We start from the raw sequence: 72,089 nt of genomic DNA, 5'->3' as shown, positions 1-72,089 counted from the left end.
GGATTTATCTTGAAGTGTGGTATTTGATAAAAATATGAAATATACTATTGAGCATTTGTTTCTTTGAGAATTAAATTGAGCAAGATAAGTGCTTTTAAATTAGGTTATATCTTGTAAAGTTCATAACTTGAGCTAGGAAGATGATAAAATTGAGATTCCAATTTTGCTGGTTTTGTGTTGACATGCTCTAGCTAGAAAAAATACTAAACCTACAATTGGCATACTTGAAATAAGGTCTTCATATTTAATCCTAATTAATTGCTAGTTTCTAGTGAAATTAAATGGGATAAAAATACATAACATATGATCATGCAAAATTTTGTACAATATTCTTGTGCTAGGAGGAAAGTAAGAAAAATATTAAATCTGTTGCTTGACACTTTTCACTATGCTAAACTACTTTTGCTAAACTAAGTATATGTAGCTTATCATTTTTGTAGAGGTGTCTATACTTATCCAAATGGCATAAAAAATATACAGTAGACTATTAGGGTCATTTGTAGGCTATTGTAATTTTCTCAAAATGTATTGAGCACTAAAAATACTTATCCTTTAAATCGCCTTATTATATAAGGAAATTGATAAATGAATATAAATAAATTAGTTAGCCATAACCATGATGTTTTCTATGATGCTTATGATGCATATGATCTATTGGTTCTATTAGTTAGGCTTAGAAGTAATTGGTTATAGGCAACTAGTTAATTATTGCTTTATAATTCAAGTAGATGGCTGCATGTATAGTTTCTGTTGTAGTGGTAAATTTAGGATGATAATGATCTTTTATGTGAAACTTGTTAATAACAAAGTTGTAGATAACTTACTTATCTACCTTGTGTTAAATTTTCATAGTATTATGCCTTATTGTTTGAGAATTATAGCTATTAGAAATATGCTGGTAGAAATACTTGTTCTCTGGACAGATCTGAAAGATGGAATTGGTTGGCCTAGATAACTACTGAATCACCTGAAGATTATTACAAGAAAGTTGTAGGAAATTTCATAAGTTTTCCAGAAAGTACAAACCATATTATTTAGATGTGTATAACTCTAGTTATGGTCAAAACAAGTGGCTATTGTCTTGCAGTCCAGAGAATTGCTTAGATGAGAATTTGTTTAATTACTAGAGAAGAGATATACACCTACTCAGTAAAAGAAAATTTATCTTGTTATCACCTTAATGCAATGCTATTGAGAACACTTATGAGGATGCATTTCATCACACCATATCATATCATTCATGTCAGTATATATGCATTCGTGATATCTTATTTCATGATCATGCATATAGGATCGTCCGAGGGGATCACTCTATTGGAATTCAATGAAGAAGAAGAGGAACATTAGGAGGCACCTCAGCCCATAGCTCCAGAAGGCAAGGAGCAAGCTCTTTAGAACCTACCCGAGTGCCCGGATCATCGGCCAACTTCTTTTCTCAAAGGCAAGCCCCGGAGCATTTTAAGCCTCCCATGTTTTACAAAATATCACTTGAGTCCTTTATGTTTGATGCATTAGGTTATAAGAGTTGAATTGGAAACACTTGATGCATAGAACTACCTTGTCCAGATAAATATACCTTTAACCCTGTGTAGGTCTAAGATCGAATATATGCTTAGCCTTGCTTAGACCGATAGAAGTTGGGTGATTTTCTGTCACCTACGAGATATAGGTGGATACTGGAGCACGGTTGGCAATATTTGCTATTGTGGAAAAGAAACATGGGGTAATATAACTGGAGGTTGGACAGAGTCTATGTGTAGGTTGGCTCATGTGGTTCCGTCTATGCCGATTAAGGACCGTACCATTATTAGAACTTCTATTGAGATTAAACGCATGCCTCTCACTTAGCTAGCCAGATAACTCATTCCGACCGTGAAGTTAAGTAGCTCAACTTAGGCCAGGCCCTGTTCTGTTAGAGTGTGCACTCTGGATGGTAGTAAGGATGTGCGGGGGGCCAGATGTGAGCCCAAGGGAAGGGTAGTCATGATCGTCCTGGCAGCTGGTTGTCCCTGGTTGTGCGGCGCTGATCGAACCCACGAAATGTGTACCTGAGTTGTACCAAAGGTCACCTAAGTTGACCGTTGATCTAGTCTGCCTGGGTTTGTGTTAGGAATAAATTCCCAGCTGGTTAAAATCGATTTGAATCGTCGTCTCTCCTGGACAGTGAGAGACTTGACTAGCTCCAACCTCATAGTAACTAGATTATGAAGTGATGGTTATGGTGAACTTGGAACTTTTACACCGGCTATGGTTACTACTGTATGCTACTAAATGATATATCATATGTTTGGCATATGTTAGTTGCTAATCTAGAGATGAATAGTTATAATTAACTTGATGACTGAATTATAAATGTATAACTGAATTAGTAGCTTTTCATGCAAAATGTTGTCAAGCTATCCCCACTTATAAAGCCTTGCATGATCCTTGGAGTCACTTTCTTTTTGGTTTATGATGGGTCAGTCTAGCTGAGTACCTTCTCATACTCAGGGTTTATTTCCCATTTATTGCAGATGGTACAATCTATCATGACTACTGTAAGAACTGCTTCTATCCCACCGTAGACGAGGAGTAGGGCCCTAGGCAAGGCGTCTCTCGGTAATTCCCTCTATCATGCTTTTGTGGTTGTGATCATGGACTGGCACTATATTGGAACAATGATGTGAGGTGTTGGTTTTCAAACTTATTGCTTCCATGACTATTTTATTTGAACATGGTTTGTAATAACTCTTAATCATACTTTGATGTATGATGTTGTATTTGTGAACAGATGTAACATGTGACATGTCTATTGAATCATGTATGATCTTGGTTGTATGTTGATGGTTAATCAAGCCCCTTCATGGTACTCGACGGACTACTGGGTTTATATGGGCTCAAGTATGATAGTATGACCGCTTGCGGGCTGCCATTGTACTTGTGCTCTTATAAATTGGACGGTTCTGCTATAGCTGGTATCGGAGCAAGATTCAACATTAATTACCACATGTGTATTTAAAACAAAGGTTTTTGTTTTCCAAAACTAGTTTTTAGAAACTTATAGCTATATATATAGGTGTTTAAATATAAAGTTTGAATCTAGAGTGTGCCAGTGATCACATTCTTTATGCCCAGTTAAGGATTTCAGGTGGCTAATTAAGTACTAACTTGGGGTTTTTTACTTTCATCGTCCATATGGCATGCTATTGTATGGATGTCATTCACTTGAGTGGTAATGTATGGATCAAATGCCTCTATGTCCAAGGTAAGATGATGAGTGGCATGACTTCAAGATGTGAGCATGCGGTCTAAGGGGAGAAGTAGCTTTGATACTAAAGTATATATATGTCTCATATATATACGGAGGTCTTTAATTGTGGGTTAGTTTTGATACGACTGTATATGCATATTTATATGTATATATGGACATATTTACTTTCGAGTAGCTTTGATATGGAAGTATATATATGTGTATATATATATATATGGAAGTATTTAGATTGCAACCTAGAGCCCAGATTTTCATTTCTGCATATATAATTGTGGGGTTGGGCTAAAATGAAATTCTTGTGCAGGTACGCTAACAGCGAAAAGTGTAGCCCGACTAGTTACGTTATATATGAGAGAACGCATGTATGCCACCGTTTATGCCATTAGAAGTTTAATTCTCCTAAGTTTGTGAGGATGTATGGAACGTGCATGCATCATGATAAATCATTATTACATACTTGCATTGTTCCTCCCCTTATAAGTTTCTTATTCGGTTAAGTAACTCTTTTGTATTATAACATTGTTCTCATGAGAGTTGCACCATTTTGTTGGTACAGATAGCAGCATCAGTTGGGAGTGAGACCTTCCTGGAGATGTTTGGTACTTGTGCTCTTATAAATTGGACAGTTCTGCTATAGCTGGTATCAGAGTAAGATTCAACATTAATTGCCACATGTGTATTTAAAACAAAGGTTTTTGTTTTCCAAAACTAGTTTTTAGAAACTTATAGCTATATATAGGTGTTTAAATATAAAGTTTGAATCTAGAGTGTGCTAGTGAGCACATCCTTTATGCCTAGTTAAGGATTTCAGGTGGCTAATTAAGTACTAACTTGGGGGGGTTTTACTTTCGTTGTCCATACAGCGTGCTATTGTATGGGTGTCATTCACTTGAGTGGTATTGTATGGTCTGCTACAGTTAACAACCATTATGAATCATCAATAAAACATGTATGAGGGCACAATTGTGATCACCAACAAAGGTTTAGGGGTTTAAACTACAAATTCCATGAGTTTTGGTGAATATGTATTTTTCGTAGGGTTTATCCAGAAAACCATCAAGGCGGACCTACATGTCAAAATTAATTGTGCTTATCCACCATGAAACGGGCACCAAAAGATTCTAGAGGACTCTAGAGGACACCACACCGAAGCGGGAGCTGAGGGGCTACCACCTACAGGCCGCCCGGCCCATAGGGCCACCCGTCAGCCTCCACTTTGTTATGTCCGTTCTCCACCGCCTCCTAGGTTGCATCCACACCATTCTTTAAGTCAGTTTAATCCAAGGGCTCATGATGGATGCTCTAGCCTATATAAACAGCCCTATACCCCCCCTCCCTCAGCAGATCCCTAAAACCCTAATTCATATCTTTAGGATCGAAGCCATCAATCAAGAGAAGATTAGCCCACCATAGGATCTAGTCTTATAAATAAAATAGTGAAATAGAGAGTGAGGGAAGAGTTTGGAGGAGGTGTCGGCCTGTTGGTTCTCTCTATACGGCTTGTACCTTGGTGGATCCAAGTTCTACTTGAGCTTGCTTTCGAGATTTCTCTGGTAATCAACTTTTGATTCAAGTAAGTAATCGTTTATATTATTCATCAGGATCACGACTCTCTTTTGAGTGCTTTAATCTATAGACGCTCCAGGTTAAAGTATTAATCATAAGTGTATGTGTGGTGCTTAGACTTGGGTTAATCGTGGAGGTTCCCAATATTCCGAAAGGTGGTAGGTCACGTGTGTGACATAAGTTCTATATAGCCTATACTATATAGCTTTGTTGATCCTTTGTAGTCCACCTCCTATTTGTAGGCACACGTTGGACGTAGTTGCAAAGGAAAGCATCCTCTGCTAGTGTCTTTCCCTAGTAATGTCCCTAGTTGAATAGTAGAAGACATAAGCTTACCTAAGTCAGAACTAGAGAACCTTAGTTATCCTCTCTATGCTCCTATTTATCCTAACCTTGTTGCTACCCCTAGTTAAGTTAGACCATAGTTACACATGTTTCCATGTGGATACAACACTTGGAATACCTCTAGGTGAAAGCTACAGAAGTACCCGTGCGCTTTCGAATTTATCTGTGTGCGTTAAAATATACCAATAGGAACCCTAACTCATTGAGCTTCTGGGTAGCGGTAAGGATACTCAGTGACTTCATATACCATGGCAACATCCCATTGAGGATAATAGAGAATGGTAGATGGCACTGTAGTCGTCCTCACATATGGTTCCACTCGACGCTGCAAGCTGACAAACCTTGCGTGAGTAGTCCAAAGCTCAGCTTCCATACAACAAATCATGTGCGCCTAGCACATCACCAATTCTATCATCCTGTTCTCATACAGAGTACTAGGTTCAATCTGCATAGAGAACTTGAAAACACCATTCATTTCCATCCTTTCTAGGAAGTGTTGGAATGGCAGCTCGCTTAGGGTAACAAGTGCCTCCCACAACATAGCAATGGCATGATAGGCCGCAACTTGAATTGACATGTCGATTGAAGTGCCCTTTCCCCAAGCAAGGCGATCAAACTTCTATCCCAGGTCACAAAGGTGACTTGGTATATGGACCTTTCAGGTGTAGTTAATCATTCCATAGCCAACCCTAGGGCATACACTGTGTACTCCGGGCGATGAGTAGTTGGCTCTCCACATCACCTCATCGAGCATGGCCGAAAAACCTTCAACATTCTCCCCACGGGTAGCCATCACCAAATGTCCCAACTCCATCTAGCGATTAAAGATAGGGAAAGTTAGAACAATTAATTTGTAAAACTCAACTCATGTAGAAAAGGGTAGGATTAGTTCTAAGATAGAAAAGAATTAAGTAGCCATAATAAGTGGCAACCTTAGCACTCAAGTTAGGTTTTATTCCGAAACTTTCTTGTTTAGTGAAGCAAAGTTTTAATTGCTTATGATCTCCGATCCAAGCAAAATTGTAATGACTCTCGATCATCTCAAACTGTGCTTCGATACCCTAGGTCTATGGGTAACCACCACATTGATCCACCTAAGTTGAGTGTCGACCACTTGACCCCTCAATTTAAGCAAACCAACAATGAGGCCCACAGGAGCGCACATAGCAACTCCTCTTCAGGATCAGTTCAAGAGAGAGAATAGATCACAACAGTGCATAGATCACATTACAAGTTTAAAGCATCAAAGTTTACAAGTCTTGGTTCACACACTTAGTTCATCACACGATCACACATTGCAATCTACATCAAAGTCTAGCGGAAGTCTTTCAACATAACATAGTTCATGATAACGGATACATGGGTGTGCCACAGCCATGTATCTATGGAACAGAAGATCCTTCACCACTCCTGGTCCGGTGAGGGGTCGAGAGCATAGAAGTATCCATGCATAGGGACTACGGTACCTGCAAAACTTAAGATCACACAGGATGAGTACTCGAGTGTACTCCACAGGGCTTACCCAATATAATAAACAAGGATTATGCATTTGGGTAGTAGCAAGGAATGCGTATCTTTGCATAAAAACATTTGTACTATAAAGTAAAGGTGGTCTATGATGTAGCAGTTACTAAGCATAGCATAGGAAATCAAGTTAAGCATTAACAAGCGGGAACTAGATCTTCCACGAGTCCTAATCTCCAAGCCCAACTCTAGACCGTATCTAGAAGTAGAACTTTATTGCTTTCAATGTTTTATACTCTGCAGAGGGGTACAAGTTAACCCCACTTGGAATAAGCAATATCGCCCATAAGACCCATTGGTATAGAAGGGATATCTCGATGTCTCAACCTTTCCCTAACCCGGCCAAGATGTCCTACGAAAGGTTCGGCTATGATGCCCGACCAATGTCCCAGACATTCCCGACCAATGCCATCCCCTTGCCAGTTTTAGGGATAAGATGGTCGCAATTAGTTACTTGGCTTGTCACCCCCATTGGCAACAAGTGGTCTATAGAATTTTATGTTTGTACTCACTACCACAGATACACGGTCCTTAACCGGTAAGCAAGCTATGTCATCCAAGAATCCCCATCTTGCCAAGACCATACCCCTTACCGAGCAAAGCTCATACCATTCCCAAGTGGAACTAGTGTTGATCCCCTCCCATGGTGTTGCTCAGTGGATTATCATCCTATCATCGTGTGAGTAATGAGAAACCCATCATTAGCTCGACTTCAAAGATCTAAGCATACTAAGCATGGTTGTTAAATAAGACATGTACGGTTGATTAGTGTGGCAATATATGCATAAGGCTTGACATAGGTAATTCCCTTCCTGGTTCACTAGTCATATGGTAACATAGCAATGCAGTAGATAAACATAGTTCATTATGCATTTGTAAAGCATAGGTATGCATAGGGGTCTGCCTTGAATGTCGTTACTAGGCTCGATGGCTTCCTCCTCCTGAGGCTCCTCCTCAATAGGTTCTTCGGGAATTGAGTCACCTATACATGCATGATGCTTGATGAGTGAACTGCTTAAAGTACATGCTCAAGCTATGCAATGATTCTTAGTTGTTTATGCTTTAGTGACACATGAGTGAGTGCGTAGTCAGACACTGGTTATCTGTTGACTAGTAACTATCAGGTAGTCCGGCGTGGATGTCGAACGATCTGGTGGTTACTGGAACTCAGTGGGATATTGGCTCTCTGGATCCATCGGACTCTCCGAACTAGGATTGGACCCTCTGGTATGAAGTATGTGCTCTCGGGATTCTCTTTGTGTAAGAGTTGATCCTATCGGAAGGTTTCGTCAACTATGGCGGACCATCCATTAGATTAGGTCTGTAGGGTGTTGTGGGCTACTAAGGGTTTAGGCTCCATTGGATACTCTGTGTGAGTGAGGGTTCATCCATAGGAAGTGGCTACTCTCGGGTTTCTAGTTTATAATTCAGCGGACACTCTAGAATATCAACGGACACTCCACTATAACAAAATTGTGATCTAGGTTCTCTAGACACTCTTCTATCTTGGGCGTATAACTCATCGAACATCCCAATGTAGTGATGGACACTCTAGTGGGTTATAGACGTGTTCTGTGCAGGTGAGCAGTAAGACATTTAGTACTGATGGACACTCCACTGGTGATGTCGGACCCGCCATCAATACTGACAGTGAACACCTCGTAGTTACTTGAGATCCAAATCTTCATCCATGGTGCTTGCATGTGTAAACCATCTTGAGGGTAGACTACTAGGGTTCTATAGAACATGTCTAGCGGGTTAGTTCTAACTACATTGGGTGCAAACTAACTCTAGGCCACAAATCGATGTTTCCTAGGTTTTGGCTCCTAAATACACAATCCTATGTTCGGCTTGGTTAGATCCTTACCAAGGGGTGCAAACACTAGGTACCAAGCTCTCCAAGAAGATGGAGCAGTTGGAGCTCCTCCTTGGCAACTCGAAACCTTCTTCTTCTTGCCTCCTTCCCCTCCTAGCTCCTTATGGCAAGGGTGAGAGGGATCCTCCCCTTCTAACCCCTACCTCATGTGGACGATGGCCTCTAGGTGATCTCCATGGCCATCTCTTGCTGCTTCCAAGCTCCAATCCCTTCTCCTTTCTCCTCCCTTCCTTCTCCTCTTCCTTGCTTGAGTGTGAGAGAGAGTAGAGAGATGAACTAGAGAGAGAGTGGGAGTGTAAGAGTGAGTGAGTGAGCTGGTGGACTCTCTGCCTTGGTGTGTCCATGAGATGGATAGCTATGGTGAAGTGTGGGACCTAGTGATTCACAAAGTGACACCTCACATTTCTGCATGGGACGATCCTATCGGACAATCTGTCATGACGTTGGACTCTTCGGTGGTGTCGGGTTACTGACTAACAGCGTGCTAGAGAACTGGCGGATAACCCAGTGGTGCTAGTGGATTCTCCATCAATTCAATAGTGAGCAGTTTAATGCAGCATTTAGTTTCTAACTATTTGATTTCAAATGCAAAGATGCTCATGATGCTAATGATCACAAGGGTGTTAGGACCAGGTCATGATAGGCTTCCTCGTGGATAATCTATTCGCCAAGGAGCCATTCTGAGCCCTGCTGGACTGCCTTCGAGCCATGGTGACCAAAGCCGTTTGTCAAGGGGCTACCGTAGTGCTGGCTGCTGCCCAGCTTTAGATTGGCGCAGCGGTGAATGTTCAGGTGGCAGAGTAGGGTTTTCCATCAAAATTGAAGGACGATGACATTGTTGATTTGGTCGAGAGTTTTGAGCCGACCACCAACACTGTCTTAGCGAAGGTGGATGTGGATGAGATCCTACACGCCCGCCTTGAGCCTTGATCTATGGGACGTACCAGTAGTACTAGTAGTCATGACTAGGTTTGATCTATGGGACGCCCTTTCAAATATGTGAACTCTTATTTGCATGCATGTCTGTGTGAACTTTTGCTGCACTTTGTATTAGGTGGGTTCAACTCTGTTAAGCGTGGTGTAGCTCAGGTCGTTTGGTGAATTTGTAGCTGGCTTCTTTTCGCTACAGATTTCTTTCTAGTGGTCTTTGATCTGAAACTTAATTTGCTAAACATTGATGAGTGCCTTTGATCTTTGTTAAAGACAATTCATGTCATTGATAAAATTTGTTGAACTTGAAAGAACTATGTAGCGAGGAGTTCATCTGAACAAGTATCGCCTCGATCTAATGCAGAATGGAGGAGCCATAGGTGTTGACTTTTATTACTTCAAACGCAAGAAAGTCTGGCCACTGCGTATTTGATCTCGTAGGATAGTATACTGGCCTTGTTTGGTTAACTATGACTAAAATTTAGCTACTAAAACCAATGACTAAACTTTAGTCACCCCTGTTTGGTTCTAGTGACTAAAAGTGAAATAAAACAGGGCTAGACTATAGTAGCAATTAGTCTACCCCTCGACTGTTGTGACTACTTGGATTGGAGTGAAATAAGTACATAAAAGACCTATCACAACTGCACAAGGCATTCAAGTCTTGAGCATGTCATGGTGGTCAAAAGCACTTTTTCTCCATTCACTTCTTGTGTCTAGCTTTCCTACCGCATTCGCTTTACTCTCATATTTTATTGCACTTGCAAGAAAGTCCGAATGTGGCACATTTGATCTTGTCGGACACTATACAGCACAGAGCTATGAGTAAAACTATTGTGTACGGAGTGCACTCGGCCACAACATTTGTTTTAGTAGTAGTAGAAGTCATCAGTGGCTTTCCCCTTCTGTCGATTGACACTAACCAAAATCATGCTTATAGATGGCAACTAGTTACCATACCATGGATGTGTACTCTACAACAAATGATCACCACTTTTCCCCTGACCACGTCCCTCTAGTATATTCGATGAAATGACGTTTACCTATTTCATGTAAATAGTTTGCTTGCTAGATAGTTCGAGCAGCGTAAATTTGAACGGGTCGGGCATGTAACTAGTTTCAATTCTATTTATTTACTTTAGGGATTCAATGAATGTATTCGTACGAAACATGTTTCCCCGTATAATGTGAGATGTGTCCAGCTCAGTCAGATTTACAATGCTCGGACTTTCTTGCTTGTGTTGTAAAATTTGAATAGCTATGTGGCTCCTCCGTTAGGCATTACATCGATGCGAGACTTGATCGGATGAATTCCGTTATGTATGTTTACCATACTACAGATCACAAAGAGTACCAGAAAGAAACCTACAGGCAAAACCAACCAATAGGGTCTAGAGACCGGCTACCAAATGACCAAAGGACCTGATCTACATAATGCTCAACAGAGTTTAACCCACCGAATACAAAGTTCAACAAAAGTAAACACAATAAGATACATAAGGAAGAATGCAAGGGAAGATCTACCAAATGACCAAATAAGACTTCACAAATGAAAACATGTACTCCCAACATAAGGAAGATACATCAAATGCAACATGAGATACATCAAATGCAACTTTATTTACTCCTCTACTCGTCGTTGATATCACTGTCCTCGCCCTCGTCCACATCATTGGTATCAACGTCGTCGTTGTCCTCCTCTATAGCCATCAGGCCCTTTCGATCATCAATGGTGATGCGGTTGGCTACTTGCTCAGCATTGGCACAAACCAAGTTGTGCCAGTACTTCTCGATGTTGTGGGCGGTGCTGATTCCCTGAGTCACGATGGTAGTGTCGTAGCCATCTATCTGGCTTCGATAGCAGGTGAGGATGTACTTTGCGTTGTCTATGCAATTCTTGTTCAGGTAGGCTGGCAGTTCTTCTAGGACATCAGTGAGTTGGTGAAAAATGAAAACATAACTGCTCACCTTTTCAACCTGAGGCGGGGTGAGGGTGCCCAGATTGATATTTTTCTACCATTCTCTTGATCTTCCAGAAAGCCTTACTCATATGCCAATGGCCCAATCGTCTCTATCTCTAAAGAGATCCACTGGAGCTTCATCTTGATTCACCACAGGCACGGTGTCATCCTCCTTCACCATGGGCATAGCATTATCCCCCTCCTATGCGCTCCTCACAGAAGGCTTGCCCTTCACCATGGCAGTGGCTAAGATTGAAGTAGGTTTGGAGAAGGCAACTGCACGTTCCTAGTGATTTTAGATCTACAGTGGGATTGGGAGGGCTCGGGGAAGGAAGGAAAACAAGCGGAGTTGCAGAAGAGATTGTGGCGGTTAATATATCACTTCCACAGAGGAGGCATTGGTGATTTGGTGTTTTTTTGGAACAAAGAGGAGCCATTGTTGTTGAAATGTTACTGCACACGCAAGAAAGTCCGACCTCTGTAGGTTTGAACGCGTTTGACACACTGCACAGACCTTAGCTTACATTACAAACAAGTTAAAGTTGCTGCAAAATAATGACAACATTCATCCAAGAGGAAATTAACATGTCCATAGACAATCAAACAACATTGATCTATTTAAACATGTCATGACAGAGAGATACATCAAATGCAGCTTTATTTACTACTTTGCTAATGACTCGAACTCTAAGATCAAGGGAACATAGTAAGGTCTACCGATGATTTCTGGCAGGATGTCACATCTACATACATAATGTAATGTGTAGGGATGACATGAACTTTTCTGTTGTCCATGTTATATGCGATGATGGCTCTTTCCACCCCAACCCCAACAAAGAAAACCAAATTCCATTCTGGGTGACTATAACTGTTGTGTAGCTGACTCAAAATCAAAGTAACCAATTTGTTTCTTAGTCTTTCCAAACAACTTACATAGGCTGATAGTATGCTTCAATGTCCATTTATTATTAGTACCATTGTCTTTAAGGATCCAGATTGAAAGCTTGGACATATTGCGACCATCAACAGTACATTGACACAAGTGACCCTGAGCTTGATGGATGGAGCGTGAAAACCACATGGCCTATTAGGAATTTTCCTCCATGCCTTTCCCTCAATATCCATAGCAAGTATACGATGGTAACCCTCGCAGAAGCCAATATAGTGCAGACAACCATTAAGAAACACAGTTGTTGATTTTGAAAATGTGCACTCAGCCTCATCACCCCATTTAGATTCCTTAAAGATCCATGCTACAGTTTTAGATGAGTAGATGTCCACACCCACGCACTGACAATCCTCCTCCATATATCAAACACATGGAAGTGTGAGGAGGCTGTTGGATCGAACCCCAATCGAGCCTCACCAACAGAATGGATTCTAAGCGGTAGTACCTTCACCTTCTGGGTTGCCAGATTATAGGCGACATAGCAGTATCCATCAGCCCCAAGGCACTAGCATAGGATGTGCCCATTGCAGCAATCTGAGATAGCTACATTATTCATGGTGAAGGGCAATAAGGACAAGGAGGGGTAAACACCGGTGATGCTGGTGAAGTTTCATTAGTCATATATTCCATCGTAGAAGAAGCTAGCCATAGTCTGGGGCATCAACTTATGGTTGTCCGAGATGAGGCATTTCCAGGAGTGATAGATACATTTGCAGTAGAACAAGGAGCGGGCGGGGAGGCAGCAGAGGATCTCAAAAATGACATTGTCCATGAGGCTGGCCAGTGCATTCCTCTTGTTGGGGGCCTCCTCCATTTCGTCAGTGTGCATGCAGTAGGATGAGAGCTTGCTCAGTAATGAGGTCACCAAGGAGGAAAATAATCCAACAAAGATCCACCAGTGATGTCCACAACTCATACCAAAGTGCAACTTTAACAACCATTAACAATTTTCATGGTACGACCTCATCTAAATTTAGAGTAGCACCACATAGGTATATATAACTCAAACTAGAGTAGCAGTTAATGGAGCTATAATCAAGTCTAACCATCACACTTATAATCAGTACATGAGCTCAGAGCTTCATTTATAGGAGACAGACAAAGATTAAGAGGACTACAATTACAATAGTTTTGAAGGACAAAAAGGGTGGAGTAGCTATTGGGTTTTGAAGATAGAAGTCATCATCATGAGCTAAGGCTGGATTTAAGTTGGTTCTTGACTTGAAGGCTACAATTCCTTCTTCATAGGAGTTGTACTTTTTATAACAAGCACCATGAAACCTATGAACTTGTCTATGGCAGTCAGGCTAGTTGTAGTAAACTTCTGGCTCATGGCCACTGAACACAACATAGCAGGGATGACTCATCTCAAATATGCACAACCTGAATAGGCTGCCTCAGTTTTCACAAGTAGAATGTCAGTGAACAAGTGGTAGTGATCATCATTGGCATCAGTAGCAACATATGTAGCTTAGACATTAGTGGCCTCAGTCATGTGAAAGATAGACATAAAGCATTGATTTGCTTTCGATGCCTTCATCTTGTTTGGAACCAAATGGATAACTTGGTTGTCAACAAGGAGAAGACACAGAAAGCAAACTTATGAGCTACATCATAATACATCCAGCAGCCATGTAGACATCATTGGCATAGAAATGTGACCTCAGATATGTTACAAGTTCAAAATACCATAAGGACTCACTGGTGGCACTGGAGCATATGAAACAGAAATGTAGAATCAAGCAAGCACAGGACAGAAAAAATAGTTTAAGGCAGAAGCGAAGGGCATGTTTGTTTGCCTAGATAGATCTGCAAGTGACACGCGCCGGCATAAAACCAACTAGTGCCACCTCCTATTTCTTTTCATCATCATTGGCCTAACCAGATCTAAAATGCTACAATGTTTCTTGTATACCTCATATTCAAGCAAGGACCAAAATAGTGAAGTGAATAGGAAAAGGTGAGAAAGGAGACCTGTGGATTGGATCTGTCGCCTCTACCGTGGCACACGATGGGCACGGACGCTAATGCCACCATGCTCCACTAGGAAGACCTATCGCCTAGCCTCCAAAAGGACACCTGATCCACCACACCAAACTAGGGATCCTACATTGCCGTTGCCACAAGTCCAACGGTCACATATTTGTTTCCACTTGTAGGGGATATATCCAATATATAAGTCAACCTGTCCACACAGAGAACATATACTACTCTAAAGACATGTCAACACAACTAGGCATATAGCACAATGGTGAAGACGGTCTATTAGTTGGTTTGGGTCTCGGGTTCGACTCCTAGGTCTCATGGTTTTTTTTGAGTTTGAATTTATTAAACCCCGGTGACAACAATTGACATGCAAGTCGTTAGGTCCCACAGGTAGGATGGAGATGGAGAAAGGTCCCATAGGTACATGTGACACATAAGCTATCGATTCCCATAGGTCGGATGGAGAAAGGGTCCACAAGTGACACGCAAGCCGTCGGGTCCCACAGGTCAGATGGAGAAAGGGTCCACAAGTGACACGCAAGCTGTCGGGTCCCATAGGTTGAATGGAGATGGAGAAGGTCCTATAGGTACACATGACACACAAGCCATCGGGTCCCATAGGATGAATGGAGATGGAGAAAGGTGCCATCGAGTCCCACAAGTTGGACTCATGACATGCAAGCCGTTGGGTCCCACAGGTCAGATGGAGATAGAGAAAGGTGTCGTCGAGTCCCACAAGTCAGATGGAGAAGGGTCCACAAGCACAAGTGACATGCAAGCTGTTGAGTCCCACAGGTCAGATGGAGATAGACAAAGGCCCCTTAGGTACATGTGACATGTAAGCCATTGGGTCACATAGGTCAGATGGAGAAGGGTCCCACAAGTACACAGCACATGGAGAAAGGATCGAGCGAAGACTTTTATGACGAGTTGCAAGCGTCACGGATGAGTAACTGTAGGTCCCACAGGATAGAGAAAGTACCGTGTGGAGATCTATGACAAAGCACAATCATTGCAGATTGAATATTGTTCATCATAGATCTGTAATTAGTTCAATGACAAAGCCCTATTCATCATAGTTCTGAATAAGATCATCACAGATGAGCAGCAATAGTCACGCGAGTGATCTGTGACAAAACCCTATGATGTTCTATGATGTTTTTTTGTGACGATACCTGATTTCATCATAGATAAGGGGGTTCGAGGATCGTAACCGATGATCTATGATGAAACCAAAATATTCATCATAAAAAGGTGATTTTTATTACGGTTTTAGATTCGTCATTAAGATTTTTGTCATAGAAATGGATATTTCTAGTAGTGAATGTGTGGTTCATTTTATTTTAGCCATCTATTTCCTCCTTCTTTAATTTGCAATTTGTTGACCTTCGATTTTATAGAGCCACCACCTTGTGGAGGCTCTTGAAGAACGTGGCACCCAAGCGGTGGTTGATCGCGACTTGGCCATTGAGGCCTTGAAGAAAGAGCTAGAAATGGTTGAGGCTGAGAAGACTCGGCCTGCAGGGGAGGTCGCGGGTCTACACGCGTCTCAAGTTAACTTTGATGATTTAAAAAAGAAGGTAGAGTCTCTGAACAGGGCCCTAGACGGCACAAAGGTTGCTGAATAGCTTGCCGCCGAGCGCGCTCTAATGGCAAATGAGACCGCCGAGAACCTTCACAAGGAGGCAGAGGCGGAGAGGCAATCCAGTGCTACCTTGGGCGCTCAAGTAAACCTGTTGACCAAGCGTTTAGAAGATGCCAGTGCAGTTGGTCTTGCTACAAGCGGGGTTGTACACCAAGGCGCTTGGCCAGTTTGGTGGTGTTACTTCTCCCCTGCCTTCGGAGCCCTCAGCCTACAACATCATTGCTTGGCTGAAATCCAATTTTGCCAGGCTTCCAAATTTTGTTGGCGGGGCGGATGACTTTGGAGCGCTCTCTGCCACCACGAATTTTTCCAAGATGTTGATCCAGTCAGGTTGTTCGCATGCCAAAAGCTTTAAGGAAAATAAGGATATTGGGAGCCCGACTGAGCTCGGGGAGACTTCTCGTGGGGTTACGAGATCAGCATGAAATTTCATGTAGTCTTTCTAGGTTAAGTTTGGTCAGGCGGATGCTCAATCGATGGCGGAGGCCTGATGAGCTACGATTAGTTTCTTTTTTTTCTTAGATGAATTCGGCCCACAATATTTTGTTATTTTTTTGTACTTTGTTTAATGCTAATGGCTTTTGCGTTATATGCAGGAGTTGCAAAAGGCAGAGGCTGCGCGTGTTGTTGTGGAGGTGCGGACTTCTGATGCTCAAGAGGTGGCGACCCCGAAGGCTCCAACCAGTGATACTGTGGCCCAGAAGCCAGGGGAGGCTTTGTATACTCCCACTGACCTAGAGGTGTAGTGTTTAGGCTTCTAGTTGTCAGTCTTAGGTGTAGCCAAAGGCGATGGATTCTGAGGATTCGTTCTTTATGTATATTATAGTTTTTGGTATTTAGTTGGTGCCTTCGCCGTCTGGGTTTAAATTGTACATTTGTCCTATGCAGGTTTCCTCATTTAGGCCTGTGCAGGACGTGCTACCTTTGACTATGTATCATGATTGTGTTTATGTTAGCGGTAAACTATGGGAATATTAGTGTCAAACTTTTCCAAGACCTTCTGTTGTTTAGATGTTTTCCTTCATAATGCACGATATTGATGATGAGCACGCAGAATTTGTTAGATCTCTTGCCTGGCGGTTTAGTTAATGAGCTTGGGTTATGTTAAGTGGGGGACCTTGGCTCCTTTGTAATATTTCTTAGTGTTTTCACTAGGCTTAACGCCTTTTGAGTTTTGACCTTCGCTGCATTTGGGCTCATGTATACTTTTTGAACTTATCACTTTTTTTTTATTGCACCGTTAAGGTGCTTTCTATAATTCTTGTTGTTTCTCTAAATAAAGTTAAGTTTATAGCTTTCTTGGACACTTGTTTGATTGTAGAGTCTCGTTACTATTTTATTTTTGGCTGAAGAGTTCTAGCTGATGGCGCTTATTTTCTTGCTCTTGCCTCCACTTCTCTCTTATGTGGTTGCTGTTGGGGACGAGGTTGCACGTCCGTGCAAAAGAGTTTAGATGCTAGTCTTTGACCTTGTGTCCCTTGCGGAGGCTTGGGCTCTTACTTTCTTCCTGTGGCCTCTGCTTCTTTGTTGTCTGGTTGTTGCCAGGGAGGTTCTAGCATGTCGGCGTGGAAAAGCTGAGGTGCTTGTGTTCGATCTTGCAGCTGTTGCGAAGGCTTTGACTCAATTTGAGTATTCATCAGAAGCTATTGAACTCATGCTCGAGCTTAGCCTTCGCTTATGCCTAGAGGGGTATTGCTTCACCTTCGGTCCATCTGAATCAGCGGCGCTCCTGTCAAACATGGTTGATTCTTCGCACTACTAGTTGGTATTTTTGGCTGCGGGGGATGTTATGAGTCTTCGTGTGATACCCTCCCGCAGCTTCTAAAACTAGCTAGTAACTGGTGAGCTTTAGCTGCACAACACCCACTGGAGGTTGTACAACATTCTATGGTGGATGCATAAAACCTCTCTGTGGCCTTCGTTGGGCTACGCGAGCTTCTATCTTTATGAGTCTTCGCACGTTATCTTGTGGCTCTCATATTTTTAAGGAAACTCCCGCTTCCATTGCTCTCTTGGTTTGGTCTATAGTGTGATAGGGTTTTTCGGCCTTGGTCTCTCCGCTAGCGTTCTCCTGAGCTAGTAGTGTTATGACATACTGATTGAGAATGGGGTGGGGGGACACCCCCATTTTATAGTCCTAGACTTGTATGTTTCATGAATTCTGGTTGTTGGCGAAGGTTTAATGCCTGGATATGTTGTGATTTGGTATTAATGATCACAGATTTGCTTGTACTTGATGTATCTTTGCTCTTTTAACTCTACTGTACCTTCATTTCTACTTATTGATCTGCGCCTGATGCCTAATAAGGATAGGTCTTTGTCAGGTCTTCTTTTTCCCCCAATGCCTGTGGCGAAGGCAAGTCTTTTTTTGGGTTCATGGCCTTTTGGCCAATTTTAATAATTCCTTGATGCCTAATGGTGGATAGGACTTTGTCAAGGTTGTGGGCTAGTTTAGCCATGGAGGTCGTTCCATGCTTTGTAGCCTTCGGCTATACGCAATGGAGGGTCCTCTTTGTTATGACTTGGTTATCGAATGTTGTGGCTCCATTGCTAGCCAATTTTGACCTTTGCTTTTCATAGTTCTCATTGGGGAATTCCACTTTATATTTTAGAGGTTTTACATGGGTCCTATCTTGTTAAAAACCTCACCTCTGCTAGGAGTCCCCCTTTGTGAGGAAAAAAGTACATGTGCTTTTTCATGGAATGTAAAACAAAAAGGAACAAAGCGCGGAAAAAAATTAAGGTGACCTTCGCTTATACTTCCGTGGAGGTCATCCTCTTACAATCAAATGTAAAATCTTCATAAATTATCGATGTTCTAGGTATGAGTAGCTGTCCTGCCTTCGACATCTGTTAGGTAGAATGACCCTAGTCTTCCGGCTGCCTTCATCGTGTTGAGACCTTCTCACTTTGGCTGGAGCTTTCCTACATTAGCCACGTTTGGTTTCCTTCTTAGGACTAGGTCTTCGTCCTATATTTGCTTCCTGACTACATGTCTATCTCTCCATTTCTATGTTTGTTCTTGGTATTTACTGATGTTTTCTACTGCTTCCAGTCTTGTGCCTTCGATTGTCTCTTTGGAGTATTCTTCGTCTGTTGCTAGAGCGTGCTTCATTACTCAGAGGCTCTGATGCTTTATTTCTTCTGGCAACATTGCTTCCTCTCCATATAGCAGTTTAAATGGTGTGAAACCTATTGCCCTAGATGTTGTGGTGTTGTGAGACCACACCACCTTTGGAAGCTCTTCGACCCACTTTTCCTTGCGGGGGATGAACAATGTTTTTGACATTGCTGAGAATACTATTATGTTTGCTCTTTCTACTGCTCTATTTGACTCTGGGTGGTAGACTAAAGCGAAGGCTAGGGTCATTCCTAGACTTTTGTAGAATTCTTTGTATTTTTGTCCGAGTCAAATTGCTTTACATTGTCCACCATGAGGGTTCTTGGCACTCCAAATCTACAGATAATGTTTTGCTAGAAGAATTTCTTCATAGATTCTGAAGTGATGGCTGCTAAGGGCTTCACTTCAATCCATCTTGTGAAGTACTCAATTGCTATGATTGCAAATTTGTTCCCCCTTGCGAAGGGGCAATGGCCTGACAGGTCCATGCCCCATCTCTGTAATGGCCATGTGGGTGGGATGAGCTATACTATGGCCAAAGGCCTTAACTGGTGTGGGGAGGTGCTCTAGAATGCTTCACATGTCTCAATAATTTCCTCTACATCTTTTATGTGGATAGGCCAGTAGAAACCTTGTCTGATGGCCATCGTAGACAATGCCCTTGGGCCTATGTGAGACCCACAAATTTTGGCGTGAATCTCTCGGAGGAGCTCCTTGCCTTCGCCCTAGGTTATGCACTTGAGAAGTGGTTGGACTATGCCTTTTTTGTACAAGGTTCCATCTACTAATGTATAGCTTCTTGCCCTAGCGGCCATTCTTGCTATGCTTGCCTCATCTTCTGAGTGTTGCACATTGTTTATCTGATCGATGATCAGCTGCCTCCAGTCTTCAGACTCTGTGAGTAGTACTTGCTTGAGTGCTTTCGTAGTTACTTGCATTGCTGGTGCTTTGAGTACTTGGTAGAATGTTCCTTCTAGTATGGGCATATTGTTTGCTGTTGCCTTTGCTAGCTCATTTGCCTCTGAATTTTCTGCTCTTGGTACGTGCTATAGGGTGAATCCCTGGAACCTTCGCTCAAGTGCCCATAGTGTCGCCAAATATTTGACTAGCTCTGACTCTCGCGCCATGTACTTTTTTTTACTTGCTCAGCCACAACTTGAGAGTCTAATTTTGCTAGTATTGTTTTTGCGCCAAGTGCCTTCGCTTTGTTGAGTCCCAGTATGTGGCCTTTGTACTCTGCTATATTATTTGTTGCTTTGAACTCTAGTCTGGCTGCATACTTCGAGCAGAGGCCTGACAGTGCTATCAGAACAGTAGAGGCTCCTGCTCCCAGATGTCTCCAAGCCCCATCCATATAGAGTGTCTAGATCTGAGCTTGAGGCTGTGAACTTTGATGCATCAAAGGTGTCCAATCTGCCATGAAATCTACTAATGTTTGTGATTTTATTGTTGTTCTTGACACATAGTTGAGATCAAATTGGGATAATTTTGTTGCCCATTTCCCTATTCTTCCAGAGGCCTCTTTATTACTGAATATGTCTTCGAGTGGCTGTGATGATGGTACTATGATTTTGTGTGCTTGCAAGTAATGTTTCAATTTCCTTGATGCGGTCAGAACAGCCTACGCTATCTTTTTGATCTCTGTGTAGTTCAATTTTGCTCCTGATAATGCTTCTGAGATGTAGTAGATAGGTTGTTGAATGATTTTCGATTCTTCTTCTTTTTCCTCGACGAGTAGCCCACTGACTGCATGGTTGGAGGCTGCAACATACAATAGTAGTGGTGCCTCCAGATCTAGTACGATGACCAATAGTTTGCTGGCCATGTAACTTTTGAGATGTTCGAAAGCCTTCAACTGCTCTGGCCCCCATTCCACCTTGTCTCCGCCTCTCAGAGCTTTGAAGAATGGAAGGCTGTGCTCTACTGACTTTGAGATGAACCTATTTAATGCTGCTTTCCTTCTTGTGAGCTTTTGGATGTCCTTTTTGGTTAATGGTTCTACAATTGAGATTATTACCTTCTTCTTTTCCTGGTTTGCCCTTATGCCTTTGGGTCCTATGATGTACCTGAGCATCTTTCCTCTGCTGATGCCAAAGACACACTTGTCTAGGTTTAATTTGAGCCCCGCTGCCCTGAGATTCGTGAAGGTTTCTTTGAGGTCTACAATGTGATCTTCTTCATTCTAGCTCATTACGATGATGTTATCAACATAAGCTATGATGTTTTTCTGTAGCTGTGGCCCGAGAACTGCCTTAGTCATTCTAGTGAAGGTTGAACCTGCATTCTTGAGCCCTTTAGGCATTCTGACATAACAATATGTCCTGAAGGGAGTAGTGAAACATGTCTTTTCCTCGTCTTCTTTGTTGAGCTAGATCTAGTGATATCCTGAAAAACAGTCCAGTAGCGAAAAATGTTTATAGCCTGCCGCTTTATCGATGGAGGTATCTATTCTCGGTAGTGGAAATGGATCTTTCCTGCAGGCTTTGTTTAGATTTGTGAAATCTACGTACATCCTCATCTTTTCCATTTTTCTTTGGCACCAACACTACATTTGCCAACCATTCTAAGTACTTGACTTCTCTGATGACATTTGCATCTAGCAATCTTTGCACTTCTGTCTTTGCAGCTAGGATTCTATCTTCCAACATTTTCCTTTGTCTCTATTTTCTTGGTTTCATCTTGGGGTTGATATCAAGTGAATATTGTATGATGTCTCTGCTGACTCCTTTTAGATTGGAGGCTAACCAAGCGAAGACATCTTTGTTCTTAACTAGAGTCTCTATGAGCTCTGCCTCTTCTTTTTTGATAGATTGCGTCTGATGATGACTTTTATGTCTAGTACTGCATTTTCTAACGGGACTGACATGGTTTCTTCTTGATCTCTAAGACCCATTTTATCCTTCGGCGTATCCGGAGGCTCTAGCGTGTTGTTCTTTGCTACTTCGATAGAGTTAATGTTGCGCTGTGATTTGTAGATGGCTCTCTTTATGTTTCTTGCCTCTTTCTGACTACTGTGGACTGTGATAATGCCATGTAGAGCTGGTATTTTCATACATAGGTAGCCCATATGGATGGCTATATTGAACTTATTTGAAAACCCTTTGCCAAAGATGGCGTTATACAGGTAGTAGAGGTCTACTACATCGAAGGTCACATACTCTATTCTTGCATTTTCCTGATCTTTGAAGGACACTGGTAGAGATGTTTTTCCTAACACATAAATTTTCTTTCCTCCAAAACCAATTAATGGAGAGTCCGAAGGTTGCAACTGGCTTATGCTTAACTTCATCTGGTCAAAGGCTTTAGCAAGATGATCTCGGTAGACCTTCCAGAATATATCAGAACTCTATTGATTTCCAAACCTTCTATATTAGCCTTGATCACCATGGCATCAGCATGGGGTAGCTTTCTAGTTGGAAGTCTTTTCTAAAAATGTAATGGGTGTCTTCGACCAATCTATGCAGCGTACCGGACCCTGAACTACTATATTGTTGACAAGCCTGAGATGATCTTTCTTCTATTTCTTTATCGAGAACTCCATTGATGAGCCTCTAGCTATTGGCAATATCATGCCAATGGTAGGCAGCGGTGTATGTGGGTTGAGTTGGTTTTCTAGGTTGGGCTCATTTTTTGGTGTGGCTAGTTGTGGTGGGGGTGGTGGAGGAGGTAGTGCTTCAAGTTGTCTGTTATGAGCTTGAGCTGGTTGGTTTGTTTCTATGAATGTTATGTGCGGAGGCCTTGAGTTTACGTAGGTAAGGTTGGCTTCTACGCACTGGTTACTGGGCTACCCTTGCTGCTAGGTGTTTGGTCACCATGCAGGCAAGAAGTTAGGGTAGTATGCAGCTGCTAAATTAGATGGGTGGATTTGATTGGAGTTGATGCCTAGGTATATTGGGCAGTGTGGCTACTAAGGGGGTGCAGCGAAGGTATGGTTGACTTCTCTTACGGGTTGTTGTGGTGGAGGCTGTGGGTTTGCTCTATTTTCTATCCTCTCTTGAGTTTCCTTCGCGTCTGGGCAATCTCTGGTGATGTGCTCTTTGTTTTCTCCATGAAAGAAACAATACTGCCTTCACTGCCTTTGGTCCTGGTTCTTGTTCCATTTCTTCCCTTGACTGTATCTCTTGCCTTCATACTGCTTCTGAGGCCCTTTGTTTGGGACTGCCTCCGGTGCCTGTTGCACTTGCTGATCTATATTGAAGACTTGACGATCTGGCCCTTACTGAGGTTGTGACTAGCCTTGGCTTCTATTTCCCCTTTGGGCATTCCTATTGTTCCCTTGATATTGCATGTTCTGATTTTGCTCTTCTAGTCTTCTGCGAAGGTCGTTATCAGACCTGCAATACTTCTCAAACTCATTGTATAGTTCCTCTATTGTGCTCGGCTTTTCCTAGGCTGGATGAGATGCGAAGTCTCTAATGCGGAGACCTTTAATTGCGACTTCAATTGTCACATCTTCTAGGACATTTGGTGCCTTCTCTTTTAGCTACACAAATCTCTGAAAATAATCCCTTAGAGCCCCGCCTTAATTTTGCTTGCATTGGAACAGGTCTATCGAAGTCAGGGATTCAATGGTGAACCCTTTGAAGTTGGCTATGATTTTGTCGCGGAGGTCTTCCCAAGAATATACTGAACTTGGCCTCAACATAGTGTACCATGCCAATACATCACCTTCGGCTGCAATAACGAATGACTTGGCTAGGACAGTGTCATTTCCACCTGCGGAGGCTACGGCTGCCTCGAAACTCATGATGAACTAGCATGGGTCTAATCTCCTATTGAATTTGGGTAGGGTAATGGGTTTGTAGGAGAGAGGCTAGGGTGAGCTTTGGGTTCCTTCGGATAATGGAGATTTTGAGTCTATAGTCCTATGAGCTGGTGGTAAGGTGTAAGGTATGCCGAAGGCTGGTTGAGCAGTTAGACTGGGCGAAGGGTTGGGTTTGCTTTGATTTGCCGAGAGGGGCTGGTTGGATGTATTGGAAAGTGGCTGGCTAGGCTGCATGCTCCGTATCTCTGCCTACAAGATAGCCAATTGCTACCTGATCTCCGTTGCCTGAAGTGACGCCTGAATGGCCCTCCGATTTGTGGTGAGGGTTGCGGCCAACCATCTCTTTCTTGCTGCGTACTCTGCAACTGGACTTGGAGCTATTGGAGCACTCGCTCTGGGGTTGGCTCTGGCGCCGGCTGTTCTTCGGTCGCCATGGGCTGATCCTCCGTTGCATCCTCTTCTAAGTCTTGATCTTCCGTGGCCGTAGCATAAGTGCTCCAGGCACTCTGCCTGGGTCTTACCCTTCTAGAAGGCTCCAGAGGTGCCCTGGCGGAGGCTGTTCTTTCCCTCGCCATTGTGGGTTTTGCTTGGCCTACACGCGGTTGGCGCCAATGTTGGGAAATTGGTTCCCAGCAAGGTGTAGCGACAGGGGTCTTCGCCTGAGCGGAGGCTCCAGGAGAAGGTTAGAGAGACTAGGACCAAACTCAGTTAGAGTTTCATAAATGTACTCACCAGCCACCCCGACATAGAATCTGGACCCCCTTTTTATAGGTCACTGTTTACAACCAATCTATTGTACATCTTTGCCCTATGATAGACAGCTAGGTTACATTCCTAGAATATCCCCAAACTAGTTCAAGTCTCCAAGGGCATCCCTGGTCTTTTCATCTCACACCACCTCTACTATATGGGCCTTAGCTGTAGGCCCGCAGGAGGCCCATCCGCGTCCCTGGGTTGCGGTGCTGCAGGAGTTCTCTTCTCTACAGCCGGGATCACATGGCCTTCGCTCGAGTTGCTTGAGCCTCCGCTCTCGCCTCGCAATCTCTGCCTTAGATCTCCTCCGGTTATCTTGACAGCTACGCTTAAGTCTCCGCCTCGCCATCAGTCGAAGGCGAAGGCTCCTCTTGGTGTCCCCCACGCTTAGGCCTCCGCCCTGCCATAGACTGGAGGAGAAGGCCCCACTTGGTGTCCCTGCACATCATCACATGTCAGAAGTTGATGTTAATTTATATAGGCCTCCGCTACCCCAACAGCCGCATAAACCATCAGCCGAACAGTTTCATTTTAAAGGGATTTCCGGTTTCTAAATGAATTTGTTGGTAAACTGGGTGTTCAAATTTATCAGATATTGGCACATCGACCTTACTAAAAATTGAAAATAATTATGTAGCTACTAAATTATGCCAGCTAATCAACTTGTTTAGGGTTAAATAAAGCTCTTCAAAAAGAGATTATGAGACATTTGATTTATGACATTCTCAATAGTAACTTGTGGATGACAAACAATATTATACAGGCTAGAAAAATTGATATTTTAGGGTGTATAAAGCCTATCCATATCTTCCAAAATCTGGCCTTGAAAACATCTTTCCAAAACTGAGAGTCTCTACGTTTACTTTTAACTGAGTAAGACATTTTTAGCTCAGGTATTTATTCTTGAGTAAGGTCTATCAATTTTCTTCTTCATTAAGCAATTTAAGTAACCAATTGCTCAAAAGGCATTTGTTTTTATTCAAAAGTCTATTATTCCCGACCCACCTTGATTCGTAGGGTGCCATAGAATGTCCTACTTGGTTAGGTGGTATTTTTGTTTATTATGGTTGCCAAAAGAATTTTGACCGATAAAAATCCATTTGTTGAAGGACACCATAGGAATTTCAAAAAATGTATCATTAAGATAGGGAAACTACTTAGATTCGAGTTTAACAAACTAGTATGCTCCCATAGGATAAGCGTTTGGCCATCCAAGTACTTAGTTTCTGTATAAATCTTTCCTCAATTACACCCCACTCTGCACAATGCATTGCTTACGGTGGTGCATTGGTATTCCTGTGTACCTAAAGAGGTATAACCCTAGGTCAAAACCAAACAGTTCATTGTACTCTTACTCGTATTGTTTAGCTTTTTCAAAGCAAAATATGTCAGTTTTGAGGAAATTAATTTTTAGACAAAACATGTTTACAAACTGAGCAGAAACTTCATATTCTTAGCTTGCTCCAAATCATGGTCCATGAAAAGGATCGGATCATCTGCATATTCTAGGATAGACAAAACCATCATCCACAAGGTGTGGTATAACTCCTCTAATTTGGTCATCATCTTTTGCCTTCTTAATTGACATAGAGAGCACGTCGGCTACAATATTGAACAGAATAAGTGACATAGGGTCTCCTTGACCGAGTCCCCTTTTTGTTTGGAAGTACTACCCAATACCGCGAGTAATCTTGGTGCCAACACTTCCTCCTTTTACAAACATTTCAATCCAGTTACACTACTGCTGGCAGAACTCCTTCATTCAAAGGATTTGCTAGAGAAACTAGGGGACTCCCATTTTTAGTTAGCTCAAGTTTTTAGACATGCAAACTTATAATGTGCACAATGGAACTCAATTGCATTTTTAGAAAGATAAATCGATGGGGAATGATCCTTTTTATGGACAATATCCAATTTTACATAGCATGGTTCACATGAACACATGATACAATAGTCAGTGTCACTACTACACAAAATCTTTTGCGAAGCGTTTCCAAAATGGCCTCGGAGGCGGGCGGGCCAGCTGCCCACCTCGGTTATTCGTGGCAGGGCAGCCGGCCCAGCAACCGCCTCGGTTAATGTTTAACTGAGGCGGGCAATGTAATATAACTGCCTCGGTTAATGCCTATTAACCGAGGCTAGCATTATAACGCAACCGCCTCGGTAAATCGTTAACCGTTGCGGGCATTATAACGCAACCGTCTTGATAAATCAGGCCCAGCCCGCTAGCCCACACCAGCCCACTATCATCTCCAATATATAAACGAAACCATAAAATCACTCCCTTCCTCACCCCTCCCCTCAGCCGCAACCCACTCTCTCCCCGCGCTCCCTCTGCCGCAGTGCACTCTCCCCGACGCTCCTCCCTCTCCCCCACTCGACCGCACCCTTCCCCTCTCCCCCACACGATCGTGTCCCTCCCCTCGCTCTCAGTGGTGCGCAGGGGGGGGGGGGGCGAGCGCGGAGCCACCCTCCAGCGATGCGGGGTGGGGCGCCTCCCGGTGGCCGGCACGGGGGTGGCGAGAGTGGAGCCACCTCCCACGGCGCGGGGGGCGCCTCTTGGTGGACGACGCGGGGGTGGCGAGCTTGGGGCCGCCCGACGGAGGTGCGGGTCCTCCATGTCGCGGATCTAGGCGGTGGCGGCTGGCGCTCGCGGATCTAGGGTCCCCCACCGCTCCCTTGCCCTCCACCTCCAGATGTGGCGGTTGCGGTGGCGGGCAGCCGGATCTAGGCGATGGGCCGCTTTCCCTCCCCCTTCAACTCCGACGGCAGCAGGGAGGCCGAATCCGGTGGCGTGAAGGCCGGATCCGGCCTCCCCATGGCGGCGCTCCTCCCCCTCCACCTCTACATCAACTCCGGCAGCGGCGTGGGCCTCCCCATGGCGGCGCTCTTTCTCCTCCCCGTGGCGGCACTCCAACTCCAGCATCAGCTCCCTGGCGGCAGATCCAGCGAGCGGCGGCAGCGACAGTGCATGGGCGGGCTCGGCGGGCCCGTGGATGGGCTCGCTAGACTTGTCCATAGGCTTTCTTATTTTTTTATTTGATTAACCGAGATGGGCGGCCAACCGCCTTGGTTAATGCCACGATTAACCGTGACCTTTAGACTTAGGTGGTTGACTTGCCCGCCTCGGTTAAATTTGGTGCAGTAGTGTGTGTTGAGCACAATTCCTCTAAATGTTTGTTTTCAGACACGTTGATGGCAAATAAGTTAGCGTCTTGGAATGATATTGTTATCAAAGTTGCCCAAATTAGATTGAATGACTAGTTGATTATTTCAAATGTCTGCTATCAAAAAATTGAATTTCTACTGGTCAATTTATACACGAGTCTTCAATTGATTATGATGTGTCCACACCATGTTTTCTGTCCATGGAGATTAAAAGTGATTTTACATAAGAGGGTTAATCTTACTAAAGGTAACTTGATTATAAAATATGGCATTGCAGGGAAGTAAGAAATGTTGTTTTTTAATGATGATGAGCTAATTCAACATCTCTTTTTTTTTTACTATCGATGTCAAGTTTCTTTGCAGAACTATTTTTATTACATTTGGTTTAGAACCCCATTAATATTTCATACTTATTTGGTTCTTGGCTACTGGAGTGAACTTAAGTATCAAATATTGCTGGGGTTAGTGCTCTATGTTGGATGGTACAGCTATCTAAAAACGATTTGTGATTGATACATGAAAATCCAATCTCGTATGTATATATTATTCAGAGCTACATAACAGATAAGATTTGGGGTACTTTTGTAGTAGGAGAAGAACTAGGATCTTTTGTATCAGATGCGCCACACTTTGGAAACAACTTTCACATAGAGATCCTTGCAACCCATGGACGGAGGTTTAGCAACCGTATTAGTAACTAAAGGTGGTGATCGTTTATTGGGACTTGGTAGTGCCTGGACGTCCGATCCGGGGCGCTACTATCGGACGGTACCGGCTCAGTTAGCGAGCGAGCACCCCAACGTGTCGGGTCCGGAGGCAAGCGCCCCAGCAGCGGGCCCACACCGCCCCCTGACGTCGCTCGCGCCACCTCGGACGTCGCCCGCGCCGCCATCCGCTTCCCACACATATCTCATGTGCAACCCCCAATCTACTTTTGAAACACCCCCCAGTTGCAACATACAAAAAAGATAAATGAAACACTTGAAATATGCGTATGAAACACTTGAAAAACACCGAAAACACTTGAATCATTGCAAATATTCAAATAAAACACTTGCAACAGATGTATGAAACACCTGAAACCACTTGAAAAATACGCTTACAACATGCATGTATTTGTAACATCCTGATCTACTTTTTTTTTGAGGAATCAGGAGGAGCCAGCGGCTCCTATTGCAAATTTATTAAAATGAAAAACAACCACCAAGTACAGGCATTACAGAGAATTGAGAAACATGGGGGAGGGAGAGGAGAAGGATTCAGGAAACATAAAACGAAACAAAGAAAATTAGAAAGATTACAGGTGAGACTGAATCCATGATTCTAAAATGGGGGTAATTGTAGCTTTCGTTCTGTGCAGCAACAGGAGAGACTCCACTGTTACAGTTCTTCTGCAAATTTTCGACAGAGGGATTTTTGTTTCTGAAAATGACATCATTTCTCATCATCCAAATACCCCAGCAAAGGAGTTTGAATATATCGAATGAGAAAGAAACATTGAGGAGAGTTCTCCAGGCTTGAAAGATTTGTGGTATTGAGAGGTTGTCTGCAAAGTGAAAGTTCAAGATCCCCCAGCAGTCTTTTGCAAAAGGACAATAGAAGAGTAAATGCATAACTGTTTCTGTTGGATTTAATTGGACCTGTTCCATTTTTATTCAATAATTAAATCAAAGAATAATTCCAAGACTACGGTAAATGTTGGGTGTAACAAAGCATGGTCCTTTATGCCGCTAATGTAACTGACCTCTTGATGAGTGTCAAGTGCATAATGACCATTATATGCTAGTGGGTCATGATGTCTTAGTGTTTTTGTTACTAGTAACAGACAATTGAATTGTCAGTTTCATAAGTTACTAGTAACGGAGGCTATGATGACTTCTATCTCTTCATGCGCCTGGCTCTTCATCTTTGTTTGTTGCTGCATAAAAGGGGGACTGCTTCTCTTGTTCGCGAGGGAAGAACACATAGCCAAGAACACCACCATGATGCTGTTGTGCTGCTCTCTGTCATTCCCGTCCCACTCCTCTGCGCGCACAGAGAGTTGGGAGAGCAGGCCTCCGGAACCGCCATCCGTCAAGCGACACCTGCTCGGGTGTGCGGATGATCAAGTTTTTGGGGAGCATCTCCGTGACTGTTCGCTTCTTCCTGGTGACTTCGACGTCTTCTTCTTCCTTGGATCATCTACTTCCCGGTGGACGTTCGGGGGACTGGACTACGAACATTGTCATGCATCGACTGTGGTCTGCGACATCGAGTAGTGCGCATGGAGCCATCGGTGCCTTGAGCATGGGTCCCTCCGCTGGGTATAATTCTGTTCTTGAATTTCTTAAACTCAATATCTTTTCCGCTATGTTCCGTATGTCGTTCATATCCATATCTGCTACTAGTGCAAGTAGTAATACATTCACGTGTGTAGGGTTGAGATGGCGGACTAGAGGGGGTGAATAGTCCTTTCTAAAATTAATCGCACCGGCTAACCGAAACAAATGTGGAATTAAAACTAATGGTCTAGCCAAGACTACTCCCCTCTATCTAATTTCACAAGCACCTTATAAAGATCCTAATTTGGCAACAAAGGTGCCGGGCTAGCTAGGCTCACCTAATCAATTCTAGGAGCAAGGTTACACAAACCATGCCACTAGTACTTCAAGCAACGGGGGAGCTCTTACACATGCCAGTAAGCAAAAGCACAAAGCTACCTAAGCTCACTAGCAATGCTCAATAACAAGGCTACACAAGCCAAATTATAGAGCGCAAATTACTTAGCTACACAAACTAAGCAATGTGACTAACAAGGTTACTCAAACCGAATTAGCACGCAAGGGAGCTACTTCTATGCTACACAAGCTAGAAGGTAACTAGCAAGCTACACAAGCTAACTAATTACAAGAGCAACTACACAAGCACAATGAATGTGAAAGTAATTACAAGTTTGCGTAAGGGGATTGCAAACCAACAGGAAGAGGATAACATGGTGATTTTTATCCTGAGGTTCACTTGGATGCCACCAGGCTAGTCTATGTTGTGTCGACCGCTCAATTGGTGGTTCGGCGGCTAAGTGGCATCACCCGCCAAGCCCACACGTTGGGCACAGCAAGAACCTACCCCAAAAGTGATGGTAGCTCAATGACACACTCTACTAGTGTTGCTCTTCGCGGCTTCCGCGGGGTGAGCACGGTACCCCTCACAAATCCTTCTCCGGAGCACTGCACAAGCTTCCTTGCGTGCTTCGACAGAGACCACCACCAAGCCATCTAAGAGGTGACAACCTCCAAGAGTAACAAGCACCACCGGCTTGCAACTCGATCACCTAGTGCCACTTGATGCAATTCTCACAATGCAATCGCACTAGAATCACTCACTCGCAATCGGATGCAACCACTATGTGCACAAGTGAGTTAGAGGATCTCCTAGCACTCCCCAAGCATGGACACTAAGTCCCAAGGGTGCTAAGCATGTGCCAAGGCTGGCCACACACTCCTTTTATAGCCCCAAGGGCTAAAATAGTTGTTACTCCCTTCATCCTGATTTATGCGCACTGACTGGACTCGCTGACCGGACTCACCCCAGAGTTCGGTCTAGAGTCTGGTCTAGAGTCCGGTCACTGAGATGCAGCCACATAGCCTCGATGTTCGAAGATGACCGTTGCTCGCCAATGGCTAGCTACCACTCATGCATACTCCTAACCAAACGCGCCTAGGTCCAGCGACCGGACGTGCTTAGGCCGAGTCCGGTCACTAACGAGCATCTATACAACTGACCGGACTCCCCTTTCTCCTATGACCAGACTCGACTCTCCCAGAGTCCGATCACTTCTAGAGAGGTTCCAGAGAGCTCTTATGATGACCGGATGTGTCAGGTCATCACTGACCAGACTGTCCAAGCGTCCGGTCGCTTCTGCTCACGAAAGAAACACTGACCGGACTCGCAGGCACTAGGCATTGACCGAACGCGTCCAGTCACAGAGTCCGTCACAGACCTTTCAACGCTAAAATGACTATAACTCTTAGCTCCAAAGTCCGATTTCGATGATCTTGGACCTTTTGGAAAGCTTATGCAGAGGGCTCCACATCCCACATGCACATTTGATTCAAAGCACAATGGATCAATATAGTATTCCAATCCAAGAACCATCACTCTTCTTTTTCAACTCAAGTTCCTCCAAAACTTCTCCAACTTCTTCTCCTTTGCAAATGTGCCAACACCACCAAGTGTACACCATCATGTGCAAGTGCATCAGCATTTTTACAAACAATTTTTCAAAGGATTAGTCACTCAATTCACCACGCCACTCGATCCTAACAATGATGCAAAGTTAGATCACTCAAGTGGCACTAGATGACTGATATGCAAACAAGTTTGACCCTCTTGATAGTACGGCCATCTATCCTAAACCCAGTCATAAACTTCTCTACACACCTATGACCAGTGAAATGAAATGCCCTACAAATATACCTTTGCCTTGCTCATTCCATTCCTTCTCCAATGTCGATGCAACACATGCACCAACACAATCGACAAATGATATAATCCACTTCATATCATTACGTGACCTTATTGGTTCATCGATCTTGACATCACTTGCTTTTCACCGTTGCCTTCGTCCATCGGCACCAAGTCTTGCTCAAGCTTCACCACGCGGTCCATTGCTCCAAAGCCTCCAACTTGCCCTTCACGCTTGCAACCAGTCCATCAAGCCAAGTCTTGTCTTGATCCTCTCCACCTTAGTCACCTGACCCAATGTCATGTCTCATATGCAATGAGCTCCTTCATCACATGTGTGAGCCTTACAACATATCTAAGCCATTTCTACCTCCGTGGCATGTGTTGCTTACACAAGTGTTCCTATGGACTAATCACCTATGTATCTCACATTTAAACACATTAGTCCACCTAGGTTGTCACTCAATTACCGAAACCAAACTAGAGACCTTTCAACATGCACATACATGTTGTCACCAATTTGCTATGGATTTTTTGGATTAAATTTAACATGAAAATGCCTAAATTCCTAATAATCCAAAAACCTGATATTAGACAATTTTCTGTTGGTGATTTTGCTGCTGCACTAAAGCCGAATGATTTGGATGGCACAAATTACAAGAGATGGCGTGCTAAGATGGTCCTGTGGTTGACTGCTATGAACTGCTATCACGTCGCATAGGGGAAGCTCGAACAACTTGCTACTGAGGATGAGCAAAAGTTCACGGCGATCGATAACCTGTTTCGAGGCGCTATGATTAGTGCACTTCATAGCAAATACGAGGACAATTACATCATATGCGCGATAGGCAAAGAGTTATGGGATGCACTTGATGCTCAGTTCGATGTTTTTGATGCTGGTAGTGAACTGTACATCATGGAGCAATTGTATGACTATAAAATGGTTGATAACCGTTCAGTAGTGGAATAGGCTCATGCGATACAGGCACTGGCTAAGGAACTCAAACAATTTCCTTGTGTGTTGCCTGACAAGTTTGCGATCGACGGTATAATCGCTAAGCTGCCACCTTCTTGGAAGGATTTCTCTACTTCTCTTAAACACAAGAGACAAGAGTTTAGCGTTGCTGAGCTTATTGGGTCTCTTGATGTTGAGGAGAGGGCGAGAGCAAAAGACAGATGAAAAAGGAGTTGAGTCTTCTGCAGCCAATATGGTGCAGAGGAAAAACAACAATGCATATTGTAACAAGAAAAAGAAGAACAAGCAAGAGAACAACTCGAAGCTAAATCAAACAACCACTTTTAAGACGAAAATGAACAAAAAAGGTGGTTGCTTTGTTTACAGGAGCAATGAGAACTGGGCAAGTGTGTGTCCAGACCACAAATTCAAGCAAGAAGAGAAAGCTACAAACATGGTTGTTAGCGAGGCTGAAGGAGGAACATCTGGGTATGGAAATTCTTTACCTACTGTTCTTTCAGTCTGTCATTCACCTGAGTGGTGGATGGATACTGGGGCTAACATAAATGTGTGTGCTGATGCTTCTTTATTTTCTTCTTATAAGGCCGACGGGACTAGAGCCTTGTTGATGGGGAATGGGTCCCATGTGTGTATTCTTGATGTTGGTACGGTCATTATGAAGTTCACTTAGGGAAATACAGTGTTGTTGAAGAACGTCCAGCATGTCCCCTCCATCAAAAAGAATCTAGTTAGTGGCTCTCAACTATGTCGAGATGGTTATAAAATTATCTTTGAGGCTAATAAATGTGTAGTGTCGAAATATGGAACATTTGTTGGTAAAGGTTATGATTACGAAGGCTTGTTCCGCTTATCTTTGCATGATTATGTGTTATTATCCCTGATGAGTCAAATATTTGGCATTCACGGCTTTGTCATGTTAATTTTGGTTGTCTATCGCGGCTAGCAAATCTAAATTTAATCCTAAAATTTAATTTAGTCAAAGGTTCTAAGTGCCATGTGTGTGTGCAATCTAAGCAACCTCGCAAGCCTTATAAGGCTACTGAGGCGAGAAACTTGGCGCCATTAGAACTAGTTCATTCGGATCTGTATGAGATGAATGGCGAATTGACTAAAGGTGGCAAAAGATACTTCATGATATTTATAGATGATTGTATTAGATTTTGCTATGTGTACTTGCTAAAATCAAAACATGAATGGTTATATTATTTCAAGACCTATAAAGTTGAAGTAGAAAATCAACTTGAGAGGAAAATTAAACGGTTGAGGTCTGATCGTGAGGGAGAATACATTTCAAGTGAATTTTCTGAATTCTACGTAGAACATGGAATTATTCATGAGAGGACACCGCCATATTCACCACAATCCAATAGGATTGCCAAAAGAAAGAACCGCACTCTAACTGAGTTGATTAATGCCATGTTGGAGACAGTGGGACTATCTAAGGAATGGTGGGGTGAGGCTATTTTGACAGCGTGTCATGTCCTAAATAGAGTTCCTAAAAAGAATAAAGAAATCACACCATTCAAGGAATGGGAGAAGAAAAGATTAAATCAGAGAATAGCAAGGGATCAATTGAGATACTCCCAAATTATTGGTTCGCTTATGTATCTGGCTAGCATTACAAGGCCTGATATCTCGTTTGCTATGAGCAAACTAAGCCGGTTTGTGTTAAATCCGGGAGATAGTCATTGGCGTGCTCTTGAGAAAATAATGCGCTACCTAAGAGGTACTGTGAGCATGGCATTCGCTATACCAGGTATCCAAAGGTACTAGAGGGTTATTGTGATGCAAATTGGATATCTGATGCTGATGAGGTTCATTCCACATGTGGATATGTGTTTCTGCTTGGAGGTGGTGCTGTTTCTTAGAAGTCTTGCAAGCAGACCATCTTAACGAGGTCAACCATGAAAGCAAAACTCAGCATTAGACACCGCCGGTGTTGAGGCCGAGTGGCTTCGTGAACTCCTTATGGATTTATCAGGAGTAGAAAAACCTATACCGGCTATTTCTATGAACTGTGATAATCAAGGTAAACAGTTCTAAGGATAACATAAAGTCCACAAGGCATGTTAAGAGGTGGCTAAAAACTGCCAGAAAATTGAGAAACTCCAGAGTGATAGCATTGGACTATGTCCATACGTCTAAAAATCTAGCAGATCAATTCACTAAGGGACTATCACGTAATGTGATAGATAGTGCATCGAGTGAGATGGGCCTGAGACCCACATGAAGTCTACCATGGTGGTAACCTGTTCTATGTGATCGGAGATCCCATAAAGTAGGATGGTGAAACAAGCCAGGGGTTGACTATGAGGAAAGAACCTTAACTTGGCCCATGTCAGATGCATGACTTTCCTTTGCTGTAAGGTAGGTTGATTTTTACCTTAATGTGTTCCAAGTGGCTCGCTGAAGCAAAGATGTTTTCCTACAGAACATCATTTGAGGAACACACCTATATGAGTTCCATTGCTAGTCACCGCCTATAAGATTTGGGTGATCTCTAGATACTCATAAAAGGCGTAGGAGTTTGACTTATATGCTCCAACCAGAGGGGATGCTTTAGGAAGCCTTGTATCAGTAAAGGACTTAGGTGAAACTTATTTCGCACAAAACTATCAATTCAAGGCATAGTCCATTGTTTAGTTGTGAAGAAGTATAACCTTTGTTCTAGATGGATATTCAACTTAACAGTCTCCATTGAAAAACTGGTATATCAAACATTAGCAGCTGAGAACATTTTTCTTTGTCTTGGAATTTGGTGGGGATTGTTGGATTTAATTGGACCTGTTCCATTTTTATTCAATAATTAAATCAAAGAATAATTCCAAGACTATGGTTAATGTTGGGTGTAACAAGCATGGTCCTTTATGCCGCTAATGTAACTGACGTCTTGATGAGTGTCAAGTGCATGATGACCATTATATTCTAGTGGGTCATGATGTCTTAGTGTTTCTGTTACTAGTAACAGACAATTGAATTGTCAGTTTCATAAGTTACTAGTAACGGACGCGCTTGTGACTGCTATCTCTTCATGTGCCTGGCTCTTCATCTTTGTTTGTTGCTGCATAAAAGGGGGACTGCTTCTCTTGTTCGCGAGGGAAGAACACATAGCCAAGAACACCACCACGCTGCTGTTGTGCTGCTCTCTGTCATTCCCGTACCACTCCTCTGCGCGCATAGAGAGTTGGGAGAGCAGGCCTCTGGAACCGCCATCCGTCAAGCGACACCTGCTCGGGCGTGCAGGTGATCAGGTTTTTTGGGAGCGTCTTCTTCCTAGTGACTCCGACATCTTCTTCATCTTCCTCAGATCGTGTACTTTCCGATGGATGTTCAGGGGACTGCACTGCGAACATTGTCGTACATCGACTGTGGTCCGCGACATCGAGCAGCGCACTATGTCGACAATTGCGCATGGAGCCACCGGTGCCGTGAGCATAGGTCCCTCAACTGAGTATAATTCTATTCTTGAATTTCTTAAACTCAATATCTTTTCTGCTATGATCTGTATGTCATTCATGTCCATATCTGCTACTAGTGCAAGTAGTAATATCATTCACATGCACAGACATGTTGTCACCAATTTGCTATGGATTTTTTGGATTAAATTTAACATGAAAATGCCTAAATTCCTAACAGTTTCTCGAGAGGTTTGCTAACAGAGTACACAATTGTAATCCTCTAAATGCATTCTTCTTCTTCTTAACATGTTTCTTGTGCTCAATCTATCTTTCAGGACCAGCCAAAAGAACACCTTGTGCTTGCTTTGACATGAAGTTTTCCACAACCACTTGAAGATGGGATCAGCCTGTGTATGACCAGTTAATGTAGGCTTACAACATACGTCTGATACAGATGAAAACATTTAGAATATAGACTTGAAACATACGTGTATAGCCATTGCAGCATGTGCAATATCTCGATCTACTTTTGCAACATCCCGATCTACTTTTGCAACACTGATACAAAACACTTGCAACATACCTCTGGAATACTTCAAACATATGTTTGCAACATCCGTTTTTCGCCCTTCTTCTTCCATGCGACACAGAGCATAGCGGTGAATGACCGGGTCGGGCCAGCCAGTGGCAGAGGATGGGGCCAGACCGCTGCACTGGCCTAGGAAATGCGGCCTCTCCGGACTAACGAAGGCCCAGTCTGAGCATTACCGTCATTTATTGCACCATCTTTTTTTGGAGAACTATTTGTCTATGTTTCGCTGGAAGTGTAATTTATTGTAGATAAATCTCAACAGACCCCACCAAAAATAAATCCTTCTCGGTAAATCTTTTCTGAGGCTCAGAGTAAATTCCTGTGGGTCGCTGTTTAAAATAGAGTAACGTATGTTGTGTGGATCTGCTCACTTTGCGGTGGTTGGCAATGGCCCACCGTGCATTCCTTTGTTTGTGTTTGGCAGCAAGCTCTGTACGTGTGGCGGTCCCTCAGCCTCTCCTTTTGTGAATGTAGGTAGATACGGAGTACTAGATAAGGGTCACCTGAAGCTCCGGTTCGAATCATCCGAGCAAGCATTCTGTAGCAGCGAGACGATCCTTGATGGCAGCGCCTCCACCATTGCCGGCGCCCCCACCCCCGGAGCCCAGCGGAGGCGTCGTGGCCCCGGTGGTGGTGGTGGCCCCGCATTTCTGCGCGCCCTACGTAGTGCAGCTATCGGTGAAGGAGAAATTTAGCCTTCGGGAGGGTGACTTCGCCATCACCGACACCAACGGCGCCGTGGTGGTCACGGTCAAGGGCGCCTTGATCAGCATCCACAACCGTCGCCTCCTCCTCGACGCCGCCGGCAATCCCCTCCTCTGCCTGCGGGAGAAGGTAAATGAATTAAACAGATCATGTGTTATGGTGGGCAAGGTGTACCATAGGCGGGATAAGCCAGGCGACAAGGCAAGTGGCTAAGGCCACGCCAGGGAGCCGGCTGGGATAAGTTGTTAGCATATCTAGAGTTAGTTAGTCAGTTGATTTATTCCCTAAAGATTAGGAAGTTGGTTATTGAGTCTTGTATAAGATAAACAGTTTACTTCTAATACGATTCAGCCTGGGATTGAGACTTACGTCTCCCTTGGGCGCCTGGCCAACAATTCCTATTCACCGTCATCTTGTTGTCGTAGCCGCAACCCTAGGCGCCGAGCACGGCGCCGCCCGTTCGTCGTCGCGTGTTCAAGCCCAGACCCCCAGTCCATCACCGGTACCATATCAGGAGCACTATCTCCAACAATCTGGTATCAGCGTCCATGTCGATCTCGGGTGCTTCCGGTTCCATCACGGTGCCGTCTACGGCTGCACCGCCACCACCAGTTCCGTCCACGGGCACGTTGACCCTGGCGGCCACGAAGGCATCACTGTCCTCATCCGAGGTTCCTGCTACCTCACAGCCGACCATGGAGGAGTCCCTGGCGCTCCTCATGCACGGCCAGCACCAACTCACCACGCTGATCAATAGCATGCAGCGCCGGATGGGGGAGATGTCGCTCCGGCTCTCGTCCGTCGAAGGCGGCGTGGCACCGTTCGTGGGTCTTCCCTACTCTGCGCCACAGGCCCTGCCCTACGGCATGCCGGGGTATGGGGGCATCCCGGCACTGCCGGCCTTCGGGGCGGTCATCTCGGAGATCATGCCCACGCCCTCCCTTCCGGCATCGGCAGCGACAGCAGTGGGTTCTTCATCATCACAGCCGGCCGCAGATTTGGCCACACATTCATCCCTCGGCTCCACCCCGCAACCTCCGTCGACCGGGCTGCCGATCCAGAGCATCCCCTTCCCGCACTCGCCCTCCCCGCTGCCTACATTTTCAGCTTTCATGGGAACCGCAGTCATGACGTCTTCCACGGTGGTGCACCAAGAACGCGCCCACCGATCCCAGTCACTGCCCCACCTGGACGATCACAATGATGGCTATGGCGTTCCCAAGTTCCACAAGCTCTCGTTCCCGCTCTATGACGGCAAAGAGGACCCCCTGGGCTGGCTCAACAGGTGCGAATCCTTTTTCCGTGGCCAGCTCACCAGGGAGGTTGACAAAGTTTGGTTGGCCTCGTTCCACATGACCGGAGACGCTCAGCAGTGGTACTACATCCTCGAGCGCGACACGGGACGACCATCGTGGGCCAACTTCAGACTTCTGTGCCACCAGCGCTCCGGTCCGGCTCTGTCGACCAACCATCTGGCCGACCTCGCCCGACTACCGTTTACGTCCACGGTGGACGCCTACATGTCGGCGTTCCAGGCCCGCCTGGCACACACAGGTCGATTAGATCCGCTCCAGCAGGCCTAGCTCTTCACCGGTGGACTGCCGGAACACATCCGGGTGGACGTGGAACTCCACGAGCCTGCCGATCTTCACCGTGCGATGCAGTTGGCACGGGCCTTAGAGCGCCGGAACGCCACCAAGGCACCTGCGCTACCAGCCGTGCCTCAACGTCCTTCGCGCCGCACCTCACCAGGACAACTTGGGAGCTCATCATCATCGTCCACGCCTACCAGCCAGTCCTCCAGCCGCCCCTTCCGTTACTTGACGCCCACAGAGATGGCAGAACGCCGGAAGCAGGGCCTGTGTTATAATTGTGATGAACCATACGTCCAAGGGCACAAGTGTGCTCGCCTATTCTACCTGGAGGCCGCTGACTACATTGTAGAGGAGCCTGATTCCAGTTCTGAGGACGAGGAGCCTAACGCCGCTGCTGCACCAGCACAGCCCACCATCTCCTTGGTGGCTATCGTGGGCATTCCAACTGCCACCACGATGCAGGTCTACGTGCAAGTCGGTGGTCAATAGTGCATTGCGTTGGTGGACTCCGGCTCCACCCATAATTTCATCAGTAGCGCGGTGGCGCGCCGGGCCGGTATCCGCTTCCAGCCGTGCCTGGGTGCGGGCGTCACAGTCGCAAATGGCGACCGCTTGGACTGTCGTGGTCTGGCCTGTGACGTGGGCATTCGCATCGCGGACGAGGCATTCGCCGTGGATTGCTACATGATTCCGCTCGACAGATGGGACATGGTCCTCGGAATCACCTTCTTGCGGACATTGGGACCAATCTTATGGGATTTTGATGACTTGTGCATGGCATTCACCTGTGGAGGGCACCGTGTTTTTTGGCGGGGCATTGGTTCGCCAAGGTATGACGTCCAGTCCACTCATCTCTACGCTATGGACGCTGCCAAGCCGCTTCTGGACACCTTACTGGCCTCCTATGATGATGTCTTTGCTGCACCACAAGGACTGCCACCGGCGCGGCCGTGTGATCACCGAATACACTTGCTGCCTAACACGGCTCCGGTAGTAGTGCGCCCTTACAGGTACCCGTAGCTGCAGAAGGATGAATTGGAGGCTCAATGTGCAGCCATATTGCAACAGGGCGTCATCCGGGCCATCACGTCGGCATTCTCGGCTCCGGTGCTCTTGGTGAAGAAGCATGATGGGTCATGGCGGTTCTGTGTTGATTACCGCGCACTCAACCAACAGAACTCAAGGGCGCTCGCTACTTCACGAAGCTCGATCTCCGCTTGGGGTATCACCAAGTGCGTATGCACATCGATGACATTGAGAAGACTGCGTTCCGCACTCATGAGGGCCACTTCGAGTTTCTGGTTATGCCTTTCGGCTTGACAAACGCACCTGCCACCTTTCAGAGCTTGATGAACTCAGTCCTTCGGCCGTTCCTCCGGAAGTTTGTACTAGTGTTCTTTGATGATATACTTATCTACAGCCCCAATTGGTCCTTGCACCAGCAGCATCTCAATACAGTCCTCTCGACGCTTTGGGCTAATCAACTCCGGCTTATGCTTTCTAAGTGCTCCTTCGCTCAACCGATGGTGGCCTATCTCGGCCATGTCATCTCAGCAGCTGGAGTCGCCCATGGATCAAGACAAGGTGGCAGTCGTCACCTCCTGGCCGTAGCCTCGCGCACCTCACGGCCTGCGTGGGTTCCTGGGGTTAGCAGGTTACTACCGCCGCTTCATCCAAGGGTACGCCGCCATGGCTGCTCGTCTCACCAAGCTGCTGAAGAACGATGGGTTCACATGGATGGAGGAGGCTACTGCTGCTTTCGTCGCCCTCAAGCAGGCACTATCGACGGCGCCCGTTCTGCAGTTACCGACATTTGATCAGGCGTTCTTGGTGGATTGCGATGCTTCGGGCTCCGGATTTGGCGCGGTCCTACATCAAGGAGATGGCGCGCTCGCGTTTTTCAGCCGGCCCTTCGCTGCGCGGCACATGAAGATTGTAGCTTATGAGCGGGAACTCATCGGCTTGTTCCAAGCTGTGCGTCACTGGCGCCCATATCTGTGGGGGCGCCACTTCACCGTCCGCACCGACCACTTCGCCCTCAAGTTTTTGCTCGATCAGCGGCTGTCCACGGTACCGCAACATTAGTGGGTAAGCAAGCTTTTTGGTTTTGATTTCAGCATTGAGTACAGGCCGGGGCGCCTCAACACTGTCGCCGACGCGCTCTCCCGTCGTGGTGACGAAGTGGCCGGCCGTGATGCGCCCGACGCAGTTCTGGCCGCGCTCAGTGGTCCGTCGTTTCAGCTCTACGACGTGCTCCGGCAACAACTCCAGGACGACCCCAACCTCCAGGCGTTCCGCGACACGGTGGTCGCAGATCACGGCGATCTGTGGCGCCTGGTGGATGGCTTGGTGCTCCGGGGAACCCAAGTATTTGTACCTGTGACGTCCCCACTAGTACCTACGGTGATTGAGCTCTCCCACTCAGTTGGGCATGAAGGCATACAAAAGACCCTGCAGCGCCTCCGTCAACACTTCCTCATCGACCATGATCGCCGGCTGGTGGAGGACTTTGTGCGTGCCTGTGCTGTGTGCCAGTGCAACAAAACTGAGTCCCTCCACCCCGTCGGACTGCTGCAACCATTAGAGGTACCCTCTTCGGTTTGGTCGGACATTGCTATGGATTTCGTGGAGGGGCTGCCTCGCGTCCATGCGAAGAGCGTGGTTCTCACAGTGGTGGACCGTTTCTCAAAGCATGCACACTTCATTGCGCTCAGCCACCCGTACACTGCAGCATCGGTTGCCAAGGCGTTCTTCAAGGCCATCGTTCGGCTACATGGGTTTCCTCGCTCGATCGTGAGTGATCGGGCCCCGGTCTTCACGGGCAATGTGTGGAAAGACCTCTTCAGGCGCGTCGGGGTGCAGCTTCGCATGAGCACGGCATTTCATCCACAAACCGACGGACAATCAGAGATTGTCAACAAGACCATAGCTATGTATTTGCGCTGCATTACATGAGATCGCCCTCGTGCGTGGTTGGAGTGGCTTCCTTGGGCGGAGTATTGTTACAATACGTCCTATCACGCGACGCTCAAGACGATGCCTTTTGAAGTGGTTTTCAGCCGGCCTCCACCTGCTCTCCTGCCACACACAGAAGGCTCGGCCTCGACAGAGACAGTGGACACTCTTCTTTGGGACCGGGACTCGTTTTTGCAGGATGTTCGTGAACGCCTCCTACAGGCTCAGGCGTATGCTAAGCGTCACTATGATGGTCATCATCGCGCCATGGAGTTTGCTGTGGGCGACTGGGTGCTACTCTGGTTGCTCCACCGTCCTGCACAGTCCCTGGTGCTGGGCAAGTGTTCCAAGCTGAGCCCACGTTTCGCTAGACCGTACCAAGTCCTGGAGCGGATTGGTGCCGTGGCCTATCGTCTTTAGCTGCCTGATGGTGCCAGGATCCATGATGTTTTCCACGTCGGCGTCCTCAAGCCGTGGCGTGGAACGCCACCAACGATCCTGCCGACACTGCCGCCAGTTCATCACGGTCGTCTGCTGCTGCAACCTGAGCGCGCTCTCAAGGCACAGCTGCGTTGCGGCACTTGGCTGGTCCTCATCAAATGGACCGGTCTGGATGAGTCTGAAGCCACCTGGGAACCGGTCGATGATTTCAAGACTCGCTTTCTTGACTTCCAACTCGAGGACGAGCTATTTGTCGAGGAGGGGAGAGATGTTATGGTGGGCAAGGTGTACCATAGGTGGGATAAGCCAGGCGACAAGGCAAGTGGCTAAGGCCACGCCAGGGAGCCGGCTGGGATAAGTTGTTAGCATATCTAGAGTTAGTTAGTCAGTTGATTTATTCCCTAAAGATTAGGAAGTTGGTTATTGAGTCTTGTATAAGATAAACAGTTTACTTCTAATACGATTCAGCCTGGGATTGAGACTTACGTCTCCCTTAGGCGCCTGGCCAACAATTCCTATTCACCGTCATCTTGTTGTCGTAGCCGCAACCCTAGGCGCCGAGCACGGCGCCGCCCGTTCGTCGTCGCGTGTTCAAGCCCAGACCCCCAGTCCATCACCGGTACCATCTCAGGAGCACTATCTCCAACATCATGCAAGCAAAGGTCGATGGATTTGTGGCTCTTATACAGAAAGAGAACAATGCATTTCAAGTTCCGAATTTTGTCGCCACAGCTCTATATTTCATCTCTCTTTTTTTAGAAATAATGGCTCTATATTTCATCTGTTCATATTAATCGCCACTACAGCAAACATGGTAAAGATTTCAATTGACAAGGTACGTACTACCAATTCAGCATCAGTAAACAATGGTAACATTGCCAGGTAATTAGCATGCACAACACATGGGAAGCGTATAGAGGGGATAGCACGAGATCAAGCGATTTGCTCTTCACTGCCAAGAAATCTTCAATCCTCCAACTGTTCAAAACAGAGATGTATATCTACTTGGCTTCCAACACTTCACATGAGGTCTGTGATTTCATGATGAAGGGTAGCTTCAATGAGAGATCATGCTCTTTCTATCTTGGTAACTCCAACACTTTGATTGCTAAAGTGAGTACAAAAAGTCAGTTGACTCAGTTCTGCATCTGATCATCCTTCGAATGCAGCTTCATAGAAAATTTTTGACATTAAGCGTACCATCTGGTTCTGCAGATGCACCGTGAGCATACCGCCACAAGCATGGTGTTGGGAACAGACTGTTTCAGTCTCACCGTATTTCCAAATGTCGACTACGTGTTCATTGCGGCGCTAGTTGTGATTCTGCAGGAGATTCACACGGATAAAAATGACTGATGACCACAGGATCTTAGCTTCCATCAAGTTGCGCAGGTGTCATATGTCTTATCTTTTTGTTCTCCCTAGTGCAATCTTATTGAGGATTGCATAGACAAATACTACTTTCAAACTTGTTTACTTATGATGATGTATGTTAATGCAATTTTTCTAAGTATTCTGTAATAATTGCTTTCTCCAGCGCATGTTTGCTTGCTGGAATCAGGGTTTTGGGATTCAAATGACAAAAAAAAACTCGGACCTCACCGAAATGGGTGAATCTTGGAAATTTTGGACTAGGATTCACTTACTTTGACCAATCAAAATGTTCAGATTTAGTTAGCCAAAATTGGATCATTTCGGACTGAATCCCAAAATCTTGGCCGGAACATACCTATTAATTATCATATGTTTATTCCGAGTATATATAGATTGATTTTGCTGATAAAAACATAAGCATACAAGATTTTTTTTTCGAAAACATAAGCATACAAGATTAAATTAATTGGCTAAGTGATTCACACCTTCACATTTGCAGATGCAGTGAATTCAGCCAATCAAAATAGGGTATTTAGATTGAAACAAGGACACGGAGACAATTTATTAATCATACTGAAAATTCATCTTTACGAACTCTATCCAATGGAATTTTGAATCACTAGCCCAAAAGGATCAGAACGAATTGGTAAAAAAACTTCATGATCAATGTTTTCTCATTTTTCTGCCGGAGATATGACCCGGGGATCGGTATGGCCCCATGCATGTCACACGGATGGTGAAAAGTGACATTAGTATCTGCAATAAGTGCAAAACAAATGGTTCAAACTAGCGAACCATTTGAAGTATATTTAAAATACACTACTACACTAAATTTAATGGAGGCGGGCAAAGGCAACCGCCTCCATCGAAAGGTCACGGTTAATCCGTGAATAACGGAGGGGTTGCCTTGGTCGCCTCGGTTAATCGGTTAATGGAGGCGGGTGCCTTATAACGCCCGCCTCGGTAAATCGGTGAAAAAACAAAAAAAAGTCCAGGGCCAACGCCGAGCCCACTCTTAGGCCCAACACTGAGCCCACTCTTAGGCCCAACGCTGAGCTCGCTTCCGGGAACGTCGTGCCGCCACTGGTGGTCGGATCCACGCCCACGCCGCCACTGGTTGCCGGATCCGCGTCGGTGGCAACCGGATCCGCGCCCTCGCCACCGTTGGTGGCCAGATCCGCGAGCCCTAACGCTGGATCTAGTGGATCCGCAAGCCCAGCCCTACGCTCCGCCGCTGGAGGCCCCGTGCCACTGTCGGAGGATGGGAGTCGTGCGCCGCGCCGACGCCGGAGACCCTGCCGGACACGAGAGATCAGCCGTCGCCGGGCGCGAGCCACCACAAGGGCAAAGGGTTTTTGTGGCGAAAATTTTCATCACAAAAGCTTATTTCTTCACCACAAATCAGCCTTTGTGGTGTTTTTTTTAATCGCCACTAGTCGCGCACAAATACTCGCCTCACAGATACTCTAGTGATGATTTTTTGTTCCCCACAAATAGCCATACTCATTAGTGACAAATTGTGCTTCCACTAGTAACGCGGCCATTTGTGGCCCATTTGTTGTCACAAAAACATGCATTAGTGGCAACAAATTATGCCACTTATAATGTTTGTAGTGGTAACAATAGGAGACTTTTCCCTGTGTGCCATTATAAAAGATCGCAATCCCTTGTGTGCCCCTAGAAAAATTCAGTGGTCTTCAGCGCCACTACTCCAACTTTTTCGTGTCCTCCATGCCACTTCCATCAGTTTGGGCTCTAACGCCGTCAAACTGCAGGTGTGAAAAGACGAAAATACCCTTAAGTCTAAATATGTTATTAATTTTTTTAGCATCTTAACGACTTCAAATGAAAAAATCTCAAAACTAGAAAGTTGTAGATCTCGTCGAGATCTATAATTTTCATATAAAATTTATTTTCATTTAATTCCGCAAAAAATGATGATTTTTCTAAGATATATTAATCATATCAAATCATATTTTTTTGCGGAATTAAATTAAAATCAATTTTATATGAAAATTATAGATCTCGACGAGATCTACAACTTTCTAATTTTGAGTTTTTTCATTTGAAGCCGTTATGATGCTAAAAAAAATTAATAACATATTTAAATTTAAGGGTATTTTCATCTTTTCACACCTGCAGTTTGACGACGTTAGAGCCCAAACTGACGGAAGGGGCATGGAGGACACGAAAAAGTTAGAGTAGTGGCGCTGAAGACCGCTGAATTTTTTCAGGGACACACAGGGGATTGGGGATTGCAATCTTTTATAATGGCACATAGGGAAAAGTGACAACTATACAGAATTTATGGCAATATAATTGTCAAAACTACCATTGTAAAAGTGGCAAAATTAATGGTCACTAGAGACTGCATATTAGTGAGAAGTTTCGCCATTACATGAGTTTATCGTGTCGATGCTTGTTCTCACTATTAAACTATAATTGTGTCTAATGGTTTGCCACAATATGTGGTAACTTGTTAACACAAATACTTTTTATTTGTGATGCAAACTCATCCTCACGTGTAAGTTACAATGGAAAACCTTTGTCACACAAAATTATCTTTTTGTAAGAATTGACAAGACAAATTGTATCAATAGTTTCATCACAAAAAAGCATAGCATTTGTAGGAAAATATTAGTCAAGATAAGTTTTGTCACAAGATAAGCTTCAATTGTGTGAAACATATATATTAGATATTGTGGCGACTGAGTCATCATTATTATCCTTGTTATAGTGACAAAAATAACTCAAACAAATGTACACTATAGCAATATGATCCTCTCAAATCTGCATGAATAATATTTATTTCAGTAATTTAAATTTGGCAATCAAGCAGTACACAAATTTGAGAACACTCACAACCCTCAAAATAACTATCTTGACACTACTTTAATGTCTCAATAATTATTCAACTAAAGGGTTTAAACTCTAAGATGTTGGAGGCTACGAGGCACCAGAATGTATGCGTGCGATTAATTCAGCCATTTGATTATCAAGTTGTTCTCTCACTAAACGAGCAACTTCTCCACTATGTGCTTGACGCAAAGGAGTAAGCTCATCACGTTGAGATTGCTGCTCTTCTTGCAGGTGTGCATTTGTTTCGACCACCGTGGAAACTTGGCCTTCCAAAGCTTGTGCCTGTTGCTCAACAGCCTCAGCACGTTGCTCAGCAGCATCTGCACGTGCTTGAGCTGCAGCTTCACGCCGTTCAGAAGCCTCAATTTGCGCCTGCAGTTTGATCCTTTCCTCAGCCACTCGGTTTACAGAACGAATATCAACACCACGTGAATGGTTTGGCTTTCGACCAAGAACTAGTGCGAAGTGCTCCACTATGAGCACCGGCGTAGAAGAAATCTTTTCTTGATGTATGCCAGCAGCTTCCTGTAGCTTGGTCTGCAAAGCATGAAACAACAAACCAATTAAGAACCCATATACTAAGCAACAGCCAAAAACGTTCATGTAATGAATCATAAGTATGAGCACAAATTAACACTACAAGAGATATGACCTTCTACGGCGATTTTCTCATGACAATGGCTAAATTTGTTGCTAAGTCATTATGTTTTACGATATTTTTTTTTGTGAGAGCATGATTTTACGACGAAAATTATGTGTCCGTCACTAAGATCTAGCAGAAATCGTCGTAAACTGAGGGATTTCCATGTTACGACGAACTGCAATTTACCGTGGCATGCTAATAGACAATCATCATAATTTTTATTTAATTTTTCACATGCTAAGCTCAACTCCACATACTATATTGTGAAGTTCAACTATACTGTGAAATCCAATTTCCCTATGTGGTTGGTCCACTGACTAGAAAAATATCTTTTCTGCTGCTTCAAATATTTTTTTATCGGCATTTGCACACAAAAAAAAATTATATCAGGAAAAAATTAGTGCGCAAGATCTCGTGTCGATGGAGCATATGCCCGAAATAGCACCTCCCGCCTCTAAAAATTTCATTCCGCGCGCATGCAACGAATCCTCCCGCGCGCAGAAACAAAATCACCGGCAAAAAAAACAAAAACAAAAAAAACACCCACAACCCCCTCCCCGGCTTCCCCCACACACCTTATCCGCAATTCCGCATGCCGCACGCAGACCTCTCCGCCAGGCCCCCAGCGCCACCCGCCTCCCTCGTGCCGCAACTCGGCCGGCTAGCCGCCCGCCCGCCGCCTCCCTCACGCCACCCACCCCTCACTGCCCAGGCCTCCCTCGATGCTCGCGCCGCCCACCCTTCCCTCGCACCACCAGCAGCTCCCTGACGCGGCGGCCGGCGGGCTCACGAGGCAGCGGCGCGGATCTGGTGAAGGATCTACTCGGCGGCCGCAGGAGGCGGTGCGGATCAGTGTGGGAGGCGCTGGTCCCAGGCAGCTGCGGTGGTGGTGACAGCGTTGGTGGCGGCGGCGCTGATCCAGGAAGCGGTGGCGTGAGATGATGAGGCCGCGACAATGGCAACCGCCTTCGCCATCCACTATCGCGTGCTCGTCGCCGTCGTCGTGTTGCTGAACTGCGGGCGTGCGGGGACATGCCACAGGTCCGATTCAGCTTCGCTGCGACTGCACGAGTAAGTTGGCTCTTCTTCCCTTGCAATCACTATATGTATGCATGCTTATTTTGTTCCATGTTGCAGGATTCAGTTACTCGACTTCCGTTCAATAGATCGGCCACAACAATTTTTTGAAACTGAATGATAGGCTGTTTTCAGATTCAGTAAAACTGCATGTTTTGTCTGTGTTGAATTGATAAAGTTGCCTGAGGCAAAATGAAACAACAAAAATGGGTCGTCTAGATCATAACCAACGAACTAGTATGGAGTTAGTTACTCTTCGAAACAAAAAGGCCTTTTGCAAATGCTGCTGCGAGTTGCCATGTGAATTATGAATGACATTTGATTTCTGAGATATCAAAGTTAAAGTTATCCACATGCAGTCTGGTGCACCGTGCACCTGTTTCTGGTAGAAGGGGCTTGATTTTAACATATCCACATCTCTGTTTGTCCAACCTTTTTTTCCAGTGTATAAAAATTAAAAACTCTATCTTAGCCATGCTTCTTTATTTCTCTTTGGCATATTATTGTTGCAGACATGAGGAAAATATTGGCAAAAAAATTCAGCATGCCGAATGACAGAGGCTGCATAGGAGAAATTTCATTGATAAAATTGATCCAAAAATCAAACACTTATGGTAACTCCTAACATTGAGTAATTTCATGTTCTGGTTGAAGTAAAGCCACCAACCTATTGTTTTTCCCCTTTTGTTTACAATTGAATTGGCCACCTTTTCTGCAACTGTGTTAGTACCCTGCTTTCGTGCATATTTATTTATCTGTTATTTCAACAGTAGTAGAGATTTTTAGGATACTACACCATCTTCCATTCAATCACTTTGAGTTCATTTCTTTTTTTTGGCTGCGTTTTTGTATATTTACGTATCTTATTTTGTGAAGACATCACATTACGGGGAATATCTCAATGTCCGGGTAATATGTCTGCCCATTGCGGCATATTGGTCTTGCAAGAAAGCCTAGATGCATGTTCTATGTAGGCACACACTTATGTATGATGTATACACACGTGTTAGTGTCATGCCCCTGTCATGTAGAATCTGAATTATTACCATGATCAAGTATGTTGATAACACTAATGACTTCGTCAGCTTATCAAAGTAGAAATATTCTGCTGATATATGTGCATTATTCTAGCAAGGTCTGGAAGGCAGCAAAAGTGACTGGCGGCCAATCACTTAGCCTTGTACGACGTGCCACTATCCTCATCCCCCTGATTGCCTCACCACTTCAGCAGCATATCACCAATCTACATTAGCGAAAGGTAAGAGTCAGCTTACATGACTGATTAATTTGTGCCATTGCATAATTTCAACTTTTGCTAAACTGTGCCACCGTGGGGAGGCAGGAAACATGCACCAGCTGTGGCTATGCTATAGTGGTTGATGAAGAGAGTGAATTAAGGTGCTGATGCTGGTTTGTTGTTTTTGGTTTTGTTGGGTGCAAAGAAATCCTTGTATGGGCTCGAGGAGAGGATTGCCAGCCTCAGGGTTGCTGTTGCTTAGAAGAGGGCAGAGGTGGAGATGATGAAAAGGGAGCATAGATTGGGTTCAGTAGTAAAAGCGCAGGTAAGACGAAGTGTTGATTTTCTGAAGTTTTGAATTGCTGTTCTGTTCAGTGTACATTTCTTCAAGCAAAGAAGTTCTCGGAAATTAGTAGCTGCTATGACGTCTGTTTGTTCTTGTGACAGGTTGTGCAAAGCTTGCTCAAGTGGAATTATAAACTACAATGAGTCTCAGGTGGAAGAATGTTGACAAGATCAAGTTGGTAACCTATTCAAGCCATCTTGTGTCCTCCAGGTACTGACCTTGCAATGTCTCTCCAATTTTCTTATTCCATTTTGATGAAGCTCTGTGGATATAATAACTGTGGGCTTAATTTCAGGATAGGGACTTATTTGATTATGATAAAGCTAAAATAATACCTATTGAAGTTACATATGGATAGCGTAGTTAACCGTAGATGTGCTTTCTTGCTTTATATGGTCTAATCAATCCTTGAAATAGTGCTTATTCCAAATTACAATTTGGTCCAGATTGCTTAATAGTGAAATACAAGAATGTACTAAATTTTCTCAAACAGCAACAAAAGACTCCCCTACTCTTTTCTTCTACGGAACAAATTCAGCATGGATAAGCAGTAATATGCTCCACTTGTTTAGTTGTTTTATTATTGTCCCTGACATGGTTATATATAACAAGTACGGCCATTAGTTATAGAACTGCATAATAAGACAAGCTTGCTCTGTTTTCTTTATCTGTTGATCTTTCTGCCAAATGCCAATGACGAATGCCTTTCGAACTTTAGGCATAGACATTTCTTATTTGATTACTTGTAGTCTGTTACCCATACTAATGGATGTTTACCGCTTTCATTTTTTTCCTAATTCTACTTCATATGTATATGTAACACCCTAAAATTTGTACTTTTTGAAAATAGGATTAAAATGATTTATTTCTGAATTTTGTGCTCATCAAACTGCGTAGGCCTTTCTCTACCTGCTGCTAAGAGGTCGGCGTTGAAAGAACCTGCTACTATTTTAGTCAACTACCTCTTTTTTCATTATTAGGATGAACTCATTTAGTGCTTTGGATGCAAATTTGTACAAGTATTCTAAACTACTAGAAAATCAGTATGTAGTAATGAATTCAAGTCTGCCATTACTTGAAATTTTTCCACATTTGTATACTAATGCAAACTATTTTTCTTATCATGTTAGGATCAAATGGAAGCCATCAAGGCTCAGCCTGCTAAAGTTGTTGCTCAGGTTTTGCCATCAAGTAAATTTCTTCGAAATGTTGGCCTTGAGCCAACATTCGCTAAGAGAAGTGCTACTGTTGTTGCATGTGTACAAGAGTTGGAGATTGAAGTTGCGGCAGAGAAGCAAGGTGTTGCAGCACTTAGAGATCAACTTCATGGCCAGCAGGATGAGTTGGATGTATTGAAGAAGGTTGTGGAGTCAGAGGAAGCAAGGGAGAAGTACGTAGAAGAGATTGAAAATTTGAAGAAGCAAGCAGAGGAAACCAATACTCTTCTGTGTCGATTGTTCACCTTGAACAATGACTAGGTCACTCCTTACCTTTTCCTCAACATCGTTTGGATATGAGGCTGTTTATTTTGGTACTTAGCCTGGACTTGGATATGTGGTAATGGTTTGGATGTAGCTGTTTATTTTGGTAATGGCTTGGATATGTGGCTTCATATTTTGCTACTTGGTTGGACTTGGTAATGACATGGACATGTGAGGTTTATGTATTTTGGGTGGAGTTTGACATGTGACAATTATTTGGACATGTAAAATTTGATTTGCCAAGTAATGTAATGAAATCTGGCTATTTTCAGTTTGCTTGCTGGTTATAAATTGATTTTGTGGGCTGCAATATATTAAATCCGCACGTTTTATGCAATATTTTTTACGATGTTTTGTGATCCTACGTGGCACCTGCATATACATCCATGGTCAATGGTTTGCGACGTTTCCTTCACTTGATAACGACGATAATCGGGTGTCGTAAATCAACGACGCCAGTAGGAACGCCGCAAAAATTACGACGAGAATATCAATTTTGTCGCAGAACACCTTTAGCTATAGGGCATAGGCGACGAACGCATTTTTGTCGCAGGTGCGTCGTAAATTGTAAAACATGACATAATTTTCAGTTTCTACGACATAAGTGCAATGTCGTAAAAGGTCATATCTCTTGTAGTGTAATTAGCTACAGGATAGTGTAAAGCAAATGTTCTCAGAGTTGCTGGTGTTGAAAACAAAATCTGTAGACATGTTATCTAATAAATGAAAAATGCAGACAAATTAAATAATATGTGAAATTTACAAACAACTCATTAAAACAATATTATTCATGATTAGAGATATTGCAAACACGTCATAGTGCCTAGACTTTTCAACTCATTAAATGAACAATACATCAGAAACTATGTTGTAGAGATAATAACCATGAAAGAGTCATACATAATTCTATTAGCATATTTTTCATACAAAAACACATCACTTCCACCTAATCCTAGTTCAAAAGGTAGGATACAAATTGACATGTCCATACCATTATTTCTTCACCCGTTGGAATGGATCATGTCCCATCAGCCTTTTGATATGTAGCCCTCCAAACTTGTATAGCAGTAGGCCATTCACCAGTTTCTGGGTCTCGTTATGTTGGAATAAAAAAGCATGTATTCACTAATTTAGAACAATTTGTAGCAAATAAAAAATCTGCCTGGTAACTTTTTTTCTCACCAGATCGTAAGCGATTTGAGCAATTGATCTAGTTCCTACTTTGGACCCAGTCTCTTGCTTTCCTCTATTGATAGAGTTTTGGTTGCTCCTTTTCTGGTTTATAAATTGCATAAATGTGTCATTAACAATAATGTAGCACTGTAATTTAGGACGAGTAGTATGTACCAGAAAATCATCATCTATCCACAAATTCCTTATCAACCATTGCCAACCTTCTGGTGAGACATGTTGTGGCCTTGGCTTCTTGTTATGGTAAGCTTGAAGTAGACGATAACGTCAATTATTGTATTGACTCTTTACTTGTCTCATCGCACAATCTTTATCTTCTTCTGAAAGCTCAGGAAACTTTTGTTGTACAACAATAATATGATGTAATAAGCAGCCATTGAATGCAATGATAACCTATGCATGCCAAATATATTTATTTCATTTGAAAATTCACTTGGAGTGGTACAGTTCTTACAAGAACTGTTATCTCACTTTTAAATAAACTAGCATGTTCTCCACACACTTTTGCATATTCTTTAGGGAACTTTATATCAATATTGTTTCCTTTTGCTCTTCTCTTGCGAAGTTGATCTTTGGTTGTAACTTTTCTACCACTCTTCTTAGCCGGGTCTAGTTAATATAGGGGGAAACAACAATAATTAGATGTAATATTTCATATTTCTACTCTGTACTGTACATAAACAAATTCATATAGTATAACAGTTCCTAGTTACTTTGGTGGTTTTCTAAAATGCACTGCTTACTATTATGTTGTGTAAAGAAACAATTCCAGATCAGCATAACAGAGCCTACTGAAAGTGAGCCTAGGCAATTTAGTGAAATGAACAATTGTGTATAGAAAGATTTTCATATTAGCTAAGCACCTTCAGTGTTGTGTGCTGCAGCATTTTTTTTGAATATTTTCATCCATGACCTCATCTGAATCCAAATGATCACTTGCATTGTCAGCTTGAGAGGCACGTGGACATAACCTGCTTGTTCTTTCCCCTGTAGGAGTAAACATTTTATAAAAGCTGGATTTTTATACCAACAAGAATACAAGCCACAAGTGTTCATAGTTGCTCCAGTTCATACGTATGAACAAGTCATGGTGCATTCAATTGTATGAGAACTAACAGGCTTTGGTTAGCTTACAGTGCAATTGGTGGAGACTAATGGAATCAGTATCAATATTAAGATATTGAGTTCCACATAACTAGAAGATACACCTTATTACCTTGGTATAAGATCATGTAAGTTTCCTAAGCATAATTTAAACATTGGACTATGTGACATGCTACAATACATCAGATTTTTTTATAAAAGGGCGTACCCGGTGCAGAGAGCTCCCGCTCTATGCGGGGTCTGGGGAAGGGTGTTAGTGGCAAGTCTTACCCTCGCCTGTGCAATGCAAGGAGACCGCGACTCGAACCCGGGACCTTCCGGTCATAGGCAGTAAGACTCTACCGCTTGCACCAGGCCCGCCCTTCACATCAGATTTTTTATGCAGAGAAATTATTTAGTGGAACTGAGTGTATGAATCCTATACCAGAGGTGATCAGCTGCTCCCTTGGATCAGATAAAGCAGAGGTTGACTCATCAAATTCTCTATCAATTTCAGCAACAGTTCGGCGAGTCACCCGTGGATCCATGTCCCCTGTGGAATCAATGAAGATTTTACCAAAAGAAATAATCTAAAAAATAATAATTTCATAAACATGAATGCTCGAGTGAGCAGGAGGCATGGATGCCCTAGTGCAGTAGTATGCAAGGGCTGATGTTGAGGACAGGCATGGATGCAGTGCATCGGCACGGAGATGGGGGCGACGACGATAGCGGCAGTGTGGATCAGGGCTAGGATGATAGTTTGCAGCGGCATGGATTGGAAAATTGGGGCAGGTAAGTCTCAGCAGCACGGAGATGCGCCGCAGAGGCGTCCGGCCGTGAGGATGGTGAAGCACGGCCTTTGCGGCTGTTTTGACCAAGGAGTAATCATGGAGGCTACTATTGGTTGCTAGATGGCGGAAGCTTAGATGGGAAAAAAGATAGAAAATACTAGTACTCACCTTGCGGACTTTACGATTGACTATTTCTCCTCTCACGGAATAGCTTGGCTTATTTCTTCGTAGATGAAAAGGACTCCTTGTTGCTGTATATATATGTTGACGTCCAATGCAATATGGCGGGAGTGAAAAAAAATCACTGAGTAATTGGAGGGAAAGTAGCGTCAATGGTGAATGGATATCTGGAGGGAACAATTTTTACCAATTACAAGGAGGGAAAAGGTGCGCTCGGTGCAAAAAAAAAACAAGGCCATAATATTTCTACTAGTAGAATTTATAATATTTAATGGCCAATGTTATTTTCATATATGTGTTTATTGAAAAAAAGCTAATCATTTTAGGTAATGAATAAAATTCGGCTTCTAACCTCTTCAAATAAGATGTGTCACTTGAAATCTTCCAACGATATATTCTAAAAACAATGTTCTTTCAATGCTATAGAACTAATTTAACATTAATATCCAATACAACAAATAAAAATATATTCATGGAAGGCGAAGACCTCCATCGACCTAGACCGCAAAAGTTGGCTATAGTGTACTAAAGGGTCCATGAGTTCCTCATAGCGTTATAACAGAGCCAAAAAACATAAACATATGGGTACATTTGGTTTCTCAGGGAAACTTGCCCCGCCTCACCTACACGGAATCCAAGAAATTCACCTAGCCGAGCAAGCCAAATGCGCTCTCGAGCTCTTTTCAAAGATTTTGCTTGCCAGCACAGGCTCCCAAGCAACTTGCCACTCAACCAAACGTTCGGCTCTCTTGCAATTCCTTACCAAGGCAAGGCAAGATACAGCCAAGGATCTAAACACACCCATTATCATGGGCCGAAGACAGGAATTATACATAGAGGGGTCAGTCAAAGATATTCAATACATGTGAACTGAGTGTAGCTCATCTGTTTAGGTTCTTGTGGTGGAACCTGGCACCCCGTGTTAGTCATCGATGTACTTGATCCTATTTTCCTAAATTTATTCTAGTACGGCGTACTCATTTGGATGAGTGTGTGTGTATATGCTTGTAAGCATTTGTCGGCCCCCCTTAGCATGGACCATACGAATTCGAATGTTCTTGAACACGAATACAAATGGATGGTTCTAATTTGAACCATATTAGAAATGTACTTGATTAATATATAAAATCATAAATAAGTAATTATTTAAATTATATATTAAATATTTATAAAAAATAATATAGAATACCATAATTGTCTCTATTCATAAAATCAAACCAAATAAACCATGTTAGTTTTGTTTTAGCTGATTTTTTTATGAATAAGTAACTCACTCGTGTATTCATCTTGTCCTTAAGAATCGTTATTTGGGCCTGTGGGCCAAGCATGTATTCGTGTCCCTGTAGCCCATATAGTCCAATGTGGTCTGCCTATTTATCCATCCCGGACTCATGGTGATGCCGCCGCCGCGAACGGACAAACAGACGCTGCCCTATCCGACACGAACCATCAACGCCGTGATCAACGAGGCTGCGAGGCTGCGCATCGGTGGTGACAGCGGAGGTCTAACCCAGTGAGGCGATCACAGGCTGCAGGCGTGCTGCGGCTGAGCAGCGAAGGAAACGGCCTTGCTAGTGCATACATTCACTGTCTTTTTGGTCAGATTCGAGCAGAAGTAAGCAGGTACTATTTTCTGTTTGTTCAATTAATGGTTACCAATTGGTTAATTTAGCCGTGAGACCTGTTGTTGCTTCATTGCTCTTTACTTTTACTTTTCATTTGCTTCATTCATTAACTGTCTTATTACTCCATATTCTAAAACTAATGAAAAACCTGTAGTTATATAGAAACAACCTATATTTCTTACTTCTTTTGTAGCAAAAAGCAACAAAAATAGTCCTGCTTTTAGCTTTGCTTTCATTTGCACTCTTTTACATGATAAGATCCACCACAATTTATATAAATAAATTAGACGTACATGGCCAATGTGGTTTTACGGATGACGGTTATCTATCATTTTTACTGATGAAGAAGATGTCACTACTAAATCAAGTAAATCCAGTCTGGCGCACAGGAGGCCGGAATGGGGGGCGTTGCTGTGGCAGTCTGGCGGAGCGAAGGTGCAGCATGCTGGTGATGGATCTGGAGTGGTGTAGACGTTCTAGCGCATTCAGGTGAAGAGGAAGGAACTCACGTGTCTGACAACGTGTTGCCCGTGTATTTTGTGTTTATAAGAATCGAAGAAGAAAAAGATAGACTAACACGTGGAACCATCTTAAATAGCTTCTGTATGTTACGTGTTTTAATGAATTAGATTGGATACATGTAATAATAAGGAGCTGATGTATGGGCCCCATTTTAATTAAGCTAGCAAGTCATAACTATGATTTATCGTAATATTTTTCTCACTAATTGTGTGTCCTGTGGTGATATTTTTTCCATTAATAAATGTCATATTAGTGAGGTAAATATTTTTTTGCCACAAATATCTTGTTAAATAGTGGCAAAAAATGTTTCACCACTCGATTTGCCACTCAAGATGCTTTCAGTGGCAAATTAATATTTTGTCACTAATAAACAACATAAAAGTGATGAAAGCTAGTTTTTTTTCACATATAGTATGGCAAGTAGTGGCAAATATAAATTTTGCCATAATATTTTCTCACTAATTGTATGTCTTGCGGCGATAATTTATTTTGCCACTAATAAATGTCGTATTAGTGGGGTAAATATTCTTTTGCCACAGATATCATGTTAAACAGTGGCAAAATAATGTTTCGCCACTTGATTTGCCAATAAAGATGTTTTCTATGGCGAATTAATATTTTGTCACTAATAACCAACATAATAGTGATGAAAACTAGGTTTGTCACAAATAGTATGAGCATTAGTGGCAAAGATAAATTTCGCCACATCATTTTATCACAAATGCTCCATCTTCCTGTAGTGAGTGGCCCTGCCGTTGCTAGAGGCCCCGACCCGCCGCACACGTGAGCCGCCGCTACGGCCTGGCGCGAGCAGCCCACCGGGATGCGAGTGCCTCCCACCACCTCCAGAGAGCGCCAATGCGAGAGGAGAGAGGGAGCGCCCGTCGATGAGAGACGAGAGAGTGGGCCATGCATGCGCGAGAGAGGCGAGAGGGAGAGAGCGGGCCATGCATGCGCGAGAGACGCGAGAGAGACGAGCGCCTCCTCTTTCGGGAGGACTGAGCCGAGAGAGGAGAGAGAGTGGTGTGTGGCGACGGGTGAGGGATTGAGAGATAGCTGTGGATAACCCTAACTCTTCATATATATATATACACACACACACACGATGAGTGTTGGGCCGAGATGGGCTGCCTGCTGGGCCACTATTTTTTGGAGGCGGGCCTTACAACATGACCACCTCAGTTAATCAATTAACCGAGTCGGTCGCCTTATAATAACCAGGCGGTTATGTTAGGGCAACCGCCACGGGTTGCATGCCCGATCTGGAACTGCAGTGCTCGCAGCGAGGGGAAGGGTGTAGCACGGACGATGTCACAGCCCGACCAGGGGCGTGGCCAGTAGCAGCCGGCGGCGGAGGCCATGCAGCTCAGGCCGCCCGGCCAAAGCTGCGGCGCGACAGCCAGCCATCCCGATCTGGATAGCGGCGCTGCGGCCAGCTAGCCCGGCCTGCGCGACGGCGCTGCTCCTAGCCCTAGGGCGAGGGGAGCAGGGGCGTGGAGCACCAGCTTGGGGAGGAGCAGGGGCCGACGTAGGGGAGGAGGTTGCGGAGGGAGCCGGCGTTGACTTTTGGGAGGACCAAAGGAGAGAGCTCGTGTGTGGAGAAGAACGAGAGAGAGAGAGAGAGAGAGAGGTGTTTCTACAAGTGAGAGAGCCGAGGGAGAGAGAGCGCAGGGAAGAGGATAGGTTCGGTCCGCTTTTAGGGAGTCCAAGCGATGGATGGTGTCTCGTGTGCGTGCGTTATTCTATTTTCTTTTTTCTTTTTTTCTTTTATTTTAACTCAACATATAAACAAGTATATATATTGTTATTTTTTTTCTAGTAGGCATCTAGGAGAAGTACTCAAACCTTATACTGGCACAATTTATTTGATGTGTATTCATGCACCGCAGCAGGCATCTAAAAAAGGACCAAACAAGCATACTATTTTATAAACACATAAAAAGATCAAACATTAATATTTTTTCGCTAGATTTAAGGACCGGTGCTCTTCTAAAAAACAAAAAATAATAACACACGCTCTTGTGGAAAATAGTTTGTGCCACAAAAGCGTGGTCATAGATTTAGGACATTTATAAATTGGCCTTTATGACACAGCAAAATGTCACATAATGCAATTGCACTAGCTTGATGATGCTGTTTTATGACATAAACTTGTTTTGGTCACAAAGTTTGCATGCCTCCACAAAAAATGTCATAAACAAATTGATTTAGTGTCCTTTTGATCAGATGTCATGGCATAAAGGTCATAAACCGACACATTTCTTGTAGTGCTACCATCATCCCACTTATGTTTTCGTCCTCATTTAGTGTCCTTTTGATCAGATGTCATGGCATAAACGTCATAAACCGACACATTTCTTGTAGTGCTACCATCATCCCACTTATGTTTTCGTCCTCAATTCGCGTAAAAGGATTAACCCAGGAATGGTGGGATGGACTCTAAAAGCATTATATGTTGGTCTAACCCACCCTAAATAACTAAGGTTGGACTAAACCCTCCACACATCTCATTAACATGCACATAGGCCACTATGGGCCAACTTCCGGGGCGGATGTCACATACACCCCCCTAAGGGCCCGACGTCCTCGTCGTCCCAACACACCTACAACCGGGCAAACGATGACTAGAAATATTCACTCTTAGCACATGCGACCGTGAGTCTAGTACCGGCACATGTGCCATGCCATGCACCCTGCAGGGCCTACACGCACAATGAGCCCCATGCCTGTGCCCCTAATCCGCACACACCATGGCCGCGAAGGTCAGATCTGATACCATTTGTAACACCCTAGAGTCCAAACACCTCAGATCTTCTCTGCGCGCTGAGTGAGCCACACCTACCACCATCCCACTTACGCTTTCATCATCGCTTCGCGCAAAAGGATTAACCCGTGGATGGTGGGATGGACTCTAGAAGCATTATATGTTGGTCTAACCCACCTAACACTACCGGAGACCGGCTCTTTGCCGAGTGCCAGGTGGTTTGCCGAGTGTTGTTTTTTGGGCACTCGGCAAAGACGCCTTTGCCGAGTGTTTTTTTTGACACTCGGCAAAGAGGCTCTTTGCCGAGTGTTTTTTTAACACTCGGCAAAGAGATTCTTTGCCGAGTATTTTTTTTGATACTCGGCAAAGAGCTTCTTTGCCGAGTGTTATTTTTTTGACACTCGGCAAAGAAAATTTCAAAGCATATTTTGAAGCAGTAAATTAATTCAAATGAAAAAGTTTTCAACTACAAAGTTGTATAACTCATCAAGATGTACAATGTTTGTTTTGGTCTTTTCTTCATACGACAAAGTGAAAATAAATTTGTTCACAAATCTAACATATCTCTCTTGTAGTTTATGAAACTACAAGAGAGATATATAAGATTTGTGAACAATGTTAGAACGACCATGTCAGATGAACAGATGACCAAACAACCAAAATAAACTTTGTAGATCTCGAAAAGTTATGAAACTTTGTAATTGGCAACTTTTTGATTTGAAAACATCTTGTCATGCAAAACTGCGTTTGAATTTCAAAATTTTAAAATTCGAACTTTTCAAACGACCTCGGATGAAAAAACAACCAAAATAAACTCTGTAGATCTCGAAAAGTTATGAAACATTGTAGTTGACAACTTTTTGATTTGAAAACATCTTGTCATGCAAAACTGTGTTTGAATTTCAAAATTTTAAAATTCAAATTTTGTAAACGACCTCGGATGGAAAAACTTCCTAAACTAAAAGTGTAGATCTCGAAAAGTTATGAAAGTTTGTAGTTTACAACTTTTTTATTTGAATTCGTTTAGGGCCTCAAACATGCAATTTACACTCGGTTTAGTATAATATATTTGGAACTAAAATGGAATCCAGACACAAGTGAGAGTATGGTGTAGTGATAGAGGAGGTACGTGGGGGCCTCCATCGATAAAATTTTTTTTCCATTTTTTTGGGTAAAAATTCCCATTTTTTCGGGTTTTTTTCGGTTTCAACTTTGCCGAGTGTCGGACACTCGGCAAAGGCTTTGCCGAGTGCCCGATAAAAGACACTCGGCAAAGTTGGCTTTGCCGTCACTGTTTTTTGCGAGTGTTGTTCGCCGAGTGTTACACTCGGCGAACCATTTACCGAGTGTTTTATGTCTTTTGCCGAGTGTTTCGGGCACTCGGCAAACTCAAGGAGTCCGGTAGTGTAAACAATCAAGGTTGGACTAAACCCTCCACACATCTCATTAATATGTACATGGGCCACTATGGGTCAACTTCCAAACTAGGCCGGATGTTACAGGTTTCTTCTTTTTTTTTCATATGCATCCTTTCTTATCTCCATCTAGCAACAAATTGCTGACACATGATATCATTTTTTTTTAACATGCAGGAGAAGCAAGATGCAGGCCATGTATAGAGAAGCAAGTAAACCACATTTTGCAAGTTACTGCAACAAATGTGTGCTTTCTTAGGGATTAGATAGTGCTGCGCTCTAGAAAACTACATATGTAAATGTGTTCTTTTGAGATGGGATGACAGATAAAAAACCAATCAGTCTTATGAGTAGCTTACTGTATGTTTTCCTTTCTGAACGTTAGCCCACGTACTTTGCCTATCACCAAGGATGGAGTGTTTGAAGAACGCCAAAAGCTCCACCTCAAAAAAACAAGTGTGGATTCTAAAACCTAATTATCTCAGGACCCACTTGACACGGGCGCCACGCCGAAGCGTCGCGGCACATCCTCCTCCTCTACATCGAATGCTGGAGGCGCCAGCATCTCCCCGTTCCGCTTGGTCAGCAACAGCTCCTCCATGCACTCCAAGGGCCGGCAGCAGCGCCTCCTCCACTCTGACGGCAGCAGGCAGCAGCGCTGGTGCCTCCTTCTCAACAAGGACACGGTCAGCTGCGGTGCTGGCATCTCTACTCGAATGGCCGACTGCGGGCTGCAACACGCCAACGCTGACATCTCCACTCTCGGAGTCTCGGATGGCCAGCTGCGGCGGCACCTCTGATACTCCACTTTTTCAAGGCAGCGGTGCTTACTGCCTAATCCTTTTCTACTACTTCAAGATTTCTCGATTTCTCCTTGGTGCTCAAGTGCACGTCATCTGCACCTACCTGACTTGTCTCCTCAGCTCAAATGCAGGCAGAAGGGGGTCACTGCTGCTGCCTCTGCCCCGCCGGCGGTCACAGAAGAAGGCGTCCTTGGGTGGTGGTGGTGCCGCGAGCTTTTGCACGGCCTCGTTGGAGCGACCACCGAGAATTTGTTGTGCATCACGGAGGAGACGAGCGGACATCCAGTCGGACACGTACGACGTGCTCATGGAGCCCGGCATGGACCAGGGAGGAGCTCGAGGAAAGGCTCAATGGCTGGCTGGAGAAGTGGCCATGAGGACGGCGCCCTGCCCCCGGACCTCGATCGCCAAGTTCGACACGGTCGACGCCGCCGTCTCGTACCTCGTTAGGTCCGTGTGCGTGCTCGACATCGACGGAGAGGTTGGATCCTTGCAGGGTAACCAGTCCAGCTGGACTAGCCGTGTTACATGCATGTCTACACAAAATTTTATTTATTTGGCGCACCTGGATCTGGATGTATAGTATATATTATCGTTATTAACTTCGTCCGTCTCATATTGTAAGTCGTTCTTTGTATTTGCTTTTGCTACAACGACTTAAAATTTGGGATGGAGGGAGGATTAGTTTATCACAAAAAATTTCACGTAACAACAAAATCAACCTTGGATTAGAAGCCAGAAGGAACCAAGTACCGTATGATTTGCTGAGACCAATAGTAGGCTACAACTCGCTAATGATGTGATATATAAGACCTGTGAGAGTGAGACTAAACCATTTATTAGCTAGGTTCCAAAAACAATATCATTCTAAATTTGAACTAATTAAGCCAAATTTTCTTAAATTAGACTAGGTTTATATAAAATATAATAAACATTTGTATCTCTAATTATAAGAAAATATATTCTGTGTTTCATCTAGTGAAATTTATTATACGTTCTAAATATTAGTATATTTTTATATATATTTAGTTCAATCTAAGATTCATTGACTTCTGAAAAAACAATAGTATTACTTTTTAGATTGAGTGAGTAATTTGCTTAGCATCTCCAATAGTTTCAAAAAAAAATGGTAAATCAATGAGTTTTCCAAGTGGTTTAAAAAGTTGTGAGCATTTTTGTTGGGTTTATCTAACAGTTTTCAAAATCTCATTCCTAATCACCTTAACCACCTTCATACTTTCTTTCTTTCTTGTATGTATTTGCATTAGGAACCATGTCCTACCATTTATTCTTCCTCATGTCCTTTTACATCTAGATCGGCCGACCCATAAGCCCCCATATATTTCAAAAGCCAGACCTGACACTACTGGATTCAGGCGCTTTGCCGGGTGCCGAATGCACCCGGCAAAGGCTACTTTGCACTCGGCAAAGCCTTTGTCGGGTGCAGCACTCGGCAAAGAGCCTCCGGCAAAAAGTTAGTCGGCAAAGATTTCTTTGCCGGGTGCTTTTTATCGGGCACCTGGCAAAGACTTTGCCGAGTGCAAACCCGGCACCCGGCAAAGAAAAGTGGTCGTTACGGCGCCGGCTCCGTCATCCCTTGCTTTGCCGGGTGCCATGTCAGAGGCACCCGGCAAAGATTTTTTTAATTTTTTTTTCAAATTTTCTTTGCCGGGTGCCGTGCCGGGGAGGCACCCGGCAAAGATTTTTTTATTTTTTTTTATAATTTCTTTGCCGGGTGTCGCACCGAGGGGGCACCCGGCAAAGAGTTTTTTATTTTTTTTTCATAATTTCTTTGCCGGGTGCCAGGTCATGGGACACCCGGCAAAGATTTTTTTTTCTTTTTGAAAAAACTTTGCCGGGTGCCCTGGACCTGGCACTCGGCAAAGCTGGGAATTCCTTTCAGAATTCCCCAGCTTTGCCGAGTGCCAGGGCCAGGGCACCCGGCAAAGCCTCAAAAATTAATTTTTTTTATTTTGTTTTTTGATTCTATAATCACAAACACAACATATAAAAGATATATATCACATCTGAAGCATCACAAAGACAATATAGCACATATATATCACATCCATCTCATCACAAACTCAATCCCACACATATATATCACATCGCGAATACAATACCTCACATACACGCATCACAAACATAATAGGTCCAATTACCATCGAAACAAGTGATAGTGGATCACAGTGCATCACATGTCCATCAAGCGGTGAAAAAGAGATACAAACTAAAGGTGGGGAGGAAACTGAGTGCCTGGTGAAGGAAACTCGGCACCGCCTGCTTACGCCTGAGATGGGTCATTCGAACCCGCCGACGGAGGCTGCATAAAGGACAAGAGATTCAGGCGCTTAGAGTGGGTCATCTAATGAAAGCACTAGTCGAAGCAATATGGATTCATACTCACTGGACTAGCTACAACTGGCGGCGGCGCTGGAGCGAACATCGGCACAGGTACACCGTTCACTTGCCCAAAGTTCTGCAGGAACATCGTAATCTCCGCTAGCTGCTTGGCCTGTCTCTCCCGCTCAGCCCGCTCGGCTTGTCTTTCCCGCTCGGCCACCTCGGTCCTCGCCGCCAGGTCCCGTAGCTCCTGAGCCATCCTCTCATTATCGGCCTGCAACATTTCAATCGAATGTTTTAGTAATGTAAAGGTAACTAAGTTATGTAAAGATCAATGTACGAGGAGTTAAACTGGACTAACCTGGAGTGCGTCGACCCGCTGCTGTGAAGGGGACGGCCGTTGGCATATGGCCGGGCCTCCGCTCGGGGTACTTGCTCGGATCTGGGACAGGGAGGGAACAAAGCCGGACTTGAGGGTGCCATCGCCAAGCCAGTACCGCCCATGCTTCTTGCCCTGTCCGATCCTCATGACAGTCATGCCATCAATGTCGTCGGTGCTCAGATCCCAGTCTGGCCCCTGGACCGACCTTGCGTCCGACGCGTAGGAGCTGATGCGGGTGTGGGCGCTCGGGTTGCTGTACGACTCGGGTGGGTCATCCGGGCTGAAGGTGACAGCGGAAGTTGCCTTTCCCTTGCGGGCCAGTCCATACGCCATGAACATGGACAAAGGCTGGCCACCATGCGACGCCGACTACGAGAAAGACAACAAGATGATTAGAAGAAACATGTAGAATGGAGCGTCAGAATACTAAAAATGAATTCAGTACCCAAGCTTGCTTGTACGCGCCGAGGCTGCGGCTGCCTTGGTGGTGTGTGGGGCCTGTCGCCTGCAAAGCCCGCTCCCGGTGGGCTTCGTGTTCCTGGATATAACCCTATGTGAACCACCTGTCCACGATCATCTCCCAGCAGTTGGCAAAGGACTCGCACCACCATGGAATCATCTACATGTCATAAAGAATTTGAGATGTAAGACAACCAAATGAAAGCTACTTAATCTCAAAACGAATCAGTATTATTCTTCTTCATTTACCTCAATGTACTGTTCCCGGGTCAGAGGCATCTGTCTTGCCTGTGTCTTGCTGACTTTCTGACCAAGTCGCGTGGCATAGTACTTGATGATGCAAGTGAGGCGCTCCTCGTAGTGCATGTCGCTGATGCGTTTCCTGGCACTTTTCACCAAGTTCTTCTCCGCCCTCTCCTCCTGTCCCTCTTCACACCTGAAAAAAGTCTGCAGACAGACACAATGTATCAATTCATTATGTCAAAAAGTGTCAAATGAATGCGATGTATTGATCAAAGTTGTGCGAACGAGACTTACCCAGAACTCTCTCCTGACCCGCTCCTGCTTGTCTTCATAATCTGCGTCGGGGGCAGATTTGTAGTGGTCCCACGATTTGGCCGGCCCCACAGTCCCCTTGTGCATGACAATGCTGGGGTAATAGTGCCTGCACACAAGCCCCAAGATGTGGTTGGGGTTGCGTGAGTCACCAGGTGACACAACCTCCCAGTGCTTGCACAAGTCATTAACAAACATTATTAGTTTCTTTGACAATTTTCAACAGGTTATATGAAGTAGCTGTGATTAAATCTAAAGTTAGTTACCTGTCCCCCTGGGGGCGGATCACTGGGCGTAGGGGAGGAAGCGGAGGCCCAGGGAGTTTTGAGGGACCTCGCAAGTAGGGGCTAGCCATAGCAGAGGCAGTGGAACTACTTCCGGCCTCGCCGCCCTCCTGTGCCTCTCCCTCGCTGTCCGTCGCCCGAACCTCGTCCGTCGCCAGAACCTGCTCGTCCTCCGAGGAGCCCGTGGTATGGCGCTCCTCCGGCACGTCACGCGGCCTGACTAGAGGAGGCCGGCCCCTCCTGCTGCCGCTCCCGCTGCCGCTGCTCCTGGCCCTCTGCCTCCTCTCGTCCGATGCGTTCTCTCCGGCATCTGCGTCCTGACGTGCCCTCTGGTACCTCGAGTTCACATTCCTTGGCCCACTGCCGCCCGCCATCTTTGTTCAATCACATGTGTTGCTCACCATATCCCACAAAACCACCTTCTTCAATGGGCAAGAGAGCATCTATCTGAGCATGAACCTTAGCACCAGTCTTCAAGTGCGGTCTAGGGTCCGTGACTGCGACACCTTTCCTGAAGTTCTTGGTGTCCTGTCGGAATGGATGGTTGGAATCTAGGAATTGATGATGTTGATCGAACGACGAATACTTACCACCCTTCTTCAACCAAATGAACCTCACAGCTTCCTGGCATATTGGGCATGGGAACTTCCTGTGAACACACTAGGCGCTGAATAACCCATATGCCAGGAAGTCATGCATGGAGTACTGGTACTAGACGTACATTTTGAAGCTTTCCTTTGTAGCTCGGTCGTATGTCCATACCCCTTCATTCCAAGCTTTGATCAACTCATCAATCACAGGCTCCATGAACACACCCATCTTACTCCCTGGGTGCCCGGGAATTATCAACGTCAAGATCATGTTATGTCGTTGAAAGGCGACACTAGGGGGGAGATTGAGGGGGATAACAAACACGGGCCAACATGTGTAAGGGGCAGACATCATGCCGTAAGGATTGAACCCATCTGTTGTCAGTGTGACACGTACATTACGAGCCTCATCGGATTTCAAACGATGCTTGTCATTAAAGTTGGTCCATGCTTCACCATCAGATGGATGCACCATCTTGTTAGGATGGTAACGTTTGCCATTCTTGTGCCACGTCATCTGTTTCACGGTTTCCTCGGTCATGAATAGCCTTTGAATCCTCGGCACGAAGGGAAGATGCCGTAGGACTCGGGCGGGTATCTTAAGCTAGGTCTTCTGGCCACCACCGTCACCAGACTCTACCTCCAGGAACCTGGAGGCTTTACACTTCGGACAGTACTTTGCCTCCTTGAGTTCTTCCCGAAATAGGACACACCCGTTCGGACAAGCATGTATCTGCTCATATGGCATCTTCAATGCTTTAAGGAGCTTGTGTGCCTCGTACATGGTCTTCGGCAACACGTGGTTTTTTGGAAGCAGGGTGCCAACCACGGCCAACACCTTATCGAAGCCTTCTCAACTCCAGTTTAAATCGGACTTCAACCCCATCAAGCGACTTATGGCATCCAGCTGGGAGACCTCAGAATGATCGTGAAGGGGTTTCTGTGCCGAGTCCATCATGTACTTGAACGCATCTACAGCTGCCTGCATCTCCGCCTCCTCACATCCTTCAGCAAACTGTGCTTGGTGAACATCATCTACCATGTCTGCTACCCCGGCATCAGCATCGAAAGCCTCGACACGTTGTCTCACCACCTCCTCTCTCATACGATCGGCTTCACCATGGTGGACCCACCGGGTGTAGTTCGGCGTAAATCCATTCTTATGCAGATGTGTACCCATGAGTTCCTTGTATAGCATTCTCCTGTTACCACACTTGCTGCAGGGACACAAAGCCATTTTTGGGAATTTTGCGGCCTTGCCAAATGCACGATTCAAGAAATGATCGGTCTTCTACATCCATTCATAGCTGGCATCACCCTGACTTGTCCGGCCCATGTACATCCACTGACGGTCCTCTATCCTCTAGCATATATAACATCACCACAGGTGACCATCAATTGCATCTACGCGGTGTCCCTACTCTCTAATAGGTGAGGATAGGTCCTAATCCCACCCGCGGATGCGTAGATGAGGTTAGTTTCCATGCTCCGCTCCTATCCGAGATGGAATTTTGGCAGCACCTCCCCGCCGTTCTCCTGATACACGTCCTGCAAGGGAGAGTGTGTATCCGGAGAACAACGAAGAGGTGATGCCGAAACACCGTCTCAAACCAGAGTGGAGCATGAAAACTAACCTCAACTACGCATCCGCGGGCTGTCCAAAAAGCGTGGACAATTCGAAATAGATACGGTCGTAGATATGCAAAGGTCCGCATATCTCCGACCGTATCTCTTTCGAACGGGAGACACCTAACTAGGTTACGCGACCAAAGACCACATACGGATAGAGGGGTTATACCTAGGGTGGCGGTGAGGTCCGGGTAGCGGGGCGGTGGAGAGTCGGTGCAGTGGTGAGTCGACGCGGTGCAGGAAGACTCGCAGCGCCGATGAAGATGATCGGGGTCGCCGAGTCCCTCCCACAGGTCCTCCTGCAAAAAAGGGCAAAATGGTTAGTGTTGACTCAAAATTTCGACAGCACCTCCCCTGCATGGGGAGGTTCCCAAAACCTACAAAAAACATGGCACGAAGGCCAACAACCACATATATACCAAACATGGCACGAAGGCCAACAACCACATATATACCAAACATGGACACGAAGGCCAACAACCACCAATATATCAAGAGGAGCCATGTACTTTAGTTCTCTTTCCATGCACATGAAAGTATTGAAGTAGTACAACAACAATTACTACTAACCCTACAACTACTACTAACACTACTACTAACAACTACTTAACTACTAACAATGCTAATAGTAAGAACTACTTAACTATTAACAACTACTACTACTAACCACTACTACTTACTAACTACTACTATTTACTAACCCTACAACTAACACTACTAACTACTACAACTAACACTACAACTAAAACTACTAACTACTACTACTAACACTACAACTAACTACTACTAACACTACTAACTACTACTACTACTAACACTACAAGGGTAGGGCTTACCTTGGCGGGAAGAACGGCAAGAGCGAGGGCCGGCGACGACGGCGGGGATGACCGCAGCAGCGCGAGGATCAACGGTCGATCGGAACAGCGCGGGGATCGACGGGCGGTCGGGTCGACACCTTCCTCTTCTTCCTCCTCCCCCTTCTCTTTCTTCCTCTTCTTCCTCCTCCCCTTCTCTTTTTTCCTCTTCCTCCTCCCCCTTCTTTTTCTTCTTCTTCCTTCCTCCTCCCTTCTTCCACCTACCTCCTCTACTGCTGGCCGGCGGCGGGAGGAGCCCGGCGGCCGGACCACGGGCAGCCGGCCTCATCGGGGACGGCCGGTGAGGTGGGGCCACGTGGCCGCCGCGGCCGGCGAGGCTAGGGCACCGGGGCCAGGCAGGAGCGCCGGCCGGGCCGAGCGTCGGTTGGGCCGAGCGCCGCCGAGGTCGTTGAGGCGGGGCCGTGGCCGCGGGGCCGCCGGATCCGGGCGAGAGCGCCGGCCGGCCGCCGGGGCGAGCGTCGCCGGGCGTGGGCATGGCTCGCGCGGGCGCTGGGCCACCGGTGCCGGCGCCGCGGGGTCGCCGGGAATGGGCGGAGGCGCGGGCGAGGCGCGGCGGACCGGCGAGGCGCGGGCGCGGCGGAGCGCGAGGGCGGCGGCGGCGGCGGAACGCAGGTGCGGCTCTCCTGGATTACGTTAGGATTGGGGCATCGGCCGGCCTTTTTAGGCATGGGCCTTTGCCGGGTGCCGGGTGACGACGGCACCCGGCAAAGATTTTTTTTATTTTTTTTAAATTTCTTTGCTGGGTGCCCCATGACCTGGCACCCGACAAAGGATTCTTTGCATGGGCCAGCCTTTTTAGTCATGGGCCTTTGCCGGGTGCCAGGTGACGATGGCACCCGGCAAAGAATTTTTTTTATTTTTTTATAAATTTCTTTGCCGGGTGCCCCATGACCTGGCACCCGGCAAAGGCTTCTTTGCTTGGGCCGGCCTTTTTAGTCATGGGCCTTTGCCGGGTGCCAGGTGACGACGGCACCCGGCAAAGAATTTTTTTATTTTTTTAAAAAATTTCTTTGCCGGGTGCCCGGGGTGGCACCCGGCAATTTTTTTTTTGTTTTTTTACCCCATTTTTTTGTGGGGACTTGCTACAGTAATTATATCCCTATTCCAAAGTTTGGGACAATTATGAGTTTTTTTAACTATATTTCCTTAATTTTTTCCGTTTCATTGAATATTTCCGACTATTCCAAATTTGAACTGCAGGTACATGAAATAATGGAATTTGGTCATTCAAAAAATAGTATTCATGATATTTAGGCTATGTTGAGGCCGTATGCAGGAAGTGGCATGAAATGTCGCGCATCATGTTGTCGTAACATGACGATGTACTCGCGGGGGAAGTTTATTTAAATTATATAAAATCCAAACGATGTCCGAAAATCACGAAACTTGTCGATGTGTCTTGTTATCACATGTGGAGGCCCTGGTAAAAAATTGAGAAAGTTTCGAGCAAGTTACGACGTCGGCTGCCTAAAACCCAGACATCTTCCACATGTAATAACAAGACACATCGACAAGTTTGGGTTTTAGGCAGCCGACGTCGCAACTTGCTCGAAACTTTCTCAATTTTTTACCAGGGCCGCCACATGTGATAACAAGACACATCGACAAGTTTCGTGATTTTCGGACATCGTTTGGATTTTATATAATTTAAATAAACTTCCCCCGCGAATATATCGTCACGTTACGACAACATAATGCGCGACATTTCATGCCACTTCCTGCATACGGCCTCGACATAGCCTAAATATCATGAATACTATTTTTTGAATGACCAAATTCCATTATTTCATGTACCTGCAGTTCAAATTTGGAATAGTCGGAAATATTCAATGAAACGGAAAAAATTAAGAAAATATAGTTAAAAAACTCATAATTGTCCCAAATTTTGAAACAGAGATATATTTACTGTAGCAAGTCCCCACAAAAAAATAATAATTTGCCGGGTGCCACCCCGGGCACCCGGCAAAGAAATTTAAAAATAAAAATAAAAAAAATCTTTGCCAGGTGCCGTCGTCACCTGGCACCCGGGAAAGGCCATGACTAAAAGGCCGGCCCATGCAAAGAAGCCTTTGCCGGGTGCCAGGTCATGGGGCACCCGGCAAAGAAATTTAAAAAAAAATAAAAAAATTCTTTGCCGGGTGCCTAACGGCGTGGCACCCGGCAAAGGATGACGGCAGCTGGCCGCCGTCAAGCCGGCCACCTTTGCCGGCGGCCATATTTTGCCGAGTGGCTGGCACCCGGCAAAGACTAATTTTTGCCGACGGCTGGAATTTGCCGAGTGCCGGCACCCGGCAAAGGCTGCTTTGCCGGAGGCCTTTATTTGCCGGGTGCCTCCAGGCCTGGCACCCGGCAAAGAATTCCTTTGCCGGGTGCCCGATAAAAAACACCCGGCAAATTTTTTTGCTCCCAGCAAATCAGCCGTTTCCTGTTGTGTGAAGAATAATTGATGGATGGATACATATCAATATTCCTAGAGTTGTACTGCTACCATCCATGCTTAATGTTCAAATATTTTACCTTTTTTCAAACACATGGTTGATATGTACCCATGTTTGTCGAGTTGTGATGAGTGATTGTCAGAAGATGATCAGGTTTCAGTTGAGTTTGAGACTAACCCTAGCATGAGTGTATCGG

At 44.8% G+C, this 72,089-nt stretch overlaps 1 protein-coding gene, 1 long non-coding RNA gene and 1 pseudogene across 2 annotated transcripts; 2 read left to right on the top strand and 1 right to left on the bottom strand.

The window, feature by feature from the left end:
• The first annotated feature begins 37,698 nt into the window (after nt 1–37,698).
• LOC136541606 (protein LURP-one-related 10-like) lies at nt 37,699–44,468 on the top strand. Its single transcript, XM_066533580.1, has 3 exons — nt 37,699–38,082; nt 43,827–44,057; nt 44,160–44,468. Exons 1-3 carry the CDS (start codon nt 37,810–37,812, stop codon nt 44,298–44,300), a joined length of 645 nt encoding a protein of 214 aa, XP_066389677.1. The 5' UTR covers nt 37,699–37,809; the 3' UTR covers nt 44,301–44,468.
• A 2,112-nt stretch (nt 44,469–46,580) lies between these two features.
• On the bottom strand, nt 46,581–62,241 carry LOC136543615 (uncharacterized; annotated as a pseudogene).
• Nucleotides 48,377–52,233, top strand: LOC136545549 (uncharacterized). Its single transcript, XR_010781084.1, has 5 exons — nt 48,377–48,891; nt 50,029–50,155; nt 50,340–50,459; nt 50,582–50,690; nt 51,611–52,233. It is a non-coding gene; the product is annotated as an uncharacterized lncRNA (long non-coding RNA).
• Nucleotides 62,242–72,089: the final 9,848 nt, after the last annotated feature.

This window comes from Miscanthus floridulus, chromosome 3, assembly GCF_019320115.1.
Source record: "Miscanthus floridulus cultivar M001 chromosome 3, ASM1932011v1, whole genome shotgun sequence".
Classification (NCBI taxonomy): Eukaryota; Viridiplantae; Streptophyta; class Magnoliopsida; order Poales; family Poaceae; genus Miscanthus; species Miscanthus floridulus.
The sequence above is the reverse complement of the archived record's forward strand: the minus strand, read 5'-3'. Positions and strand labels throughout refer to the sequence as shown.

Excerpts from the sequence above, each read along its gene's own strand:
- LOC136541606 (XM_066533580.1), top strand. The coding sequence starts at position 37,810 with ATGGCAGCGCCTCCACCATTGCCGGCGCCCCCACCCCCGGAGCCCAGC. Across the intron at positions 38,083-43,826 it reads TCCTCTGCCTGCGGGAGAAG|GTAATTAGCATGCACAACAC; the intron begins GTAAATGAATTA and ends TAACATTGCCAG. Across the intron at positions 44,058-44,159 it reads CCAACACTTTGATTGCTAAA|ATGCACCGTGAGCATACCGC; the intron begins GTGAGTACAAAA and ends CTGGTTCTGCAG.